Source organism: Prunus dulcis, chromosome 1, assembly GCF_902201215.1.
Source record: "Prunus dulcis chromosome 1, ALMONDv2, whole genome shotgun sequence".
NCBI lineage: Eukaryota > Viridiplantae > Streptophyta > Magnoliopsida > Rosales > Rosaceae > Prunus > Prunus dulcis.
This window is the reverse complement of record NC_047650.1, coordinates 30,716,978-30,780,913: the sequence shown is the minus strand read 5'-3', so window position 1 is coordinate 30,780,913 and position 63,936 is coordinate 30,716,978. Positions and strand designations below refer to the sequence as shown.

Here is a 63,936-nt window from a genome sequence, read left to right as displayed (position 1 = left end):
ATTCGGTCGTCACATCCAATGATGTTTGCCCTTTCTGCTTTGAACCTCTTGATGTAATCTCGGAGGGATTCATCGTACTTCTTTTGCAGGTTGAATAGATGGTCAAGGTTCTTGTTGATCGTCCTGTAAGAAGTGTATTATTTGGTGAAGACGTAAGCTAGCTCCTTGAAGCTGCTGATCGACCCAGATGGCAGGGTATGGAACCAGTCTTGGGCTGCTCCTAGCAAGGTCATTGCAAACACCTTGCACATCAGCGCATCGTTAGCCTTGTAGAAGATCATGATACTTTTGAAGTGCTTTAGATGACTCTCGGGATCGGAATCCCCTTTGAAATGCGTGAATGAAGGCGTTGAGAATCTCTTTGGTGGAGCCGTCTGCTCGATCTCGGCAGTGAAAGGCATAGAGTTTGCTTGGTCCACCTCCCTGCATAGAGTATCTTCGAAATTTTCACCAATCTTTAAGTTACGAAGTCGGTCGTTTACGAGCTTCTCGACGTCCTCCCCGCGCATGGCTTGCCGATTACGTTGGCGACCCTCGTGATTCAGGCAGGGATGGTTGACTTCCTCGTTGACTTGAAGAAGTTGACCTCCTTGGTTGCCCTGCCCGTGAGGCAGATTGGTGGATTGAGCTTGCGAAGATTCCTCAACAAGTTGTTGTCGCAAGTTGGTTCTCCAGCGGGTTAGTGAACTTCGGTCGTTGCGTTCGTCACGCAATCGTTCACGGAATCGTGCCCCCTGTGTGCCTAGTCTTGAATGGATCGTCGATCGGCTCAGAGTACGGCTTGCAGATGTCTGCGTCTCGCCAGCTCGATCTCGTTCTCTCCCCTGCCAGTTTGTCTCTGACTGACTAGTCTGGGATCCCTCAAAATGCTCGCCGATATGCTCGCGAATCCTTCTTTCATTGTCATGGGCTCCAAGGTTTTGACCGAAGTTGATCTGCCTGAGGAGCTGGCCAATTAAATTGTTTTGGTCGTCAACCCTTTGTGTAAGCTGATCTACTCGTGAGTCAAGGCTCACTTGACTGCGCGGGTCGGGAATAGAGGTGTGGATCGGGCCCAATGGCAGATGGGCTAGGGTTCCATTAGATGTGTACACGGGTGCATACGTCAAGTATGGTTGCAAAGGAGCGAGTGAATGGATTTGCTCCAAGACTAGGGAATGGCCCGAGATGGCATTGAGGTGGTCGAACGACTGGGCATGGTCCAGATGATGACAATGAGTGATCAAGAATAAGGTGCACTGTGTCATGGCCTTGCGCTTGCCCCGACGAGAGGTTACAAAGCGGTCCAGGGGAGGCAGGTGTGGGTATCTTTAAATTTCAGCATATTCCACATGGCACACCCTTTGTTTCAACATGCTAGCCATTCAAAGAGTCAAGGCTGTTTGGAGAGGTTCATGTCACATCCCTGAGTTAGATCCAGCAAAGCACATCTTGTCCATTCGCTTTGGGCTCCCCTCTCAACCTTCAATCAAGACAGACCGGTTTGTTTTGAGCTCACGAGCAACTTCCCAGAAATTCACCCATCCCAATACTGGATCGATTCAATAACGGGTCCTTTCGAGTGGTTCAACAAAGTGGAAGTCAGTCCCAAAAGGCCTTTGTGGATTTGATGTTGCATGGGATCATATTAAACACATCACCCCTCCGTTTGGTTGATGGGGATCTAAAGAATCCACCCCCCTTAAGGCCACGTTTGATGGATTGAAACTGCACCACCACCATGGAGTGGCTCGGAGCACCAAGGGCACACCGGATCGGCCGCCAGTAGCAAGATATTGTCCACTTTGGGCTCCCCCCCTCATTCCCTTAGTAACAAGACGGTTTTTTGGGGTTTCACGAGCAAACTTCCCAACGGGTCACCCATCATCGATTGTTCTGATCAACTCGTAACCGGAGTTTCCCCACGACTGCGAAGCTTGATGAGATCTCCAAAAAGGCCTCGCTTTGATGGATGCGGCAACCATATAAATTTTTGCAGGTCACCCCTCTCCGGTTGGATGGGGATCTTACATTATGCGTGAAGTGGGATGGACGCGGGGCCCCATTAGGGGTCATGAAATTTCCGTTTGAAGCTGCAGAACGCTACCTTGGCAACCATAGGAGGCTGCTGGAAATCTCCGGGAAGCTGTTGGAAGGCCCTGGCAGTCATGGGAGGCTGCTGGAAATCTCCGGGAAGCTGTTGGAAGGCCCTGGCAGCCATGGGAGGCTGCTGGAACTCGCTGGGAAGCTGCTGGAATGCGCTGGCAGCCATGGGAGGCTGCTGAAACTGGCCGGGGAGCTACTGGAACTCACTGGCAGCCATAAGATGTTGCTGGATCTCGCTGGGAAGCTGCTGGAACGTGCTGGCAGCGATGGGAGGTTGCTGCAAAACGCTGGCAGCAGCTGTACCTCGTGGTGGCAGCGAGGCTTCGGCCGTTCCGGAGTGCGCCATTGCGGTGGTTTTGCCCCTAAGGCGTTTGCTTCCAACCATGGTTGTTTAGAAGGCTTCGGTGGATTGAAAAAATAGGTTTGGAGCACGCTTTGAGTATATCTCGTGCTCTCAATGAAAGTACCAATTTGTGGGAGTAAATTTCCCCACGAAAATATTCGGTTCGGAAGATTCCCCTTTCTTCTTCGCCGCCTCTTTCTCCCTGCAAAATAGAACAAATAAGAGGACCACACCCCGGGGGTGTTGGACAAAGGCCGTCCGATGCCTAAGTCAGTTCAATCGATCCGTAGAGAAACTATAGCTAAAATAGGGTACGGGATGTGTTTATAATATAAATTGGGCGGCCGGAGCCTTATGTAAAAGAAAGAGAGAGAAAAGAGGTGGCTAGGGTTTGAGAGGAATTTTCTGTAGAGATTTTAGTAGTAATTCTGACGTACCTCAACCCTTGTGTGTGGCCATGCTTTTATAGAGCCTCGTAGGTTTAGGGTTTGGAGAAAAATAATCCTTGTTGGGAAAGGAATTATTTTTCTGATTTTAGGAGATTTAAATCAATTAGGGATTTAATGCGAATCAAATCCTTAATCAAGGCAAGAATCCCCAAATCAAATAATCCTCAAATGGAAGGAAATATTTGACCTAGGGTTTGCTTAAAATTAGGTTCCCACACCTATGTTGTGGATCTTCCTCCTTCCATAGGCATATCAAGCACTTTCAATGTTGTGGATCTACATGAGTTCCATAATTATGAGTCAATTTATCCTGATGATAAGGGTTTAGTTCTTCGGAAATGGAAGAGACTTATGTAGAACATATGGCGGAAGCAATCGAACAAGAGCTGGAGAGACGTGCACGCATGGGTAAATAGAGCAAACTGCAGATTTGGGCTTCGAGCTCAGAACATCACTTCGAAGATAACAGTATCACGAGTAAAACTCATGACTTTTCCATAATGTATGGGATTTTTCGAGCATCCGGAATCGTTTAGCAACACGAAATCTAATTGTAAAGTTTTTAGAGTTTTTGGGAACCTTGTTATTTTCTTATTTTAATTTTTTGTTTATTCCTAGGGTTTTTATGAGTATTTAAACAGATTTTACTCATAACTAGAATTATGTTTTGTTATTTCAATTTATCAATAAATATTGAGGTTTCTTCATATCTTCCTAATCAATTATCACGTTGCATCACATAGGGGTGGGCACGGTTCGGTTTGGACTGGTTTTTGCCTCAAATTAGAATCGATCCGGTACTATTCATGCGGTTTGGTTCGGTTCGGTTTTAATAAAAAAAATTCTAAAACTGTCCGGTTCGGTTTGAACCGGTTTCGGTCCGGTTCCGGTTCCGGTTCGGTTTTGAACCGGATTATAAAAATTATTTTTTAAAATTGTTTTGTAATACAATTCTCAACTGAAATATTATTTTTTTTACTTGAAAATTAACAAATTATTCAATTTCATATAAAAAATAAATATTAAAGTGAGAAAAGAGAGATATTTTGACATTGAACTTGGATAAATATTAGGTTTTTTTTTAGTGAAATTAAAAATATAGCATTAAATATAAATATATATTGAAATTATATATTTTTTTAGTTTCACCGGTTCGGTTCGGCCCGGTTCGGTTTTTGAAGACATGGAACCGGATCCGAATCCGGTCCAAACCGGCCCGGTTCGGTTTTTGACCGGTTTTTGACTTTTTGGTCAACTCGGTTTTTTTCCGGTTTGGTTCGGTGTGGTTCGGCTCGGATTTCCGGTTTGCCGTTTTGAGTGCCCACCCCTAGCATCACATAGACTCCATTCCTAAGTGGTGGGAGCCGGTCTTCATCGAAATGAATAATTGAACATGTATCAAAAAGTGACCCATTTTGATAATTTGATATACGGTTCTTCCTCCTTTTTTTACTTCTTTTTCAGCAGAAGATTACTTGTTGACAAGTCGAGGGCAAGGCCCAAGGGATATGACCCACTAAGGTCATTAGATATATATGTAGGATTAGTAATTCATATCCACCGTTGACCCCCCAAAAAAAAGTAATTCATATCCGCCGGTCATTTGAAGGCACAGCTGCCTTTCCCCTTCACTTACAGGTTGTAAGATGGATCGATTGACTGTTTGGATGGTCCTTAACTTGTTATGAGGACCTCGTTTTCACAAATAATCCCGCCAACCCCCACACCAATCACCCGCCTGAGAAGATAAACCGTCTACTCAGGTGATGGGTATACTTGTTGGGTTTGATAAAAACTCATCGAGTTCTTACATACATAATAATATCATAGGATAGGAGGGCAAAATAGAAATCGGATAGCTCGGAAAATTAATTTAATGAATTTAATAAACTATAAGACAATTGTTGTGAGTTTACAGCTACCTCTAGAAAGATAGTGACAAGCAATGAATGTAGCAATAGAACACCGACGGCTGGCTGAAGAAGAAGAAGAAGAAGCCTGTTCTTATGTCACGAAAAGATTACAAAACGTGCACGTTTCACGTTGCACAATTTCTCTGGAATTATCTCAAAATGGTAACTCTTGGTTTTTTCTTCTAACAGAAGGAAGAAAGCAAGTAATATGCAAGAAGGGGAAAGAAAACCTCATCTGAAGGAGAACTGAATCTCTTCCAGAGTTCTCCCTTTCGTCTCGGGAACCCAAATGGTTACAAATACGACAGTGAAAGCACTCACAAGCATGTAAATGGTGAAGGTTCCTGTTGAAAGTGGAAGCTGCCCATTAGCCCCAAATAATAACAAGAGGAAGAAAAAAACCACTAAATAATACAACCAAGGATAAAACAACATCATCGAATAAGTGGTTGCTCGACGCAATTATAAGGCAAAGTTTCTAATGCGTGTGTGTGAATGAGAGAGAGAGACAGAGAGAGAGGCACACCTCCACTGCTCCATTCCAACAGCAAGTTTGCAGTCATCGTGACCACCCAGGATATGAACCAGTTGGCAAGTGTTGCTATGCTTCCGGCAAGGCCTTTAATATTAATTGGAAGAATCTGCATTACCAAATTCACATTTTATTGGATGATCCAAAAAAGATATGTATATATATATATATATATATATTCTGCAGCAAGTTATTAGATCAAAATTTTGTACTCAATGCAAGACACTAAACACTATGCCTGACAAGAAATTCTAAAATCAAATGTTTTTTGGGATGGTCAGTAGCCAAAGAATAAGGTATGCACAGATGCATGATGACAAATTTATGAGTGAAAGCCTTATCCTTTCTTTTTTCTTTCTTGGTTAAATTCAAAATTGCAAAGCTACTTAAAAAATTATTTGGTGAAGGAATTTTGTGTTGGCCAGAATATTATGCTAAAGTTGATAGTATGTGACTTCATAATGCCAAGTTTCCAAGCACATAGAGGTAACCAGGCAGAAGCTTCGATTGCAGAAAATTCATCTTCAGTAATATAATGAATATTTGCAATGGAGAAATCTTGGCATACAACGGATTCATCTGCTTCTCCAAGTATAGTTTGAAGACAAAACTTATAATATAGGAAAACAAATGTGCACTAGTACACGTCGTACACGAACAAAGGGCATGTTGCAAACATTGCAGGTGAATGAACTTGCAGGTATTGAAATTTGAAAACATAAGGGTTATATTGCATATGAGTCTCTAGCAGACCTGCCAAGGGCAAGCAATTACTGTATCAAAAGACTATATTATTGACATACCTCGGACATTATAATCCATGGAATAGCTCCTACACCCAGAGAGAAGAAAATTACCATGGCCTGAAAGAATAGTGTAAGACAAAGGAATTATTAGTAGAAAAGGCCAAAAATGAATATGAGAGAACCAATGTTCTTTGAATTGTGATATTAAGAACATTAACATACCACAACTCCAACCACTGTTATGATGCCCAATATGCTAAACAAATTTGAATCAGTTGCTACCAAATCCTGCGATCAGTGGAATTTCTTTTTTGAGAATATACACAAAACAAGCAAATACCCATAATATCTTTCTAGAAAACACGAAAAATTTAATACCTTTAGAAAGAATGCTACTGCAACGATTAGAAGGCTAACTGTCATTCCAGCGGAAGAGATCTACGAGGAATTGTATAAAATTTATTCATTTCTTCTAGTCCAAATGGATAATAAATTAATGACTCAACAGTGACAAAAAATAAATAATAATTCAATCTCACAATAAGCAGAAGCCGACGGCCTGATTTGTCCACCAACCAAGTAGTCACCCCGGTGGCTATGACCTAAATGCATAAAGATACTTGTTATGTTTACAACTTGAGAATATTGGGTGAGTGAAGAAACCAATTTTGAAGATTTTCTTGATGTACCTGAACAGCACCAAGGCCACATGTGGCTACATTACTTGATGAAATCCCTATTCAAAAACTAAAACTAATAAGAGTCATTTCAAATGAACAGAAAACCGACTTAAGTCTGTTTTCCTCTATAACATACATGTATTGCCTATCTGTGTCCTACATGTACAATAAAAAGGAAGTACATTTACACACTTCTTGGCGGTCAAAGGAAACAGGGAACAAAGAATATGACACTGTTCCTATGTTCTGTGCAGTATCCCAACTCAATTCTTTCAGATAAGATGGGAAACCTTACCGGCAGTTGCGAAAATGGTACTGGAATAGAATAGAACACCGTTAATTCCACTTAGCTGTTGAAGAACAAGTAAACCAATTCCAATCTGCAACACAAAAGTTAGTGAAATCAGTCAGGTTTTGACAAATGCATCTTTGAGATGAAAACATAGCCAATTAGAGAACCAACTCTTCTGGACTATAATTAATACCATTAAAGGAAGCCAATATCTTTTTTGTTTGAGTTCTGCAAACCGAATTGTTGTTCTTCTGGTTGTTGATGCTACAGATCTCTGCCCAATATATATCAAGGAAATTATTTACATAGGTGAATTTCCAAGAGTGAAATGGTAATAGCATAATTTAAAGGTCTTTGGCAGGAAACTGTGGCTTTGTACCTTGATCTCATTCACTTCAACCGAAATATCAGTATCGAATCCCCGGAGAACTTGCAAAGAGGCTTCGAAATCCTCGGTCATACCCATTTTTGCCTGTTGGATGTTGAAACCAAAAAAGAAAAAACTGTGATATCATATCTAGCACTCTAACTGTGATTGAGAGGAAAACCTACTTTGGTGACTTACCAGCCATCGAGGAGATTCGGGAATGAAAAAGAGCCCGGGTATCAATATCGTACAAGGCAATATTCCTGAAAAGTAATAATTTGTACCATCAATATAAAAATGTTTACCAGAAATGAAATCTGCTGCTATTACAAATAATAGTACTTGTGTTTTCTTCTGAGTATATAGAAGAAGCTTTCTAGAATTAAAACCAACAACACGAACCGCTCCATGAATACCAAACATTTGCCATGACAGTACGGCAAAAATTTACTGTATGGGTTGACAATGTAAGAAGCAATGAAACCAAGTGTAAAGTGTTCCCTCAAAGATCATATAAGACTTCATTTATGTAATAAAATTTCTAATCGCCATTAGCAAGAAAGCAAATTTGTAATGTGTAATTCTTTCAAGTAAATCAAGTTTAGGAAAATCCTACATCCATGACAGATACAACTTCTATGGATATAAGATAGAAATGTGTCATCAATCTAATATGGAGAAATATAATAGCCAGAATATTTTCCAACAAGTGATGTGGACACCACAATGAATTTTAAGAAGATTACCCAGAACTGCAAGTATCCTCCACTGAACTAAAAGTCCAAGCAGATAAGCCAGCATTATCCCAATGGTTACAGAGAGCTACAGAACAAGGATTAAAGTTTAAATAATCTGATTACAGATATACGTTAGTAACTACTAACAGAAACTCATGGTAAAAATAAGCTACTAAACAAGGCCAACCTGATTGACTGAACCCAAAGCACCTCTTAAGTTTTGAGGTGCTATCTCAGCTATATATACAGGCACCTAGCAATGATCAACCAAGTCAGTACTCTCACAGTTACTCACCCCACATAATTCCAACATAGAAAGACATCACTGAAACAACTCAACGCTACCGTGTACGAGATTATTCCCACGCCAAATCCTTCCAACAGTCTTCCCATGTAGAGAAAAGAAGAATCCTACAAAAAGAATTAAAGTTGATGTAAGACAGCATATTCCTGACTGCATTCTGTTCATGTCTAGATTCCTATAAACCGGTACAGTCATGAAAACTCACTTTGGCAAATGATATAGCAAGCCAGCCGATAACATTAGGAATGGCAGCTATCATTAAAGACTGCAATTAATAAAACCCAGTCTTAGAATTAAACAAAAGAACGTTAGTCAAAGATGCTACGCTTAATAAGGAATAGAATTAGTGATCAAATCCTACCCCTTTGCGACCAATATACTCAGCAATCTGACCGCTGGCTATAGCTCCTACCATAGCACCCACATTCGATAAAGAACCAAAAATAGAATACTGACCCAGATGATAATAGTTAGAAACTAAAACCAATCAAACAAACAAACCCAGTATGCAAATACACATTAAAAAAAAAAAAACTGAGATTCAAACCTCTGACACTGTGAGTCCAAGATCCTTGATTATTGCTGATTGGGTCGGAGAAGAATATCCAGACTGCAGGAACGAAAAATGTGATTCGTAAACAGATATGAATAGAGGAAAAGTGTAATCAAGCTCAATCTTCTCATTTCTTGAGCTCTCTGCAATCAAAATGCCAGCTCAGGCTCTCTAATTGCGAAAAAAAACAATTTGAAGAAGAAGAAGAAGAAGAGCGAGCTATGCTTACGGTGAAGCCGAATTGGATAGGACCCAAAGCGACAATCATAACACAAGCCACCACAGAAATGGAGCTATCTCGAATGACCTGGGACGAGCCCATCATACTGGATTGCCTGGAACCCATGCGGTACCAGCTCCCAGTGTGCAGGAAGGGCTTCCTGAGATCTCTTCCCTCTTCATTGTCGTCCCTGAAACTCATTGTGGCCTCTGCGATCAGAGAAACAGAGAAACAGATAAAGTTCACTGCGTGCAAAACGCCCCACAGAGAAGAGAAGACGGAAAATAAATGGAGCCTATACGCTTACTCTATGATTATTGTCTCCAATCGTCCGTTTATCGTGTCATGCACTGCTGGCCTATAAGTCCAGCTCCGCACCTTGCCGTTACCAACAGATTCGTGCTGTAACTGTGCAACCGAGCTCACCTTCTGCCACGTAGGCAACACCTATTATAATTCTTGTTTATAGTTTATGCGCGGTCTTATCTTATGATTGTCTATCTGTAACTTTGTTTTTTCCTTCTTTTTTTTTTTTTTTAATGAAGTCTATCTGCAAACTTTCACCAATGAGTTTTTTTGTTTTTCTGTTTTTTTTTCAATATAAGCGATAGTTTAAAATTTAAATTAATTTAATTTACGGAGAGAATGACTCGAATTTGAATGTAAGGAAACATATCTATTGTCCTGACCAACTGACCTAACTTAAATCTATCTTTTCAATTGTTTTAAGTATATAGTCTTATGCTATTTAAGAAGGATTATGATTTTATGTATAAAGATTAGGTTTTTATATGCTAATTAAATGAATATGTTGTAAGTTACTAGTTGTGTGTGGTTGTAGGTAGGCTCGTGGGTCTCGTTAGCCACTATCATCATTTGTCCTCTGAGTTTGGACAATTTGTACATGGTGGTAGAATGATAATAAGTGATAAGTAGTGTCGTCCTCCTCTTTCAAAAAAACTTACTTATAATGAGAATAACACTGTTTTGTTATATTTGGTCGGCTAATAACACAATAACACATGAAATTTTTTTTCTACGTATTATTACATTATTAACTGAAAATATCTCATTGCATGAGAGTTTCTCATCCCTCTCCTCCTTCTCTATCTCTAGTATTGTGATTGTGGACAATTCTTCTTCAATAATTATTTAGGCTCTTGTTTGTACCAGCTTTCAGTTCCTTTTGCTTTATTGACCACCTACCTACCAATTGGTCCAATTCAATCAAAACGGAACGAAACACAACCCACGTGATTTTGCACGGTTTTAGATTATCTACTAATTTCAACCTAATTGTTGTTTGTTTTTATCAGAAATCTCAACCTAATTCATTCACACATCCAACTTTTAACTTATTGACATATAATACACCTACTCTAAAAAGATGCCTGCTGCTATCCCTTAAAAAAAACAAAAAAGCAGTTGTATATATATCAGTCTACCTAACAGTCCGTAATCAGTTTTAGACGCAAACACCATTTGTTCAGAATCGCAATCACAAGTATTATTGAAAACTTTGAACTTTGAACTATGTCTTGTTGTCCACCGAGATCAATCAGTCGGTATCTTTTCTTTCTTTTTCTTTTTGTTATGAATAAAAAGTAGAATGATGAATTTTTCACATCTTAGGATTCAGTGTTGTTAGTAGTGTAATCATTCATTATATGTTGCAATTTATTTACTTAGGCTTCCAATATGTAACTTTTTAATTTTTTTGAACGAACTCCAATATGGAACTTAAAACCATTAAAAAGAAAAATTTGGGTTAGGCGATTTGGTGTAACCATGATGAATTGAACCCATCTTGGGTTGGGCAAGCGATGATCTAACAATTGGGAGAGGCCCAGACCGATAGAAATACAAGTTCAAATTCATCAGGCAAACTTTGGGTTTATACTGGGCTTTACAAGGCCCAGTTCATATCTCTATTGCGTCACGCTTTGTTCTGCCAAACGCGGTATAACGGGCCTCAGCCCAAAAAAACAAAATAGAAGAAGAAGAATATGAAGAAAATAATTAATGTTGTACTGCAACTGGAGGAAGAACACAATGATGAGTCACGCGCTAAAATGGAGCGTGAAACAGAAAAATCCCTAATTGGATTTCATTCATTTGTTTTTTATGCCATGAGAGGAGGATGATGAACTTTTTGGTTATCGGAGGAGGAGAAAACGGAAGCCACCTGTTACTTTATTAAAGGACTCTCGCACTCGCAGTGAGAGCGAAAGAGAGAAAAATAAAATTTATTTATTAAAAAAAAAAAACATACTAGGGATATTGATTAAGAATGGAGTGTGAGTTTGTCCCTTAAACTCAATAAAACTTTTGTTTTCCAGTCAATTTTGTAAGGAACTTCAAACTACAGTCCCTTCTTCTCTCCTTCTGCGCGCACACACTCCCAATTTCCGATGGCTTCAATTCAATACTTCTCGTAAACCACCTCCCTCTCCGCCACCGCCACCGCCACCGCCCATCCCCACAACCACCCATATTTACACTCAAGCCACCCATTGAATTTGAAATTGATACACACTCCTCCACTCCACATATGGGCGAGCAAACCCAGGTCCAGACCCAAACCCAAACCCAGCCTCAGACTCCGACTCCGACCCAACCGCCTCACCATGACTCCATCGACGACACCACAATCGCCGAAGTGAGCCCCACACCCACCCAACTCACCAATGCTCCCTCTCAAACTTCATCGCCCCCTTCCAAAATCCCCTTCCGCCCCCGAAAGATCCGCAAGTTATCGCCCGACACCTCCGACCCCAATTCCTCCCAACAAATCGTCGCCTTACCCGACAACCCCAAACCCCTTCCCGCCGCCGCCAAGTCCGCCAAGTCCAAGGCCGTCCAGCAACGGGCCCTTTCGGCCCCGAAAATCGCAGCGCGGCCGCTTTCCTGCGAAGGTGAGGTCGAGGCGGCAATCCGCCATCTCCGAAACGCCGATCCGCTCCTGGCTCCGTTGATCGACCTCCACCAGCGGCCGACCTTTGACACCTTCCAGACCCCCTTCCTTGCCTTAACCCGTAGCATTCTCTACCAGCAACTCGCATACAAGGCCGGCAATTCGATCTACACGCGCTTCGTCAGCCTGTGCGGCGGCGAGGCCTGTGTCGTCCCCGAGACGGTCCTCGCCCAAACGCCTCAGCAGCTCCGCCAAATCGGGGTTTCGGGCCGAAAAGCCAGCTACCTCCACGACTTGGCCAGAAAGTACCAGAACGGGATTCTATCGGACGCGGCGATTGTAAATATGGACGACAAGTCGCTGTTCACAATGCTGACGATGGTCAATGGGATCGGCTCTTGGTCTGTGCACATGTTCATGATTTTCTCGCTTCACAGGCCCGACGTACTTCCGATCAACGACCTCAGCATGCGCAAAGGCGTTCAGCTTCTCTACAATCTTGACGAGTTGCCTCGGCCGTCTCAGATGGAGCATTTGTGTGAGAAGTGGCGGCCGTACCGGTCCGTCGCGGCTTGTTATATGTGGAGATTTAGTGAATCCAAGGGAGCACCTTCGAGTGCGGCGGCCGTGGCGGCTGGTGCGACTCTACCGCCACAGCAGCAGCAGGAGGAGCAGCAACAACAGCATCCGCAGCACCCTCAGCAACAGCAGCTTATGGATTCACTCAGCAGTCTTATTAATATTGGGTATAAATTTCAATCCTTTTCACTTAAATTCAATTATTGGTTTATGGGCAATTTCATTGAGTATCCGTTTGTAGTTTAATTGCAAATGCCGCTACAAGATGATAGCTTTGTGAATATTTCTTTTGTTTATGTGAATTTTGGTTTTGCTAGATTAGAAGCAGTCTATCTGTGCCTGAATGTTTAAACCCTTGTAGTTTGCTTAGTTCCTTTCATTTTTGGGTCGTTTGTATATACACTCTTGTTTAGTGTTTAGAATGGCATTTCAAATGCCCTCTGACTGTTATTCTTCTTATTGAAAGCTGGGTTTGTTTGCTTCAGATGCTGTTCTTACTGAAATCGATATCCCCTTTTTTGACATTTGTGCTTCCTTTCTCTGACGTGTGTCGTCCTGTGTGGAAGGATGCTCTGTGCATGTTTTTTCCTTAACGTGTTTTTATACTTGCATGTTATTCTTTCTAACTTTGTGCTGAATCACAGAGTTAAAGGAAAATTTCTTCCATTGAAATAGAAGATAAACATGCCCTGTTACATCATGATATATATACGAAGAAACTAAACACTCTTAGACCTTTTCCTATCGAGGCCCCGAACCTTTTCCTCCACCATTAGTCTCTTAATATGTTGTCTCTTCTTCTTCATCTTAGAACACCCAAAGAGCATACATAGGTTGTTTCCCAATCTGTCCATGTCTGCTTAGTTGCTCAGTATTCTTCCCAAGCTGTGTAATTATGAAATATGTTTGTAATTTCCAATCAGAACTTTAGTCATCCAAAGCAGTAAGTGTATAGGAGTAGTAGGCTAGGTGGTGTTCCATGACACTTCCAGAGCTGACTCACTTAAGTGCTACCAGGTAAAGCCATCACTACTGCCAGCAGATCTTTGTAATTTTTCTCTGCTTTTGATGTTTTTATGCTTCTGACTAAGATAAAGATACGGTATAGTTGTGCAGCTCTCCAGTTTTCTTTTTTACTATTGGTTTGTTTCTGAAGAAATTTTTGAGACCCCAAAGAGTTTTTTGTGTTGGTATAATCTCCTTACCATTAAAGGCCAGAAGGTGAACACAAAAGTTGCTCTAGCATAGGTTTAGGTAATGGTGAGGAAGCTGGATGATACCAGCCTCCAGGCACAATAGGAAACATTATGTTTACCATTGGGGGAGAGTGTGGACCACCTCCTCCTTCATTGCCCTTTCTCTCTAAAGTTGTGGGAGACGTTACTGAAGGAAGTTAACACTGTGTGGGTAATACCGAAAGGCTGTTTCGAACTTTTTTCCATCAAATTTGATGCTTTGGGAAGGGGAAAGAAAGCTAAAATCCTTTGGGGCAGTCTGATGCAGGCAGTGATCTGGAACCTTTGGCTGGAACGTAACAGGAGAATCTTTGAGGATTATAAGGGAGTGGGGGTGGTAGAGTTATGGGATAGAGTGAAGTTTTGGGCTGCCCTTGGGGCATCAACTTCCCATGCTTTTAAGGATATATCCTATCCTACAATTAACGCGCAATCTGCTGGCTGTAGTATCTTAAGGGGTTGTCTTTTGATTGGCTGTTTTGTTTTATGGGGTGAGTGGCCTCGTGTTTGTTTCACTGGCTAGTGCTTCTTTCTTTTTGTCTGTGTTCTAAATGTCCTCCTTTTTTATCCTTTCAAATTTTGAATAAAAAATGTTTCTATTAAAAAAAAAGAAAAAGAAAAAAGTTTACCATTGATTGTTGGGGTCTTGTTTTATTCAAATTTAAGTATAAGCAAAAATGTTTTTGTTGATTCCTTTATCTGGTCAGCGGGTAGTAGTGGTAGATTTTTCTTGAATCAATATTACATAATACACTATATATTTGCAGTTTTTCACTGGGTATGAAGGGATGAGCTTTTTTGTTGCTTACTGGATATTTGATTGTACTGACCATCAATTTCTGTCATTGTTGGAGTTATGGAATGTGTTATTTTGAGTATGAGCTTTGGATTAGTTTAGTAGTAGATCCGGGTGAGAACTAAATAATTAATTTGTTGTCTTATTTCAGCAAATCTTGGGAGCTCGTATATCATAAATTAATAGTATTTAACTTTTTGATAAAATAAATGTTATATGTAAGAGTTTAATGGTTTTGGCTTTTTATGGAAGGAATGGTGCCTGCATTCATGGTGAACTATCCTTTTCCATGTCATGTGATACAGGGCCTGTACCTGGGGACCTTGATCGGGAATGGAATTGAGAAGTTAGTCATTCAGTCATGTTTATTCAACTTAGCTTGAGCAAGTTCAAGAATGGTTCATGTGTGGAAATCTTGCTGCTAAAAGCTCTGGCATGCAAGCTTTCAAGGATGAGACTGTATTGAACCCTATTCAGTAATTATTATGCTTTGGGATTAAATAAACACTTGTCTATGCAATGCTCTAGTTTTATTGTCTTTAATTTAGAAAACATCAATAAGTTGGCGACGAGATTTCTTATAGGACTTGAGAGAATGGAATGCTTCAATGCCTTTACCTGTAGATTGAGTAACCGTAGCTTAGAGGGAAGCCCTTCACCTTCGGATGTGGTTAGCACTCTTGGTGAGTGTGGTTCTAATAATTGAAACCATATTTAGCTGATTTAGATTGCCCTAGTAACCGACAGCCTTCCTGCGTTTTTGTTCTTTATGCATTATGTAAAATTAAATTTCAAATCATAAGCTTAAAGGGGTTTTTGCAGGCTGCTTCTTTGTTTCATATAATCTTCAGTGAGGAGTCTTTTTTGGTTTCAGGCTTCTCACCTGGCCAGTTTTAAAATTGGAGGATGATCTCAATGGGCTTCTTGAGCGATTTTTTTATTTTTATTTATTCGATTTTTGATGATATCTTTGGTTATTTTCCTTAAACTGCCACTGTGCTCAACTGTCAGCACTCAGCAGCAGGGACATAGTCACAAAATCAGCCAAGATTAAATGGTGATGAAGCCCAAGCTCATCATTTTGTTAAATCACGGACATGATATAGGAAGTTTACTTGGGCCACCCTTTTCAGAAAAAGGTTCTTGTTGTAAGGGTTGCTGGGCTTACACTGCGATTTTTTTTTATAATTTCTACTCAACATCTCCCATAATCCCTTCTTTTTTTCTTTTTTTTTTAAAAAAAAATTTTAAAAAAAATGTCCATTACCTTCTCACTACTTGTTCTTTTTCTTTTATCGAATGTGAAGATCCTCGAGGGGTTTTTGATCTGCAGATAACGTGGAAGTACTTTCTGCATTTACGTTGGATTTTAGAATCTGAGATACATTGGAGCAAGAAGAGGCCGCGGTCGAGACTCGAGAGTATTACTGCAACGGAAAAATACGTATGTATTGTTACTAAAAATAAAAATACACATGTATCATATTGAGGCATATTTGCCAAATTTCATTCAATAATAGTTCCAAGTATCAGCCTGCTATAATCATCAGATTCACAACAAATGACAAATCTAGCTTTTCCAATTTTATTTGTCAACAATAAATGATTTCCTCGTCTTCAATGGATAAAGCCAGAATCTTTGCAATCATCGGCAACCAACCAGCAGTGTCTTGTAGCCGCAACATATATAATAGGGAAACAAAATATCTGTCACTCTCATGCATGCATGGTTTTTTTTCTTCTTCTTTCTAATTCTTTATGTCGTCCATTCTAATTCTTTTAGGAATTTATTATATCATGGATCAAGCCAGGCATCAAAACGTTAATCCAAACGTATATTCCTCCTCCGATGGGATATTCATTTAGGGCGGCAGATTATATGCTTGAAGTAGAGTTAATTAATTCAGAAACCACAGTTCACAGACAGCACCATGAACTACAAAACATTAACTTCCACATCAACTATGGGATCTGCGACCCTTTTCTTATTACAGTTGTAGCTCCAAAATGTGGGATATCCTAACGAATATCTCTTATTCTCGATTTAATTTCGTCGTTTTATGCACCACGGCCAGCATCAAAGTGCCTTATCTCTAAATCATTATACCAACTTTGTCAACTATAAAAAATGCAGAAACTTGGTAAAACAAACACAAACCCAGAACCGGAAACACACTACTACCATGATGAACTACGAGAACTATGATCCTTCCTATCCCGACCAGCCTGTGGTGGACCTCTACCTACAAGTTTGGGCTAATCTCCCTGCCTTCCGGTCCAAGCCAGCCTTCGTTTGGGTCGAAGACGGCGCCGCCATTGATGCTAAGTCAACTCTCACGTATGCTCAGCTCAATGACTCGGTGCAGTGCATTGCTTCTCAATTGCTCGTCCCACTTCAAAGAGGTGACACTGTCGTCATCCTCTGCTCACCGGGGCTCGAACTAGTCGAGACCATTTTTGGGTGCCAAAGGGCTGGCCTTTTGAGCGTGCCCATTTCCCCACCTGACCCTTCTTTCACTAATCAAAACTTCCACCACCTTATAAGGGCCCTCTCCCAAACGAAGCCTAAAGCTGCCATAGCTCACCCCACTTACATCACAAGCATTAACCACTACATATCCTCCTCATCCTCCAACAAAAAGCTTGTTCATCTGTTGCAAAGTCTCCACTGGATTTCCACTGTTGACATCAAAGCTAAAGATAGAAAGTTACAACATTCCCAATTGGGTCCTAAATTTTCACCATACAAAGGCTGCAGAGCAGAGGATGTGTATCTGGTTCAGTACACTTCAGGAGCAACTGGAATCCCAAAGCCAGTGCTTGTCACAGCAGGTTCAGCTGCTCACAATGTTAGGACAGCCAGGAAGGCCTACGATCTTCACCCGAATAGCGTGATTGTTTCGTGGTTGCCTCAGTACCATGATTGTGGCCTCATGTTTCTGCTGTTAACAATTGTGTCTGGTGCAACAAGCATCTTGACATCACCAGCTGCGTTTGTTAATAGGCCAAGGCTGTGGCTCGAGCTAATAACACAGTCCAGAGCTACTTGCACTCCTGTTCCATCGTTCGCGCTGCCGCTAGTTGTCAAGCGAGGTGGGATTGACAAAGGCACCTCGCCTATACATCTATGGAGTTTACAGAATCTCATTATTATAAACGAGCCGATTTACAGGGACGCGGTTGAGCAATTTGTAAATGTGTTTAGGACTTTTGGGTTGAACCCATCGTCCATTTCTCCTTCTTATGGCTTGGCAGAGAACTGCACGTTTGTTTCAACAGTTTGGAGACCATGCGGCAATGACGTTCCCAACATGCCATCATACAACAAGCTCTTGCCAAGTGCAAGGCTCGGCCAAAACGACGACGAACTGGTGGACATGGATATCATTGTCGTGAACGAAGAGACGCATGAAGCAGTTGAGGATGGGATTGAAGGAGAGATTTGGGTTTCGTCTCCCAGCAATGCCTCTGGTTACTTAGGCCACCCTACAATGACTCGTGAGGTGTATTACGGAAGGCTTAAGAACAAGGTCAGTCGGTGCTTTTTACGAACAGGTGATAGGGGTGTTGTGAAAGGAGACGAAAGGTATCTTTTTGTGATGGGTCGATGTGCGGACGTGATAAAAAACCATGAAGAAATCCATCCACATTATATAGAAACAGCTGCTTATAATAGCAGTCCGGGGTTTCTGAGAGCGGGGTGTTCGGCTGCGTTTGAGATTTCAAACACAGTTGTGGTGGTTGTGGAGATGCAGTGGAGTGAGAACGAGATTGGGGTTTTGAGGAAGATATGTGAAGGAGTGAGAAAAGGTGTGGCTGAGGAGGAGAGAGTTGAAGTTGGGATAGTGGTTCTGGTTAGAAGTGGGAGTATGCCTAAAACTACTTCAGGTAAAATACAAAGATGGGCAGCTAAAGACAAGCTCATTGGAGGCAAAATGAGCGTTTTGATGGAGATGAGGTTTGGTGATTATGGCGACTCTTTTTCAAGTTTTGGGACAATAATTGGTGGAAATGAGGGGAAAGGTGATTACCGGGGAGGAAGAGGAGGGAAGACAAAAGCGGTGGTGGGTGAGGAGAGAGAGGACATCTTTCTCTCATTCTCATCAAACGGTCCACTTCGTCCCTCATTGCTCTCTTTTTTGTGAGAAAGTGAAAGCCATTTATATCCGAATGTCAAAGTTTGATGAACCAGCTAGCTTTTCATTTAAACTAAACGTTTGAAGAGATTCAAAGTTTGATGAAGCAAGTAAGAGGTTGATGATGAGTTTGAATAAGTTCAAAGTAGTATATATATATATATACAGTCCTGATCTCTTGGACCCCTGTAGTCCAAGAGATTTATGGTCACTCACCGTTGGATGTAAATTCAACGGTTGACTTGAATCGGGTAATAATCATTTATGTCATATTGCATTTATATATATCATTTTGAACCATTGGATTAATATCCAACGGTAGGTGACCACAATCTCTTGGACTCCTGTGGTCCAAGAGATCGGGACTGTATATATATAATTACAACAGTTGTATGTGAATAAGTTCAAAGTAGTGTATATATATAAATATAATTACAACAATTGTTGTTTGGTGCAAAAATGAACGAGAATTCATTGGGCTTAGTTGATGTCGCATCTCCCAGGTTGAAGGAGTGGGCCGTTGACCCCAGATAACCGTTGAAAAACCTAGATGATGCATTGCAGCTTTTGTTTACCTAGATGAGTTGAGTTGAGTTGGGCTCTACCATTTTCAAATATCGCGGGCCACAGTTGTAGGACCCCTACCCTACCCATTCACTGTCAAAACTACGAGGCCTCAAAACGTTGTCGTTTGTGCGCTCGTATTGCGCAACTCCCATTTGAACTTGAAGACGTACCTGACCTGTAACGTAACCTACATATATTCTCACAACCGGAACCACCAAATAAATTGATGGAGTTATACATTCACGGACTCTCATGTACGCTATTATTAGGGTTTTTTTTTCATGTCCTTTTTTTTTTTTTTTTTTTTTTTTTTTTTTGTGTGTATTTAAATAATCACAATTCTGACATGCCTAGCATAATTGGATAAGCTTCTCTTCTCTTTTTAAAAAAAAAAGAACATTGTGGTTCTGGACACCTGGAGCTAACCCACTGATAAAAGAGTGAGACCAAAAAAAAAAAAAAACTTAGAATTAAGATAGTCACGTAAATGTTTCAAGAATGTTGAATTTCGGAAATAAATGTGACACACACATATAGCACATTATTTTTGGGGGGATTGAATTAATATAGTTCTGAAAATTTAAAATGCCATGTGCTAGAATGTTATTGGGTATACGAAATTATTCATTTATTCCGGAGGAGGTGCATACAATTTTATTGAAGAGAAAGTGACCGTTTTTATTATTAATTACCCTCCTTTATTTATGTATGTTTGGGTAAAAATGAAATGAAAATAAGCAGAAATTGGTCGAAGGTGGAATATAATTGGTGGAAAGAAGCTGTAGACTGACTGTAGAAACAAAGTGATGAAGAAGAAGAGCGTTTAGAGTCAAGGCAAGAGAGAGAAAGAGAGGCCATCGATTGCATGACACAGAAAGGTACCAAGCAAGCAAAGACTCTTTGATTTGGTTGGGGCAAGCAAGCAAGCAAGCGTGATTTGTCTCAGAGGGTGTGCAGAAACCGCACGTTAGCCCTTTCCTTTCCTTTCGTTTCTTTTCCCTCTGATGCAGCAGCAGCATCAGCACAGCAGCATCATATATATGAAATTAAATCAATGAATTAGAGGAGATGAGAGACACAGACAGAAGAAATAAAAAGTAAAAAAAAAAAAGAAGAAAGAAGCAACACGACAAGGCCACTACTGTGGACCATCAACTTTTCACTTTTACCCATCTTTGTTTAGTCATTTTTGCATGGATTCGAATTAAGAATAGTAAACTTAAATTATCCTTAATTAATTAATTAATTAAATTGCGTGAGAGATTAGGGGTACGTAAGTTTAGTTTGTTGGTATATGCGTAGGATTAAGGAAGCAAAAGCGCTATAGCTAGCTAGCTACGTCGCATCAGAGGAGTAGCAGTACTGAAAATGGGGTATGTGTTTATGTGTTGGGTGGTTTATGGGGAGAAGGGTGTTGAGATAAGAAATGGAAAGGGGCAATAATGAAGGGTAAGGGGGATGGGACCCACTTGGCAGGGCGTGGGAGAGGTCTGAACATGACGTTGTCGGTTGTTTTGTAATCTGCAAACTTGCAATTGCATAGAAAAGCAGAGAGAGAGAGAGAGAGAGAGTTATAGTGTGTGTGTGTGCAGTGTAGTGTACTACGAACCCCCTCCTCCTTAACCTCTCTCTCTCTCTCTCTCTCTCTCTCTCTCTCTCTCTCTCTCTTTGCACTACTTACTTGGTTGGTTGGACTCTTATCCTTCCCGCTGGCCTCACCACAAGCAACCAACCTGTCTCTTGTTGGAAGCACAGAAGCACAGAAAGCACCAATATCCCAAAGGACCCAACCCAACCCCTCTCTCTCTCTCTCTCTCTCTGTGCTTATTATGCTTTTGATTTTACCTGTCTGGAGGCCATTAGAGACGTTCAGGCAGTGATGTTTAAGGTGCTCTTTCAGCTACTTAAGTCTCTCTCTGTGTGTCTCTTTCTTACAACTGTGAGTTAATTGGTTTCATTCTAGTTTTAATCTCTCCTTTGTTTTGTATTTTGGGACTCGTATGCAATTTCGTCTCTCTCTCTCTCTCTCTCTCTCTCTCTCTCTCTCACATAGCTTGGGTTTTTAACAGCAACTGTTGAAGATTACGACATGGGGTTTTGGTGGGATTAGCACCCTAATATATGTATATGCTCGAATCAGATATCTGAAACTGGTTGGGGACAATACTAGGAATACGATATTAAAAGTTTAGCTCTACCTTCTTTTGTCATCTATATTATTTAAACATTTTCTTTCCTTTTTTTTTTGGGGGAAATTGATTAGAGAAGAGCTTAGCTAGAGAGAAGCCTCAGAACCCCAACAAAGTACAAGACTGGGTTGAGATCAATGAGATGCTTTTTGCCAGCTTTCCATATTAAATAACATTTTTGTAGGCATCAGTTATGGATTTTAGAGCACAACCCCAAGATAACGAAATGAGGACGTCAGGCTCTTTGAGCTACGCTTCTTCTGCTCATCATTTAAGTACCAAGGAATCATCACCCGCAGCAGCAGCAGCAGCAGCAGCAGCAGCAGATCATCAAAAGAGAAGGGTTGGGATTCACAATGGCAACAACACTTACGCTACCAGCCCCCATCAAACCCTAGACCACCACATTCAACACCCACACCCACCTTTGCAACCCCTCATCCGAGACCCAGATCCAGATCGAGCCCTAGCCGGAACCCCAGTTCCGTCAACTGTACTCGCCAGTGGTGGGCCCAAGTCGACTTCAAAGATCATCCGCTACAGAGAGTGCCTCAAGAACCACGCGGCCAACATAGGCGGCAATGTGTTTGATGGGTGCGGCGAGTTCATGCCAAGCGGTGAGGAAGGAACGCTGGAAGCTCTGAAATGCGCCGCATGTGATTGCCACCGCAACTTCCACCGAAAAGAGGTGGACGGGGAAACGACAGCGTTCAGCCCCGGGTCCAGACGCTCAAGCATAATGCTGAGCCCTCTCCAACTACCCCCGCCTCTGCCGTCTCCTTCGTCGGCTCTCCACCATCACCACCACCACCATCCGAAATTCTCAATGGCTCCGATTATCCAGCCGATGAATGTGGCGTTCGGGAGCGGTGGAGGAGGGACGGAGTCTTCGAGCGAGGATCTGAACGTGTTCCAGTCGAACAATGCGGAGGGGGGATTGCCAATGCCGCCGTTTGCGATGTCGAAGAAGCGGTTTCGTACAAAGTTCACGCAGGAGCAGAAGGAGAGGATGATGGAGTTTGCAGAGAAGGTGGGGTGGAGGATTCAGAAGCAAGATGAGGAGGAGGTGGAGAGGTTTTGCTCGGAGGTGGGCGTGAAGAGGCAGGTGCTGAGGGTTTGGATGCATAACAACAAGAACAGTGCCAAGAAGCAGAGTGATATTCTGACCACCCCCACAACAACAAGTCTGTCTTTTGAGAATGTTGAAGCTGAAGAAGAAGGAGGAGGGGAGGGAGGGAGGGACAACAGCTGAAGATACAGATCCATGGATGATTTGATGATAAATTAATGGTTTGATTGGCACCTAATTCGTAGGGGATGAAGAGTAAGTGAGATTTTGTATAAATGAAATGAAGAGGCCTAGCTTAGCTAGATCAGATCAGATATTTGCATGATTATTATTATTATTATTCAGTGAAGAAGAGACACCTTCAGTTATTGTTTTGAATATTCAGCTTTATTTTCTTCTTTAACAGGAATGTCCTGTGCTAGTTTTCCCATGCCATGGATTTGTATTGAAACCTTGAAATGGTGATTATGAGTATGCATTGCCAGAAGCTTGGTAGGGCCCAGTCTTCTGCGTTTTTTGTAATACTTGGCGTGTTGACTTTAGACATGGTTTTATTGGTCCTTTTATTGAATTTTACAGGTCCAATATGAGTTTAGAGATACATGACCTAATCAGGCCCGGCCTTCTTTTCTTTGTTGGGCTATTTCCTCCTCCTCTGCATAATATTTGTTACATTTCCAGCTTTGCCCTCTACACATAAACACTGAAACAAGACCAAATGAGGGAAAAAAACAAAACAAAACATCCGTTAATTTTTTCCTGGTAAATACCTTCAGGTGTTCAAACAATTGAATGGTGGGATTAATTCCACTTGAAATTCGGTTTAATTCTGGCCACAAAATACTTCCAACGAGTTATCCTTTAATATTTTTCTTTTGTAGCATCATACTTAAATAACTAATTTAAGTGGATTAAACTAGTTGGTTAAAAAGAGACTGAATCTGTGTCCCTTCACACCTAAGCTCGAATCGAATCCCCATTATCTGATTGCTGTTTTTTTTTTTTTTTTTTTTAGTTTTTAAATATCATTTGATTGCTGCCCAAGGAAAATGTGGAAATGGATGGGAAAACCAAGAAAAGGAAAAAAGGTAATGTCATTTTCTAGATTTTTCCTTTTTCAACCAAACCATCCTTAAGTTAAACCCAACAAATCCCATTTTCGCCTTGTGAACCCATCATCTATCCACCACTACCATCGCAGCCGCTCAATCTTTGTGTCTCTTTTCATGGCTGCCTCTGTTAACAACATTGCAGCTACATTTGCAACAGTACCAAAAACATCCTCTCCAAGTTCATCGTCTTCTTCTTCAAATCCTCACCAAACAAAGCTCTCTCTTTCACTATCCCACAAATCCATCTCAACCTCTTGGAACCTACACAAAACCCTCCCTAGGTCCCAAAGATCCTCCCTTCTCAACCTCTATGGCCCACCGGGCCCACCCCCGAATGGCTCCATCTCCACCGTCCATCCCCGCCCCCTGATGATCACCCCAAAACGAAGCAAACCCTTCTCAGTTTGCATAGGCGATAAGCTCCCAAACATAACCCTCTCTTACCTCGACCCAAACGACGGGGCCAAGCTCATCTCCCTCTCAACCCTCTGCAAAGGCAAGAGAGTCGTTTTGGTGGGTGTTTCGGCGCCGTTCTCTCCGCGTTGCACTCGGTTCGTGAAACGGGTTGAATCGGCGAGAGGTAAGAGCTCGGACTTGATCGCCTGCGTCGCGGCCAGCGACGTGTTTGTGATGAGGGCGTGGGGTGAGAATCTGGCCGTTGGTGATAGGGTCATGATGTTTTCGGACGGACGAGGAGAGTTGGGCAATGCACTCGGTGTCTCTCTCAATCTCAACACGACGACTAACGCTTGTTTGGTTACCTTTAACGGTGTGATCAAAAGCGTTGAGTTTGACAAAGAAGAAGGTAGTCTCGTTGCTACCAAATCCATGGCCCACAGAGAGCTGGTGGGCCTGAGCCCAAAAAGGCAAAATTTTGTGGCAGCGTTAATCTTTGGGCCCTTCGCGCCAAGTTTTTCGGGGATTCAGCAATTGTCATTGTCTAGAATTTAATTTTCGATGCATTAATACGAATTGTGGAGAGAAAAAACTTGAATTATTGGACAACAAATTTTTAGAACCTCGTGATTCGTGAATTGCATATATGCATTCTTTAATTTCAAAATGATTCAATCTTTATTTTACAGAGAAGAATAATACATGGAATCTACTTTCTCTAGCCTCAACCCATCTCATGTGAGGCCCATTTAAATTTAACATTTCACCCCGTGTCAAACAACGTTAAACGAGGTTTATATTGGTCCAAATTAAAAAAAGAAAAAGAAAAAAAGAAGTAGTAATCACAGGTCGAACAATATTTGTTGATTATTCTGATTCGGGTGCCTTTGCGTGATCTGTGTCGTCTGAATCATCATCCTTGATGCCCATATCCCTAAAACGACAAGCACCCGCAATTAGTAGCCAGTAAATAGAGACAATTATAACTATAAATGCTTTGTATAAATAAATAAAAAATAAAAAAAGACGCGAGAAACTTACTTGAGTTTGCCGTTAAACCAATCAGTCCATGTTGATGTGGTCTCCCTAGCTTCCTTGAAGGCATCTGAAGTAGATTCTGATAAGCCTTCTGCTGCGCCCTTTGCCGCTGAAGCAGCATCGGTGATACGATCCTTGGCATTTCCCACGAAGTTGTCATCACCCAACACCGTATGGATTGACAGAAGCACCACCAATGCAAAAATCAACACAAACGCGGTCTTCTTTCCCATGTTTTTCTGTTTTCTTTTTGTTTTCTGTTTTTTGAATTTTTGTTTTTGGTTTTTTTCTAGTTCCTCCAAACAAAAAGTTTTCTGAAGATTAGGGTAGAAATGGTGCTTTTTTATAGGCTCCTCCAAGGTGACGGATCCTGAGGCTTATCTTCAGTCAATGTTTACGGATAAAGCGATCAGAAATGCTAAATTTAGACTGGCACCAAACGGAAAAGCTCCCATTTTAGAAGTGAGGGTTTAGTTTTCCAACATAACAACGCGATAGACTTGGTATGGCATCACGTATTTTTTACTCCGGGTTACGTTAAACAGCATTGGTGGTCCTGGTCGACCCAGCCCAAAATAATGTCGTAAGGAAGGCCCATTAACTTTTTTTGCTTTTGTATTTTTAAAACTTTGTTTTCACACCATTCAGCATCTGGGGATGTAGCTCAGATGGTAGAGCGCTCGCTTAGCATGCGAGAGGTACGGGGATCGATACCCCGCATCTCCATTTTTCCCTTTTTCATGAATAAAAGTGAAATAGACGACAGTAGAAATGCTCTAGTTTTTCTTTTATGAATCCCTCAACTCCCTTTTCTTGAATTTCATCGTTTCAAATTTTCAAGCCAAAATAGACGGCCTCGATCGCTGTATTTAATAAGCAACAATTAAATCGATGGTTCGAATTTCGGACATCGTAGCGCCAGATTTTTTAATATCCAAACCCAAAACGAATTGTTTTCCCGCCTTTCCTTTGAACCAATCTGATCGTACATCTCTTAAAAGGAAACCGGATAGAGCTGGCGATTCATACCTAATTGCTCTCGTTCTGGCCGTTCCTCTCTGAAATTTCAAAATTATTTTGCTTTCCTCTCCAGATCGCAGATTATCTCAGTCACCAGTTCTTACATGCGATTGGAACAATTGGACTTTCTTGATAGCATGCGGTGCAGTCTTCAAAAGGACTAGAGGTCAGTGGACGAAGCTCGCAATTTGATATTATTGCCGATTATGCATTTGATTATGATATATTGCAGCTAATCTTATGTTATTATTTGCTTCATCGTATTTAATCCATTAGTTAAATCGAATTTTTTAAATTTCCTACCACGAGTACAGAATCTTATCGAGGAATTGCTTGACCGATGCATTGTCTGTGGATGTGTTAATGAATAATTTGTTGTTTTACTTCTCTCTCTCTCTCTCTCTCTCTCTCTGGGGTCAGATTGTTGTTTTTAGAAACAGGAAATCAAGCATAGCATGCAAAACAAAACACATAATATATATATTTTCTTGCAGAAAATCATTACAATAAGTAGACGACATTTGAAGTAGGAGCAGAGAAACACATCCAAACTTGGTATGGGTAGGAAGGCAGAATGACAGAGCAATCCATTTTGTCTTTTTACAAGTCTTCTGGGCCGTCGCATCAGATCTTTAGGTTTTTCATAAGCCTGAATGGATTACAAGGAATTAGCATTAGAAATTTAGAAAATTCCCAATTACCAAGTAAGCATAGAAAATCGTGTAGATAATATGAAAGTCGTAGTTGCTTTTGCAACAATTAGCATCTTTTAAGTTTGAACTGGTCAATTAGATTATCCCAAGACACCATTATCTTGCTAATCTCACCCATTTAGACATAATTAGCCTCTTTATGGTGGGAGCTTCGTTTTCAAGGAAGATGCCCTATTTTTAAAAATATCTGCCGACGTAATACATTGGTTGCTGCAGTGTGTGAGTGTGAGAGATATAAAATTATAAATATATGATGAACTACAAAAGCTGCCAAGAGGTTTAGCTAGATCCAACAGTCACTGTCGACTGCGAGCTAGCCCTTGGGATTAATGAAAGAATGTGATAAGTAATTAAAAACAAGAGTTCGGCGTCACACAATGATCCTCATCTACATTTAGGAAGAACCAGGTGACTATATTCAATTACTTTAATCATAGGACCATGTGCATATGAGATCCAAAACAAGTAAGGATTAGATTCCATGTGGGCTTTTTCTTAGGAATTGAAGTTGAATATAGTATGGGATAGTGGATAGATATACAAAAGAATTAGAGAAAACATATAAAATTTATTGGGGAGGAGACTCAAGTCAGTGTCTTTATTTAGAACTGTCGATCCCAAAAGAGGAAAAGCTGGTTAATGATATTATGGAAAGGATACGGTGGGACTTGTTACCAGCCGTTTAGATATTTCAGCTAATAGTGCTATAATTTAACTTAATATTCTGCTCTTCTTTGGCTTTTTAGCAGCTCCTACCAGTACCATACCATTGGTTTTAAGCTTTTCATGCATTGCCATTTTTTGCCTTTTTTGCCATTTCCATCACTACATGCAATTGTACCTGTCTCTAATATTCATATAAGTTTGTAAAAGAGATTCATACTTGGACATCTCTTCTGGGTTCCTAATTAATTTATTTATTTATAAGTCTTGGACCTTACTGATTGATAACTTGGTAGATGACAATGTGACCGTGAAGAGTCCCCCAACACACTTTCTAAACTAGGATGTCCTACATACCACTGAAGGAAGAAAAGACAGCATGGATTAACTTTGAATGTTCAGAAAGTAAAGATAATTACTAAACATGAAAACATTATTCTTACCTCTGCTCATCACCAATTCCTCTGCTGCCGCTGCTTCCAGTGCCCTTATAATTGGGTATTGGGACTTGGCCAGATTCTATATGCATGAGATCCTGCACCAGAATCTCATAGTGCCTCTTTACTTCCTCTACAGATTTTCCACCCACAGCCTTGGCCACATTATGCCAGCGGTCTTGTGTGTCCTTGTCATACACAGCCAGAGCCTTCTCAAATAATTTGTTCTGCTTTGGTGTCCAGGAGGAGTTCCTTGAGGAAGAGAGAGATGCCATTATTCAATCTACTCTTAGGTGAAGATATGAACCAAAATTTTGAACTGGTAAGGTCACTGAGCCGCTCTCAGAGGAGCTAAGTCAGAAGATGAAGAGGAAAAAGTATGGTGAGAGTGGATAACGTGTATGGCGTTTGGAGTCAAGTTAGAAGACTGAAGTCAAGGCGATGATGGTATGGGCAAGAGGTTGCCATGCTCCTTATAAGCAGGAGGAGAGACTCGTGGGGCTCTGCAAGTTGGCGAATATTATAGGGACAAAACAAGATGTGATTCGCCTCCTTGATCAACGCTAAGAAGGACAATAAACGAAAGGAGCTTATATATTTTACAAGGTCTGTGTCTACTCATTATAATATCTCATCATCAGAAATTGGAATTTTTTGAGAATTTACAGCCTGGTGGGGATTAGATCCCAATTCTAAGTCTACCCATTAACGTAGATGCGCTTACAATCTGAACCTCCACCTTTCGTTTGAAACCCGCAACAGAACAGGTACGTAAGAAGATACTCTGTCTTCTCTTGGACTTAGTTAATATAATGATATTATTATTTATTTGCTAGTAATAAATAGACATGGAAAGATGGTATGTAGGCATGGCATCTAGAAATGTGCTACGAGTTTAGCTTTCATCTCATAAGAAGTAGACAACAAAGATGACGAATATGATTTGAATGAAAACAAGAAGAAGAACATCACCGTCATGTGCACGAAGGATATTGTTGAGTTTTTTTTCTTTGTCAATTGCTTGTTACATTTACTCTTCCATATCTTTTAACATGTCAGAATCGAAGGACAAGTTTCAAAAAAGCAGTAGTGCCTCACTGGAGGTGGGGCCTCCTATTAGGTAACATAGAAAATAAAGGAGAGTGAGATTTGTACGTAATTGAATATTGGAACTTGGAAAATGTTGTTTCAAACCAATTTCTTGGCAACATTCCAAAATTTTATTTTGCGGGATGGACAGCTGAGAATCACCACCAGGGTCAACCAAGTGTTGCTCTTTAGATCCTGTGTCAGTTTTGTGTAGGAGGGGCAGTTTACTTCCTGCAATAGTCAATGTCAATGATCAGTGCAATCTTTACTCTCTTTTTTCTCTGGCAAGTTTTCTTGCCTTTACTATACGCATTTAATAGTAGGGGTCTTAGAAACAAGCGGTCTGGTGTGGTCCACATTTATCTCTCATTGCTGAAGGAAGTCAAAACTAATTGAAAATGAAAAATGGAAAAGTAGCCCAATTCTTTATAAATTCAGGTTAATTTTTTTAATTTTTTAATGTGGGATAAATATTTTCAACACGATTTTGTATTTATGGCGAACTTTTAAGCTTACAGATGAACAACACATATTGAGCGGCGTGGAAGCATGTGTGGCCGTTGAGCTCAACACGTGAAGTCTTGCTTTGATACCATGAAAGAAGTTGAAGTTTCACTCTGAAACCAATTAGCAGTGGGGAGAGTAACTCAACTCTTTACAAACTCAGACTAAATTCCTTAATTTTTCAATGTGAGACAAATACTCAACAATTGCTGCATCTCATATATCAAATATCCAATCTACCCTTAAGTGTTAGCAAAACAAAATATAGAAAAGGGTACTTTTCTTCTTAGCCAACACCAAAACAGCATCTCCTCTAAATTTCTCAGCCTTTTTCTAACAATTTTATGTGTTAATTAATAATTAGTTACAATTATTGATGTAACAAATACACTTTAACAGTCACACATTCCAATGAAAAATGTGATTCCTCTGACATTACTTATTTTCAATTACTTCTTCAACTTCTTTACCTACTTTCTCCTAACTCTTTGCATAAACACCAATCTAATGTAAGTTATAATTGAGATTTTAGTTATTCCTACTTCACTTTCTTTTGATTTTAGCACCTAATGTTGTGTTTGTCAAAAAGAGGTAGACATCCAATCACCACCGATCTAAATTTAACGTGCGTGCGCTTTTTGGGGTTCAAACTCTTCAACATGAGGGAGTTTTGTTTTTTTTTCTTTTCTTAGCCGCATCAACATAGTGGACTCTAATCAATGTTAGGCACAGGCCCTTAATCATTGTTGGAGTTGGAAAAGTTGCAACAAATCAATCTAATGACATGCATGTTTTTCTGCTATTGGTTATGGGGCTTTTGTATTTTGTGTTTGACTTGGTTTGCATTATGAACATTGTGCAACAGATTATTAATCAGCAGCAGGGGTCTAATGAGGTTTCTTCCATTTAGACAACTTGCTCGGATTCTTGGCTTGAGATGCTGCAAGCATTAAGGCGGGGCCCGGCCAAGGGATAACAACATATTCAGGTAAATGTGCTTGAAATCTTTGTACTAAAAAAACCACCAAATATTGATACTTTGAATTTTTATTATCTCAAGTCCACTTCAGCGAAAGTTGTGATTCTTCTTAATTCTTGTGGAATCTCTATTCTTAGTTTTCTCCCCACCTCTCCAAATTGTTTGACTAGTACAGGAGGGTCTCCCCCCTAGCTCTAAGAAATGTGCAAAAATAGATAGTTGCTTTTTCACTCTCTAATTTTTTATGTTACACTTCAAAATCAATATATTATCATGTTAAAGAACTCACAAAAAGGATGAAGGATTAAAAATTACACTTGAATTGTCATCTTACACTTCAAAATCATGTAATTCATGAAAAAAATGAAGGATGACAAAGTGAGAGTGGGAATAGCATTTCTCTATAAATATATAGAAAGCAGATGTTCCTTTCACAGTCCATGACTTTTGAGGACCGAACTTTTGACATCTTAATGTCTTTAGCCATAGAAATAGGGTATTTGGTCTGAGGACTAGGACTAGCCGAACAAGAACCAATGACTTTTCAGGAATTGGAATCCAGCTTCCCCACACAAGGTCCAATCATCTACCACCAAAAAGCTTTGAGCATGGAGGACCACTCTAAGAGGGGAATTTTTGAATAAAATCGAGAGGTCTTTTGATTGCTGAATCTACTTGGAGAAAGAATCCCGTTGTTGATAGAAAGTTCGAAAAGATAAGGAGTGGACGCTAGGTTCATTTGCCAGCCAATAGGAATTGTGCAATCTTGTGATTGATAGAGGTGATGATATATGCTTTATGGCATGCCGAACATAATCAGTCTGACCCTAAGGAATTGAAATTGAATCTACAACTTATCTATGGTTTTATACCAGATAGAGTATATAATGAAATTTTGCTTTCGAAATTGGAGGCAAATGGGATCATGAATATTGTATTTGTGCACTTATATTCACTGTTTTTATTCCGTGGCCCGACTTCTTGTCGAAGACCATGTTGTGGCACTTTTTGTTTTTTGTCTAGTGACTGCGACTTACTAGCAGGTTCTTCAAAACCATTGGGCTCATTGATATTGAACTTGGGCTTCGCATTGAAGTCTGGCCACTGGCCAGTGATTTTTCAAATTTGTATTGATGTTGTGTTACAATAATTTGATGAACATAAAAACTTAGATAGATCATAGGTTCTAATAGTATTTTCCTTTTATGTACTCGTTCAGTTGCTTTAATTCCCCACTTTGCTGCTCCACTACTGCTCGAACTACATCTTTGATTGAAATCATGCCAACTATCTTCCCATCTATAACTGGAACATGCCTTATTTGATTCTCTGGGACATAAAAAGTTGTCATTTATTTTCACTTTAATTTCCATTGGTAGTTCTTACAGAATAGAAATTGCGGCCTTGGCCTCTTCACCTGTCATGAGTTGCATTGCTTGAAGAATGTTTGTGTCAGATGTCACTGTTATTAATTTGTTCTGTTAATAGGTAAACAGATTGGTTGAATTTAGAATGAAAATGGTTGGTCAAGGCGTCCAAGTAGAGTAATTAGTCTGTAAGTTAAACTTAAACTGACCTCATTAGTCATAATTTCTCCAACTCTAGTGTGATTGGGCGACCTTTCCTGTGCAATTATCTTCCTCAAATAGTCTGCTTGGTTTATGCCACCATCAATAGAATAGAAGACAGATTAACTTTTATTTTATTGTAGAATCAGAGAATTTGATCCAAGTTTCTGTAAATAATTTTACCTCTTTCTGTGATGATCCCTGCAATGTATTGTTGCTCTCCTGGCTTCAGTACCACTAATGACCCGACATTGTTTTTAGCCATCTGCAAATTCACTCTCATATTTAGTTAACTTTAAAATGAGTATTAGTATGAAATTCATATTACAGATACATTATCAGGGAGGTCGTACATTTTTGACGGCATCAATTACAATGTCGTTTGTGTGGCACCAGAGCCAAGGTCCAGTTTGTTCATCTTTTGTCATCAGAACATCTGCTACAGTCACATTCTCTAATCCTTTCTGCTGTGCAGGTGGAGAGGTAACCCATTTTAAACTTGAAACTATCTTTTCAATTCCAGCAATTTCTCTCCCTTGCGCATGCTGTAAAATTGCAGCCTTGAGTATTTCCTGGCATGATCGAACGGCCCTGGAAATTCCTTGCATTATAATTCCTGTTTAAAGAAAAATTGTATTTAAAAAGAAGAAAAAATTCATGAAAACTTCGAAGAAGTACTTGTGGAAAATTATTGATACAGACCTTGGTGGGCAGATGAGAAAGCTAGCTCAGAATTGATTGGAAGCTTTGCTTATGATGAAGCAAAGGGTATGGAGCTGCCTCATGTATATGAATTCACTGTAGCAGCAGAAGATGTTGATGTACGTCATCTCTTCCTTGAAAATGCGTTTTCATCGTATTCTTTTCTTGAATGGCTGCATGAAGGAAACTTTGTTTTAATTTTTAAAATTATTTTACTTCATTTTCAGGTTACTTGTCCAGGTGATTTGGAAAGCAATGCCTATAGTAAGAATTCTTCATCTCAATTTTATCAAGGCACCGATAGTTTTTTGTTTTTTGTTTTTCATTCCAACTTGAGTTTAAGAAGACGAACTCACTGCCTTTGTCGACTGGTCTAACTCACATTTGCTAATTACGATTCAATTAAAAGAAATAAAAACCGGGAAAATATTCAAAGAGCAGCAGCCCTTTTTAAGTATCACGTGGACTGCGACTTTGCTCTTTAAAAGAGCAAGCATATATACTTTGCATTCCCTTTTGGGGAGATCTGCCCAAAAGTGGAGTGAGATTCCAGTCCTACTAGAGGAGGAAAATCTGCCCAGGGAAATTGCAAATTTCCAATAAATCGTAACTAAATATTTGTAAGAGAGGTAAGTTCAAGAAGCAGAAAATTGGAGAAGGCATAAACCAAAATTAAACAAGTCCCAGAAAGTTTCCAAGGTATCAGATACAATTTCAATATATACCAGTCCCTGCCTTCATCTTCTTCAACAAAGCCAATCCTCTCCTTCCAAACCATACATGGCAGACAAAAGCAAATCGTTTCGCTTTAGGTTCTCTTTGCGAAAGCGTGGTTCTCAGCGTGGTTCTCAAGTAGAACCAGAGCCACGTCCAGTGGCCAAAGCCCAAATCCCTGCCCAGACAACCACCAATGTCCCTGTAGAGCGACCGCCATTTCGGCCTGCAGGAATTGCCCCTGTGAAGTCCTCTCCTTCCCAAGCTCAGGCACCATCAAGAACTGAGCATCCTCCACAATCACCATCTCCATCTCGTACAGATGAGTCCCGAAAACCATCTGGTTCAACAACTGAAACTCAACTTCAGGTTGAATCTTCTCCACCATCACCATCTCGTGTAGCTTCTCAACCCTCCCAAGCAGCATCACAAGTATCATCCCCTCAGACTCAACCACAGCCCACCGTTCCAGAGAGCTCTTGGCTTCCTTCCTTTTCTGCTCAACCCCCATCACCTGCCTCTCAACCAGAACCAAAGGAAGCAATACCTCAACCAAATGCAGAAATCGTTACGTCTGAAATTATTTCCAATGCTTCAAGAGAATTCACCGTTCAAACTCATCCAGCTTTGGCAGAAGCAGAAACAATTGCTTCACCTGAGAAGGTTGATCCTGATACCATTGGTGGATATAAAAAGCAGCTTCCAGAATCAGAGACAGAGTCAAAAGAGGGGAAGAAAGTAGGGCAAGTGCTGACCAAAGAAGAAAAGACCAACGATCCAGGTTATGGAGAACCAATGCAAGAAACAGTCATTCAATTTCATGCTGCAGTAACAGGCTCAGGAGAGCACACTCAAGGGCCGGTTGGAGTTGCATCGCAAGCAGAGGAACAGCACGAGAAGCAAGAAACTTCAGATAGAACAGAGACTTTTACCACCACCAGCTCCAGTTCGAGACCGATCAGAACTCCAAAAGACAGAAGCACCTCAAGGATGTCTTTTCAAAAGATAGTTTCGTCAACTGCAGAACAAGCTCCCCCACATAAAGAAATCAGAGAAGATGCTCGCAAACTTCATAAGCAGGCCACTGGGAACCAAATGCTTGAAAATCTAGTTAGCGTCATCACCCTAACTGGTGAAAACAGAGGAGCATCAATGCACTCAAGCTCAGAACCAGCAAAAGAAGAAGAATCCGTTCACATACACCGCAGATATAAGAGCAATCCGGATGACAGCCTTGAATCCACTACTGATGAAGAGGTAAACAACAAGGATAGAAGTTTCGAGGACGGGACGATTCATGATGATCAACAAACGGGTGCATTTATCAACAGCAATGTACAGAGCATCAATAACGCTATTGTGTTCAATAGTTTTGTCACAGCAGGGAACTCCGGTGTTGAGGCGGTTTTTCCTCAAAATCCTGCAGAATCCATCAAGTCAAATGGTAAATCAGAGCCCCTTGAAACACACAACCCTGCAGAATCCATCAAGTCAAATGGTAAATCAGAGCCCCTTGAAACACACAACGCTAAATTCACCGTTAGACGGCGATGCCTTAGAGGGCTCTTCTTGGAACCAAGTGACTCAGACCCAGATAACCCTGAAAAGCCTCGACGTCATGGCTGTCGCTATAGTTGTGGGGGAAAGAGAACAGACTGAGATCGGGATTCTCTAACCATGTAATATCACCTTTATAAGATCTATATTTTAAGATGAGAGTGAAGTTTACATACTTGGAGAAAGTTGCAAAAAAGTGCTTTTATGCATATAAATAAATTGGCAACTTACATTATGCTTTATGGGTTACTGCCATTACACAAACTAGTGCGACTTCATGAAGGCACTTTCTGATGGACCAAAAGGCACAACCTAAAGTGCTTTGTTTCACGAAGTATATTTACAGTTAAATCTAAGGAAAGACGAACATGATAGTCACATGATTTGAATAGAGAGTAAATCATTCACAGGCTGGTTTCGTGTCAAAGCTGCTCAAGCAAATTGCGAAAGCTTGGAAAGCAGAGAGAGGGTAGCGATAATCCATAGTGAAAATGTCTTTACCGATCTTCCCAAATTGCAGGATTACTTTCTCTTGTTCAGCCAATGAAACATTTTGGCAAGGCTCTGCAGAAGCCACCAGCTGGAAATTCTTCACGGATGCCACTGTAACACGACCCTTAAAGTTTAGACACCAACACTGCAGCTGTTCATGCCATCGAGGGGATTTATTTTTCAAAATGAGCGGATCCTTCATGCCATGTTCCAAATCCAGTGTGGTACTACTAGAGCCCAAGTTAGCAAGTGGCTTCTTCCCTTGCGAAGTGGACAATGGAGAGCATTTCTGGTTTAAGCAAGTTGATAACTCTGTTGGAGTTGGAGCAAAGCCCCCTTCTTGAACTGCTGTTATGGGGATTGATTGCATGGTGCATTGCATTCTCCTTGGGCCCCTTGTTCGGAGGATATTGAGTTCATAAGATACAGAAGCAACACTAAAACAGCCGGCAGGTACCCTTGGAGATACCTGCTTTGAATTGATTCTGCGATGTGACCTACAATTTGTTTGGATTGCTGGGTTTTGTGGAGGCTGACTGTCATAAATGGTAAACTTGGACCCCAGAAAATTAGACCTGTTCAGCATTTGCCAATAAATTGAATGAAGAAAGAATGAGTCATGGCTGTAACAACCAAGACAAAAAAAAAAGGAAGAAAAAGAATGAATCATGGCAATGATAAAGATCCATTTAGGTAAAGCTTGCCTTAGTTTTCCAACATAGGTATTGCTTGCTCGAGAAAATTCATCTGCAACCAAAGATATCACAAAACCTGTACTAGTTGCCCGTCTGATCTTTCTCGCTGCCAGCAATAGCTTACTCATGTCCCCAGACAGAGCTGTAGATTCATAAGAGATCATTAGTAACCGGTTTACAAAATTCAAGGATACCCTCATGGTGGAATTAGTATAACTGAACTATTAAAATCATAGTTCAGGAACCAAATTCATTTAGAAAGAATTTGAACACTAATTTCTAACACACAACTAAGGGGAGAAGCATCCAAACATTTTACCAGGGCTTAGACCAAGATACAGTCGATATGTCGAGGTTTCTCTTTCCCTCTTAATAAAGCACTGGATCGGAGCATCTCTTGGACCCGGCTAGTAGATATATGCAAGTAATGTGGAAAGTAAATCATCTTCAGTCAGTTCGTCATAGAATGTAAGAACCTGAAAGGAATCTAGTTTTATGAGAAAAATACCTGCTTCAGTGAGATAGGGAAGGTAAGCCAGCCACATTGCTCTGGAGTCTTGACTATCTCTTTTGTAATCTCCCTCCATGACCTGCAAACCGAAGCACAGGCAACGACATCTCTCCGAGCAGGCCAGGAGGTCTCGCTCGCTTCCAAGCGTTGAATTATGTCAAGAAGCAACTCGGGGGGCAAGTTTGCCCATTGGCTCTGTTGAACCAATTCAGGTGATGGCAATGACGATAATGACTGTTCAGGGGCAATGTGTGATTTTGCTCGGCGACGTGTATGCTTTCTCTCTGCCCTTCTTGATTTTTTCCCCATGTCATCTCTGAGCTCCAGTAGCTCGTGAAATATTTTTTTGAGTGACATCACTGACCGGACTAATAGTAACACCACAAGGAAAAATTTGGTTTGAAAAATGTCACTACAATTATCACCAGAATTCAAATGTTGAAGCTGATAAATTGTTTGTAAGTTTGGCAGATCTAAGTATAGAAATTACCTGGAAGATCGGCTTCAGAGTTTAATATGTAGTGTAACGTTGTCTTCTTCAAAAATCACAATGGAAGCACTGCAAGTTTGAAACTTTACTGTTGCAGCACAACAATCACTCGTTTAGAAGTGGGAAAAATAAGGAATTTGATCGATGGCAATGCTAGCGATTAAAGTCGACATGTTCTAAGCGTGAGGAATGCAAACAATGCACATCAGAAACCCAATGAAAATCAATGGCGACAGCGCCAATAGCAAATGTTTCACAATCCTCGCCTCAAATCACAAGAAGAATGCTGGTAAAAACACCGAAAGTGCAAACATTCGAGATCCGAAAAAGCACGAAAAATCCCTTGATCTCTTAAACAAAACTCAAAATACTTGAGAGAGAGAGAGGGAAATGGTACGTACCAAAAGTGGGGGCAAATGCGTGTGGGATTTTTGGAGGCTTCTAGGAAATCACCAATGTCTCGGACAAAAAACAAACGCCGCTTCTAGGAAATCACCAATGTCTCGGACAAAAAACAAACGCCGAGAGAGAGAGAGAGAGAGAGAGAGCATATGCTATATACTAAATGGCCATATGGGCAAGGCCAAAGAAGCACAATGCTAAAGAAGCTGATTGTGATTTAGGAATTTTATATTGATTAAATCCAAGGAAAAGAAACGAAACGAAAGCCTCTCTTTTGAATTGCATTGAATTAAATTGCGGTGGATTTGGCGATCGGAAACAGAGTTGGTTGCAGCAGCAAGCGCGCCCTTGCCACTACAACCATCACCACCTGAGCCACCGCTGTCCGGCCACTCCCCTCACCCCGGCCTCTCCCACGCAACAACAACAAAAGCTCTCTTTACCTCTTACTTGGATTAGGAGGCCTTCCTCGTCTATTAAAACGCCTATTTTCTTAACCACCTTTTTTTTTCTTTTTTCTTTTTTTTTCTTTTGCCGCTTAAACTATTGGGCCCATTTCCATGGATGCTCTCCCAAAAAAAAATTATTTGGAGAGCATAATGTATTGTCTAATTTTATTTATTTATTTTTAGGACATTTCTTATTAAAAGTGGTGATAATATATTAAATTCACACGCGCTACATGGATGTTAAAATTCGAACTTAAAAACTTCACTGAAAGAGCAATTGTTCCAAATCTCTACATTAGTGGGTCTCTCTAATCTGAAAAATGAGAAATTGAGTTTTTTTTTTCTTAGAAAAAAAGAGAAAGTGAGGTTAAGATATCCTGAATCATTTTTAAGACATGAAGTGAAAGTAAACCTTACGTCGAGAATAAATAAACTGTTCACTATCAATTCAGGTTGTTATATTGTCATAAGCAAAAGTGATTATGTTTTTTCTTTTTTGATGGAAGCAAAAGTGATTATGTTAAAGGGAGGATAAGAACCGCAATCAAACCTTATTATTATTTCATTTATCTTTTTTAAAGAAGAAGAATAGTAATCAATTGAAATGGCCAAGAAGAGGAACCGGGCCTCAAAGGTTGCGACAAAGAGCCGAAAGTACACCTGTCCCCCACACGTGCGAGCAGTGCACGTGGTGAAGTGGGGACCAGGAAGACCATGTCATCTTATATTTATGTTCATAACAATAAAAAATAAAAGATAGATCTTCGGCTTATTTTCTACATTTTTTTCTTAGTTAGAGCATCTATAATGGGGGGTGTAAATTCGGGGGTGTAAAACAACTTTTACATTCTCTTTACACTTTCGAAAGGTGTAAATACGTTTTTTGCTTCAATAAGAAAATATGTAAATCTAAGATGTATAATCGTTTTGTTTGTCTTAATTCGTTTTTGTGTTAAATTTGTATTTTATGTTTACTTTATAAAATCTTTTTTTTTTTTTGTATTAGGTTAATTTTAATTTTTCAAACAGACTTAAAAATATTTAAATTCAGAGAATATATGATTTCATCCAAAAACATTGGGGGAGCATGAAAACCACAAATGAGCAAACAACATTTTTCCAGCAATTACTGTAGCTATGGGTCCCAGCCTTTTATGATGACTTTTCTTCATTTTTCTTCTCTTTTCTCGGGTGAGTCCCGCCTGCAAAGGATGTAAAAATAAATGTAAATATACATTTTATTTTACATCCCTATGGTGGTGATGTATATTTACATCCCTTTACGTCTCTCCATTGGAGACGATTCTGGAGTTAAGAAGTGTATATTTAACATACACCCCCATATACACCCCACATTATAGATGCTCTTAAATACGATGAGTTTGACACACAAGCTTTATATGGTGTTGATAGTACTCAGTTTAGGTTTTTGCTTCAGGAGAATAACTTGTATTGTATATTACAGGATATCACTCTTTTATTATTCCCATTAATCATATTCTGTTAAATATAATAATTTTTTTATATAATAAAATGTAATTGGATAAAAATAACACTGTACTATATCCCCGTGACATGCAACTCCTCCTCCTCATCCACCCAACCCAGGTGTGAGTTTGATGGAGACCAATCAATAACAAGCAACAAGCAGCAATACTGGGAAATTGTGAAATTTGTGAGGTGAGCGGGGAACCCAGAAATTGTTGAGAGACGAGTCGGTGTCAGGCTGTCAGCAAGTCACACTTGCACGTGCTTATGCCTGAATCTCTTCGCCTTTTTTCCTTGATTCTAGACTTTCATTTCACGCATCAATTTTCTAAATACACTGAATACTTCTCATTAAACCGACTCACTATGCTTTCAGCTTCGAGTAGGCAAATTTTTTAAAAAAAAAATAATTAATTACTTAAAGAGCAACAGGTCTTGTCTTTCACTTCAGATAAGATAGTCCTAATAGAATGTTAATGGGATCTAATCTAATCTAATCTCTTGTTTTGCCTGCTGGTGGAACGCATAATTGGGCATGGTCCACTCACCTAACTAATTTATTAATTTCAGTTTAAGCAGTGCAATTATGATAACATGTATTATTAAGCTTGTTAATCAAACATTTGTAATTAGTAAAGTAGAAATGAGTCTTTCCGGATCTCAAAGTGGAAAACAAGGAGATATGACCAAAACGTTTTTGAGTCGTACCTAATAAAGGCCTCCAACTATGTGATCAAATTTGTTTTGATTAACGTGAAATAAGATCAGACCAGTGACCACAATTATATCCGATCACATGGATTTGAAATGTGTGGAGCCCTTATGCATGCCTATATGTTAATTATTTTTTAATGCTAGCCATGATTGTTGGACTTTGACAAGCCCAAGCTGGTTCATATCTGGACCCATTTTAAATGAATTGATTGGCATCTTTCGACATGGATAAGGTTTGGCCATGCAGCCATGCCCCCCCTTCCCTGTGTTCCATTACATCTCGTACCACATTTGAAACATCAAGGAGCAATGCCAGCTAAATGTGTTGTAACGTGTTATGTTTTTTCGTTTTTTTTTTTGGACACGAGTGATATTAGAAGAGGGAGAATTCGAATCATGTGCTTAAATAATTGCTTTTAATAACTTGAGTTATAAGCTACTCGAGTTCATCTAAATAATGAATTGAACTCAACGTTTGTGTTCTGAGTCCAGATGATGAATTAGACATGGCCATCGTCTCAAATATTTGTTTCTTCATACTCCTAGCTTTGTTATGGCCCAAAAGACGGGAAGAAGCGAGGTCGACCTAATCTAGTCAGAACGGCACACCAGACCTGAGGACCAATATTTAAGCGCCTCTGAGCGACAAAGTTATTGGAGCCATCAGATTGATCCAATGGGTGAGAATCCTAATAATAGATTCTAACCCATAAGACCCGTTTCAGTAATCTTTCGATTCTTTTCAGACCAAAAAAAAACAAAATAAAAGCAAATAGGCTTTGAGCCAATTCTTTTCTTGCAGCAGAAGGCACAAATCGATGAGTGAGAAGTCAAAGCAAACAGGTGCTCATTGGTCCTCAAAAAAGGAAAGTTCCCATGGAGAGGCTGAATCCCAATTAAATGGGGAAAAACATAATGTTTTAACTTTTCCTAAATCCAGAAAGTTTTAGCTACTTGAACTCCTAGCTCTGCATGGATAGCAACCCTATATATACATACCTTATAACTATGACATGCAAAATTCAACGAAATCTTATTATTGGACATATATGGCCATGCTCTTCTTCTATGCCTTCATGGTGGTGGGTGTGCTCTCTCAAGCACACCCAATCCCACCAATTTCTCTCACCGTTGATCTGTCCGGTAAAGGTGACTATACTAAAATACAAGACGCTATTGACGCCGTGCCGTCTAACAACGTCGTGCCTGTGTCGATTTGGGTTCGACCTGGTGTCTACCAAGAAAAAGTTGATGTGCCTGCAGACAAACCCTTTATAACAATGAGTGGCACAAACGCAGAGCAGACCATAGTAACATGGAACCAAGCCGGATGGATAAATCAAACCGCAGTCTTTGCTGTGTGGGCTTCTGATTTTACAGGACGCCAACTCACAATTCAGGTATATATATACATTTCGCTTCTATTGATGAAACTAAATTGTATTGTTTTCAAGTTTATGCATAATTTTTATATAGACTACGAATTATATATATTGTTTTAACATATAATTAATTTTACTTAATTTGAATTGGTGAGTGCAGAATACATATGGAACCGGTGACAAAACAGTGGCACTAAGAGTATCAGGAGACAGAGCAGCATTCTATGGGTGCAAAATTTTGTCCCATCAAGATGCGTTATTTGACGAGATTGGCAAGCACTACTACAAAGACTGCTACATTCAAGGAGACACTGATTTTATATTTGGAAGTGCTGATTCTTTATATGCGGTATATATCTACGTACCATTTAATTAATTAAATATTAATTAGTATATATGGAGATTAACTAAGTGATTAATTTGCAGAATTGTCACTTGCATACACTTTCGGGTCAAAACGGAGCTATAACGGCCCAACGACGAACTTCTCCTTCAGAGGAATCTGGGTTCACCTTTTTGTGGTGCAACATCACCGGCGTCAAAACGGCACTCTTGGGAAGGCCATGGGGGCCATATGCCAGAGTCGTATTTGCCTACACTCAAATGTCAAACGTGATTCTGCCACAAGGTTGGGACAGTTGGGGGCTATCACCCTACAACTTAAGGTATATATTTTCGAGTACTTAATTTTTCAATTACTCAATTTTATTTTAATTTTTGATATGTTTTGTAATTTGGTTTTAATTTAATGTGTACATGCGCATGCAGTAACGTTTTCTATGGGGAATACAACTGTTTTGGACCGGGAGCCGTGACAACACAAAGAGTTAATTGGGCACACAAGCTTACCACCAGAGAATTTGCACACTTCATGGCTCAGGCTAGTGCCCTTCGGCGTACAATTATTGGTAGCGACGGAGGAGGAGGGCAACGTGGAGCTTCCACTCCCATTGGAGGAGAAGGAAACAAAGCCAACGTGGAGCAGGCTCCCGCTTCAGCTGCAGGGCTCACCATTGAGTAGTGGTTCTCGAGAGGGTGCGGCGCCTATAGATTCATATATTCTAGATTTGTACAAACTTTTTTGTAAAGCCCTTTTTTTAATAAACTCAACAGGTTTAGGAACTGACTTGGTCAAGTTTCATTCGTTGTTGCGATTATGAGAATTATGAATTAGACCAGTTCCATATAGCCCTAATATTTATCGACGGCGGCAGCCGTGGTCAAGCCCCAAATCCAAGCAACTGAGCCGCCTGCTCGCTCAATAACGTAATGTGCCATTAACAATACAATTTCACACAAATGACCTACTTAATCCACTTCTTAAGCTACCTCAAGACTTGTGTAACATCAATAATTCAATACGCCGCCATTATAAGACTTATATATATATTCTGATCATCTTCACCACCTCACTCCTTTTGTTTTTTTCAAACATTTGTTTCTTCAGTCTCAAGGAAAAATCTCCTGCTGCCGGCTTACTTCTTCTATCACTGGCCTTGGAAATTCCTTGTAATTATCTTCCTCCTCCTGGCCTCCACTCGTTCCTTGTAAAAGTGGTTCTAATTCATCAGACTTTATTGCAAAGAAAACGGCCCCACCTTCCTTGGCATTCACCTATATAATCAGGAGCACCCATATTCTTCAATTCATCCATTCATTCATTTATTCTATAATTAATTATCGACCTACCTACGCAGAGATAATTAATTTTCATTCACCTTTTGATCAAAGCAGATATAGTCTCTAATGGCGACCACGATGATGATCAAGTGCTTCTTTGCCATGGCCATAATATTGCATGCTTTTGTGGCTTTTTCTCAAGCAGAAGCAGACACAACCCAGGGGTCAACAGCCGTTCTCATCACGGTTGACCAGTCGGGCAAAGGAGATTACAAGAAAATACAAGATGCCATTGATGCCGTGCCGTCTAATAACGTGGATCTTGTGTTTATTAGGGTTAGGCCCGGAGTGTACGAAGAAAAAATTAGTGTACCCGCTGACAAACCCTTCATTACAATAAGTGGCACAAGGGCAAACGACACCATAATAACATGGAACGACGGTGGGGAGATATTTGAATCTCCAACTTTCTCTGTTTTGGCTTCTGATTTTATAGGCCGCTATCTCACAATTCAGGTATATTCAAAACGCATGCTCATGTTGTTTTATGAAATTATATCAGATAGTCTTTTTTTTTTCTTGGTAACATCGACGAAACGAGGGAATTTTTATATTGAATCTAATGTTTCGTTGCAGAACACTTACGGAGCGGGTGGCAAAGCAGTGGCGCTAAGGGTGTCGGGAGATAGAGCAGCATTTTATGGGTGCAAAATATTGTCTTATCAGGACACCCTACTTGATGACACCGGCAGGCACTACTACAACAACTGTTATATTGAAGGAGCTACTGATTTTATATGTGGAAATGCTGCTTCTTTTTTTGAGGTAATTAACAAAATATATATATATATATATATATATTTTGAGTTAATTTGGTAAAGGATTAGTATATAATTGGGTTTTAATTAAATTTGCAGAGGTGTCATTTGCATTCAATTTCGGGAGGAGCAGGAGCCATAACAGCTCAACGAAGGATGTCGCCTTCAGAGGACACAGGGTTCACCTTCTTCAGCTGCAAAATCAGTGGCGTCAAAACGGCAATGTTAGGAAGACCGTGGGGTGGCTATTCAAGAGTCGTCTTTGCCTTCACTTACATGTCCAATGCCATACTTCCACAAGGTTGGGACGACTGGGGAAACTCACCCGACCAATTAAGGTATTTTTGTTTTTGTTTTTGGTTACGGTTTTAATTAATCCTTCATTTCTTACTCAAACGAACGAACTCTTCCTAATTTGGTTTTAATTTGTTGATGTGTACGTACATAGTACGGTTTACTATGGGCAATATAGATGTTCTGGAGCTGGAGCTGCAACATCAAAAAGAGTTGAATGGGCACGTAGCCTTACGAGTGAAGAAGCTGCACCCTTCTTAACCAAGGACTCCATCGATGGCAAAGCTTGGATAAGATCAGCCCCAACCAGCTTCAAGAAGAAAGCATTTTCTACTAAGACTTAAATCAATTCTCAATACTCAATTGTGCAGAAATGTGTGTTTAGTTTTATAGACAAATTATTTATTTGTAAAGTTATCTTATTATCTCATGTATGTATATTGAAATTCATTCATTCATTGTTGACTCATGTTATAGTGAAAATTCGTTAATTAAATGAGGAACCCCGGAAGCATTCTTATTTCCTATAAATAATATCGACACATATGCAAAAATAATTTATCAAAAACACAACAACAACAAAATCTCTATACACATATCAAATTGTGATTGGCAAGAAAATAGAAGTTCTTACTTCCAAGAAAGGAGGCAAGTATTTTCCTTACATGGGTGTTTGCTTATTTTATTGAAAGAAATAAAAAATTGTCAACTTTTCTTTTTCTTTTTCTTTTTTCTCCCTTGGATAGGATTGGAATTTGAATGGATATATATGTTGTTCCATCCAAACTCGGAAATTAGAAATGACCATACCGACATATACCCAAAAAAAAAAAAAAGGAGAAATAGAATTAATCTTGCTCAAGCTTCCCAAAAAAGTGACGGGACGCCTTTATTATATGCAAACCTGTGGGCTATTAAATTGGCGTCTAGCTAAGCTGATACCAAAATATTAATTTTCTTGGGGATAAGAACAAAGTAAAAGATATACATGGTCCCAGCCAGCTGCAGTCACCTCCAACATTTGTTTCTGTATATGTAAGACTAATTTGTGAATAAATTAATTTACAGCAAGTGAGGAAGTGTATACTATTCACAGGATCAGGAAGAAGAGTAGAAAGTCATTTGTGTTTAGTTTTAAAGCAATCGGAGGAAATACATATATATATCATACATGGGTTCACTGATGGCAGGATGGGACTCACCCGTTCTAAATTCCAAACCAGGTAATCTCAATTTCTAATTAACTTAATTTTGAATTAATCCATGGTATATTTCTATTTCTATTTACTCAAGCTTTCTTTCTATTTCTATTTCTGTTTCTGTTTCTGTTTCTTCAGATGTGTGCAAGAGGAATCAATCACTCACCAAGGACGAGATTGAAGCTTACTGGAGAGCCAACAATAATGAATTACATCAAACCACCACTACTCAGGTTTGTGTAAATCCTTGTCAAGTTTCGCTTCTTTTTTCCTTTTCTGTTTTGTGGTAAAAAGAAAAGAATAAGTTGGGTGCTTACTTATGCATAAATATATATACACACACACACATGACAGGAAATCAAAGCTGATGATGAATCGGGAAGAAAATTACAGAAATCAAACACTTTTCCTGTAGCCAAAACTAAGGAGACAGATATTCATGAAACAAACTCTCACAAAATCAGAAACAACAAGGGCTGGTAAGCTCATCAACTTCTTAACCCACCCAATTAATTAAAGAACAATTAGTAATTTTATGCTTCCTTGCTTCCATGGTGATGGTGGTATAGGTGGACCTTAAGCAATTGGGCATTTCTGAATGAACCCCCTCTGTCGGAAAGCGCTTCCAACACGTACGCGTCACAGTTCCACGTACCCAAATGGGCCCCCAAATCAGACACTCCTGACCAAATTACTACTTGATCTGTTCCTACCAGGCCCAAGTCTGCAAGCGCATATTTTTCATGGGCTACTATGCCACTAGCTTTGATCCGTCACCTTTTTTCGTATGTGAGATATGAGTTTGTTTGTAGTCAACTTGTCACGGTTGGTCGGTTGAGTGTTTCTATGACCCTTGTACAAATTATGAGATGATACTTGCATGTAAGCTGTGTTTTATTTAGTGCTTTATTGTGATGTTTTTCTGGGATTTTCTTTCCGTTAAAAATTTCATATTTATGCAAAGTGTTATTAGAGCTCCTGTGTTCGAATCTCTTTCTCGTAATATTTTATGTTGAATTGCAGCGTTGAAAATGATTTTTAAGGCTTAATGGACTTTTTGCCTTAACTAGGCTGCTGGGTTGGAAATGCTCTTATAATATTTGGTTGGAGTGAGCTTGAAGGTCTATTTTTTTTATTTTTTTTTTTTATATATCAAAGAAATGATTCTTTTGTAAGTAGATGAATGCAAACAAACATGATCATCAAGGCATTCTTAGCCTTCACACTATAATCATGTTGCCTTTTCTAAATCCGTATTATTTGCAAGTGGTATGATAAAAATTGTGATCTTTATTGAATAAAAATATGACTCCAAAAAAGGAGCTGGGTCCTATTTTACACAATTATAATTTAATTCAATCCCTATTAATAAAAAATTATGAACGTTTACCCTGTTACCGGCAGGATTCATTCTAGAATGATAAAATGGAGAGAGTCCAGGTCTTGCCCTCCACCAACCCCCCTTTTTTAACAGATAAGAGGGTAATGATGACTTTTCATGTAGCATTGTTGGCTTGTAAATGAAGAAAAATTATGGAGGACATGGATATCTCAACCAAGGTAGTTGATGATGGTGGGGGAGGATAATATTCCCCCAAAGTCGAATTAAAAAAGTGGTGAACAGTCACAGCCACCATACGATTTCCACCTAGAAAGCATGATAGGTTATTATATAATTTCCTCCATAAATTCTGCTCATACGCAACCTCTCTGTTTATATCTCAACTTGAAAACACACAATTTTATATAAGAAAAAGAAGAAGAAGAAGAAGAAGAAGAAGAAGAATTTGATCATTCTAATTTGCAATGGCTGAGAAGAGCAAGGTTTTGATCATTGGAGGCACAGGCTACATTGGCAAGTTCATTGTTGAAGCCAGCGCAAAGGCTGGCCATCCAACCTTTGCTCTTGTCAGAGAGGCCACGGCCAACGACCCTGCCAAGTCCACCCTCATTCGCAATTTCAACAACTTGGGTGTCACTCTGCTCTACGTACGTTTATATTATTTCATGCATCACTCTATGTTTGTTCTTAATTATGTTTAGTCACTTAATTATATATGGTAATTAATTTCATAGCTGAGTTTGTTGTGGAATGTGTGTGCAGGGGGATCTTTATGACCATGAGAGCTTGGTGAAGGCGATCAAACAGGTGGACGTGGTGATATCAACTGTAGGTCACTTGGTACTTGCTGACCAGACCAAGATCATTGCTGCCATTAAAGAAGCTGGAAATGTCAAGGTTGGTTGGTGCCTGCCTCTAAATTCTAATTGCAACTACTCAAACTCTCATATATGCGTTGCACTAATTAGTCAAGACAGTGAGTCCGTTCATTTGCATTCAATTTAATTAATTAGTATTTGATTGATGAATAAATATGTTTTTTTATGCAGAGATTTTTTCCGTCGGAGTTTGGAAACGATGTGGATCGTGTGCATGCAGTGGAGCCAGCTAAGTCTGCATTTGCAATCAAAGTCCAAATCCGGCGTGCCATAGAGGCGGAGGGCATCCCCTACACTTACGTGTCCAGCAACTGCTTTGCTGGCTATTTTCTGCCCACTTTGGCACAGCCCGGCGTCAGCTCTCCACCCAGAGACAAAGTCATTATCTTAGGGGATGGAAATCCGAAGGGTGATTATCTCCAATTCCAATTGCGTTCACAAATTTTGGCACTCTTTCTCTCATTTTATTTTTCTTCCTAATTTTTGTTTTTGTCGCTGCAGCTGTCTTCAACAAGGAAGAGGACATTGGAACTTATACCATCAGGGCCGTTGATGACCCAAGAACATTGAACAAGATTGTCTACATCAAGCCACCCGGAAACATTTACTCATTCAATGAGCTTGTTGCCTTGTGGGAGAAGAAGATTGGCAAAGTCCTTGAAAAGGTCTATGTTCCAGAGGACAAGCTTCTCCAGGACATTCAAGGTCAGTAATTTAAGGCAATGTTTGAAAACAATGAAAAGTTTGCTGCCATTGGTGTTAGTTAATCTGTGATTAAATATTGTTGCAGAGGCCCCAATTCCAATCAATGTGATATTAGCAATCAACCACTCAGTGTTCGTGAAGGGAGATCATACCAACTTCGAGATCGAGCCATCGTTCGGAGTGGAGGCTTCTGAGCTGTACCCTGATGTCAAGTACACCCCTGTGGAAGACTACCTCGACCAATTTGTTTAGAAACTACTAAGACACTGCTGCTAAGCTGTTTACTGAATTATCTCAGAACAATAATAATTTATTTTTAAGTACGTAATTGTTGTTTGAGCGAAATGGAAAGTGTTTGTGCCGTACGAGTTTCCTGTCTTCTTAATATCAAAACAAACCTGGATGGAGTTTGTTTGTGATGAAACATAAATCTACTTCTACATCAACAAAGTGTTTTATGCATTCACAAAACTTCTACATCAACAAAGTGTTTTATGCATTTACATTTGTGGTTGGTTCTGGTTTTTTGAGAGATGCCAAGCGCACTGTCATTGCAATTTTTCTATGAAACCGTGACACCGTCACTTGGACACAGAACAGAACACCCATCAAAAAGCACAGAGATGGTTGTGGCATGGGTGGTCACATTTTTATTACTGCACTATCCCTTATATTAGAAGCCTATTTACATTTGGTCGTTCGAATTGCAGCAAATTATGATACCAAGTACCAACACAATTAATTAAGCCTTTTGTCTTGCTTAGGAGACAGCCCCAGTGTCAGCAACTCCCAACTTAGACAATGACAAAAACATCCATTTTTCAATGTCTTTGCTCACATCACCAATGTTGTTTGGTCAGCTAAATTATGCTTTAATTTTCCTTGTACAACCTAACATCCCAGTAAACGAAATAAACAACATTATACTTGAAAAACCAGTGCACTTGTTTTCCTTGCATTGACATGTCACATTTACATTGTTTCTCCCGGAGATGACCGGAGAGCCTCAAACCGAAAAGTCATGAGCTCTGTCTCCGAAGTAGCTTTCATGCATCAAGAAAAATCTAAACTAAAAATACTCTGGTCTTGAATTTTGTATAGTTTGGACATTTAGTCTGATGCACTCACGTTAACTTGAACTTGGTATTTTTGATCATCAATCTCAAAGATTCTAACAAGCCCTTTCCAATATTGGTTTCTCTAGTCTCCAAAGCTGGTTTCAGGTCTGAAGTTGGAGTTGGTGCAGGTGCTTCTGTGGTTGCTCTGCTTCTTTGATATCTCATGATTTCTATCATTCTTCTAGCCTTGATTCCTTCAATTTTCTCACCTGCCAAACATGAAGCAGAAGAGAAAGAGGTTACAAAAATCATTTCAAAGTGTCAAGAAATCAGAGCACAACTACAACAGTAAAACAAAATTTTCCATATCTCTCACTATTTCTTACCATTTGAATCCAAGTAGGGTTTTGAAGTCTCTGAGAGGAAAATGAGTGTGGGGGTGATGAGAGTGAGGGCAGCCCAGAAGAAGAATATCACAACGTAGGTTCTCCCACTCATTTGTTGCCCGTTTGGGGTGGAGGAAAAGCTGGTGGTTTAGTGGGAGGAAAATATTATGTTTTGAGAGTTTTAATGGAAGGATTGGAAGTCAGAAAGAGGAAGAGAGAGGGAGAGAGGGAGAGAGAGAGAGAGAGGAGGGGAGAAGACCTGAAATCATTAGCTGGCCATGCCCAATTAATTTTGAGATTATAAAATACAAAACTTATTTTCACATGAATTGTTTGATAAAACAAAGCCAAGTAATAACAAATTAACAACTACACTTGCACTTGTGATTTCGTTGTTCAGTTGTTGGAGGGTTGTTATACCAATTAGGTGTATGAATTGGACATCTATCTGGCATCTCAAAGCCTAAGTAGTCAGAATCTCCCACAACCCACCTGGAAATGATTTTCCTAATCACAAGCACAGCCCCCTTGCTTACAACCTCCATTTAATACCATGATAATAATATATGCTCAGAATCGCCATTCACTATAGCTCATGTACAATTCTCAATTGCAAACATTTTTCTGTAATAAGAGGAGGGGTCTGCTAGAATAGGTCACCCGAATTTTGTTTCGTCAGCAAGCAAAGCAGAAGAATAATGAAAATACAGGAAAATATCACGACAACACATTAAATCCTAATAGTAAGCAAAATTCAACATGTCAACGAACTTTGCTGAGTGTTAATTGTTAGTATGAAATTGTGTTTCTTAGAACTTAGTATAGTATAGGTTTGGAAGTGTCATTTAGCTAAATAAGTTGAAGCAAAATTGTTGTATCTGATTTCCAGAAACTGTAAGTTTAAAACAGCTCATCAATCCTCGAATTTCAGAATTGTGACTTAACACATATGAGACATTTGATCTGAAGGGTAAGACATGTCATTTTTTATGCACTCATAATAGAAACGTTTTTTGGAATCTAATATGATTTTATTTCCCTTATCTTCCTTGATTTTAATCAATTAGAATCGATTTAGAAGTGCATCTCATTTAGGCATATTTTACAATATCTTTTATTTATTATTTCTTTCTTTCATGAATAAATCATTACTTATATTTTAAGTAACTTGCTTGGAAATCATGTTTTTAATCATATCACATTATTAAAGGTGGTGTTATATTCTTGGTAACATGGAAAGTGTTCACAAAAACTAAAAGCATTTGAACACTGCACTTTTCCTAAAAGCTGGTACCACTTAGTTTCAGTCTGTGTCACCACCACTTGCAATTTGCAGCAGGCTTCTTCCGTGTACACACACAAGCGCACTTTAGTTCATATGTGCATCTGCACACTGCACAACAAACGATGTGTTTGTGACTGACTATTCTCAAATCCACCATGCGACCATGCCTTTCCCCACACAATATATTTGGTCACTCTCTTCTTACTTTAAATCATACCCAAAAAAGAAAACCCCATAGCAAAAAAGGAAGTAAAACAATTCCTATATAATACAGGACTAGCTTTGACAAAAGACGATCAAACATTTTGCTAATCACAAAAGACGATTTTTGTTACGGAAAATAAAACAGATTACAAAGGTAGATTTCATATATAAATTCTAAGCGAATCTGTGCAAATTTCTAAACTTATGTACTAGTTGAGGTTGAAGTAATTTATTCGTGTTTATCTGTTTTTCCCAATTAAAATAGGAGAAACATTTATTGTTTAAACTCTTAGCTCTGCGTGGAAACTTTTCCTAAATCCATAAGGGAGTTGAAAGGAGTAACTTGGCCACAGCTTTAGCTACTTGAACTCCTAGCTCTGCATGGATAGCAACTCTATATATTCCTTACCTAGGACATGAAATCCTACGTATAGCTTGCCATATATGACTAGTGGTATCAAGCTCTCTTTTGCCATGCTCTTCTTCTTGTTCTATGCTTTTATGGTGACGGGTGTGCTCTCTCAAGCACCCCCAACCCCACCAATTTCTCTAACCGTAGATCAGTCCGGCAATGGTGACTACACTAAAATACAAGACGCCATTGACGCCGTGCCTTCTAACAACGCTGCGCGTGTGTCTATTTTGGTTCGACCTGGTGTCTACCAAGAAAAAATTTATGTGCCTGTAGACAAACCCTTTATAACAATGAGTGGCACAAACACAGAGCATACCATAATAACATGGAACCAAGCAGGATGGATAAATCAAACCTCAGTCTTCACTGTGTGGGCTTCTGATTTCATAGGGCGCCAACTCACAATTCAGGTATATATAGAGTCTTGATTTTATAGACTACGAATTATATATATATATATATATTGTTTGAACACATAATTAATTTTACTTAATTTGAATTGGTGAGTGCAGAATACATATGGAACCGGTGACAAAACAGTGGCACTAAGAGTATCAGGAGACAGAGCAGCATTCTATGGGTGCAGAATTTTGTCTCATCAAGATGCCTTATTCGACGAGATTGGCAAGCACTACTACAAAGACTGCTACATTCAAGGAGACACTGATTTTATATTTGGAAGCGCTGATTCTTTATATGAGGTATACATTTAATTACTTCATTATTAATTAAATATTAATTAGTATATATGGAGATTAACTAAGTGATTAATTTGCAGAATTGTCACTTGCATACACTTTCGGGTCAAAACGGCGCTATAACGGCCCAACGGAGGACTTCTCCTTTAGAGGAATCTGGGTTCACCTTTTTGTGGTGCAACATAACCGGCGTCAAAACGGCACTCCTGGGAAGGCCATGGGGGCCATATGCCAGAGTCGTATTTGCCTACACTCAAATGTCAAATGTAATTCTGCCACAAGGTTGGGACAGTTGGCGGCTATCACCCTACAACTTAAGGTATATATTTTTGAGTGCTTAATTTTTTAATTACTCTATTTTATTTTAATTTTTGATATGTTTGTAATTTGGTTTTAATTTAATGTGTACATGCGCATGCAGTAACGTTTTCTATGGGGAATACAACTGTTTTGGACCGGGAGCCGTGACAACACAAAGAGTTAATTGGGCACACAAGCTTACCACCAGAGAATTTGCACCCTTCATGGCTCAGGCTAGTGCCCTTCGGCGTACGATTCTTGGTCGTGACGGAGGAAGAGGGCAACATGTAGCTCCCACTATGGTTCGTCCCGGCAGCGGAGGAGGAGGTGGAGGAGAGCAACATGGAGCTTCCACTCCCATTGGAAGAGAAGGAAACAAAGCGAAGGAGAATGAGAGAAATAGACAAGGCGCTCCACCTCGAGCTCTCACTGCCACGCCTACTCCCATTGGAGGAGAAGCCGCTCCACCTCGAGCTCTCACTGCCCCGCCCCTTGCCATTGGAGGAGAAGGCACTCCACCTCTAGTTCTTACGGCCACGCCCCCTCTCATTGGAGGAGAAGGCACTCCACCTCCATCTCTCACTGCCACGCCCCCTCCCATTGGAGGAGAGGGAAACAAAGAGAAGGAGAATGGGAGAAATAGCTCAGAGCAGGCTCCCGCTTCCGCTGCATGGCTCATCATTGAGGGGTCGAATAATGATGTGGAACGGAGTAGTGGTTCTCCTCGAGTGGGTGCAGCCCCTCTAGGTCTTCTGGGGTCTTTTCTCTTTATATTTTTATAAGGTTCTAATATTCTAGATTTGTACAAACTTGTTTGTAAAGCCTTTTTTTAATAAATTCAACAGGTTTAGAGATTGAGCTTTTTTTTAGTTTTCTCTTCCATTGACCGAAGAAAATTCTTGTAATTTCTTGGACCACTTTGTGTTTTTATATGGTGGCTGTGTGTTTCTTTATACTAGTAGTTTCATTCGTTGCGATGATTTCTATCATTCTTCTAGCCTTGATTCCTTCAGTTTTCTCACCTACCAAACATAGCAGAAGAGAAGAGGTTACAATAATTTCCAAGTGTCAAGAAATCACAGCACAACTACAGGGTGAAACAAAATTTTCATATCTCGCTATTTTCTTACCATTTGAATCCAAGTAGGGTTTTGAAGTCTCTGGGAGGAAAATGAGTGTGGGGGTGACGAGAGTGAGGACAGTCAGAAGAAGAATATCTCCCACTCATTTGTTGCCCGTTTGATGGGAGGCAAATATTATGTTTTGAGGGTTTTAATGGAATGATTGAAAGACAGAAAGTGGAAGAGAGAGAGAGAGAGAGAGAGAGAGAGGAGGGGAGAAGACCTGAACTCATTAGCTGGCCATGCTCAAATAATTTTGAGATTATAAAATACAAAACTTATTGTCACATAAATTATTCTTATGGTTTGATAAAACAAAGTCAAGTAATAACAACTTAACAACTACACTTGCACTTGTGATTTCGTTGTTCAGTAGTTGGAGGGTTGTTACACCAATTTGGTGTATGATTTGGACATCTAGACTATCTGGCATCTCAAAGCCTAAGTCAGAATCTCCCACATACCAACTGGAAATTTTTTATTAAGTGGTTTCGTCAGCAAGTAAAGCAGAAGAAGAACGAAAATACAGAAAAATATCACGAAAACACAGATTCATGAAGAGTGAGAATATATATTTATGCAAGATAAGTTGCCACTGCACATTAAATCCTAATAGTATGCAAAATTCAACATATCTACGGATTTTCCTGAGTGTTAACATGGAAAGTGTTCAGAAAAACTAGAAACACTTGAACACTGCACTTCTCTCGTTCACTTTTCCTAAAAGCTGGTACCACCAAAGTTTCAGTCTGAACCACCGCTACTTGTAGCAGGCTTCTTCCCTGTATACCTCTGTAAGAACCACCAAAGGGAACAAGTAAATATGTTGCACTTATAGAAACTCTCAAATAAAAAATAAAAATTTCAACCACAAATTTCGTTTCAAAAGGCGTCGGCGGAGGGGAGGAGATGGTTTAAGAGATCAAAGGGTAATGGTGGCTGTTCGACATTCTAGAGCTCTCACCTGCTTCCCAATGCTGAATGGTATATATTTGTACTTAATCATGTGCAGAATTTGGCGCTTCATTGTAAGAACAAAAAGAACAATCCAATAACAGAGGAGAATGGGCCAGAAAACAGGGACATCAAATATGGAAAAGAAGGTCATCAGAAATGCCACACAGAAAGCCTTTGTAATGGAATACCTGAAACCACATAAGCAAAAGAATAAATCATCGATTCTCAATTAGTAGTCGTAAAAACCCATCAAACACATACACGCACACTTTAGTTGCATACATGTATGTGCCCACTGCACAGCAAACAATGTGTTTGTGCAATGACTATCCTCAAATCAACAAAGAACCATCTTCACTACTGAAGTCATTCCATGCCTTAACCCACAAAATATATTTGGTCATTCTGTTGTTCCTGACGTGCAATCAGCTGAATGTAAATGACAAACGATCACGTTGACTTATCAGGCTTCCTACTAAGTTCACACTTCTTCCATTCTAAATAGTAACACTTCTTCCATTCTAAATAGTAAACACCTTTTAAATACGTACACATAAGTAACCAAACATTTTAAATTACCTATAACACCTACTTTAAGATCATACCCCAAAAAAAAAAAAAAACACCTGTGCAAAAAAGGAAGTAAAACAATTCCTTACATAATATAACTAGCTTTGACAAGGGAAGTTCTTCAATTACCAGAACTTGAACTCGGGTAGCCGGCGGATGAATGGCTTAAACTCATCTGAACCTCTTGTTGGCAGTGAAGCCCCATCCAAGGCTTCAAGCTCTGGATCAACCTTTGGTGAGAGAAACCCAATCAATAGATTCAAGATATAGATTCCCAGGCCATACGACACAATGTAAAACCCTTGAACATAGTAAACTCGGAGCACATAAATGGCTGCTACAGCAAGAGTCCCCAGCCACCTATAGACCGGGTTATGGGTCGAACGGTCCAAATAGTACTGAAATGTCCTTGAAAACTCGTCTCTCCACTTGGCAAACGGCGCCACAGCAGAGCCAGCATCAGCCCCCCCTCCTTCCATGAAATATTACCCTCTAATTTCCTGAGAATCCAAACGAAGCAATAGTTTAATTTAAAAGATTACACTTGGTCTGGTTTCTAAAAATCATTTATGTATGCAAAAACCAGATTGATTGCAAGGCCAAACAGTTCAACTCACGCATATATTAATGGAAAATCTCACCTAGCTCCCAAGCTCCCAAGCTCCCAAGTAAATAAATAATTTCTGGAACATAATTAATTCGGAAAACAAAACCCTAACTAATCTCTCAAACCCATTCTGTGATCAAACATTTTTCTAATTACAAAAGACGATTTCTTCATAGAAAATAAAAGAGATTACAAAGGTAGGTTTGATTGTTATGCCAACGAATCCAACAATATAGTCTAATTTAGAGAAATCGAGGGAGGGAGAGATAGAAGACAGCTTTACCTCGAAGAAAAGCGAAGTACCAGATGAGAGAATCTATTTTTTATATCTAAATTCTAAGCGGATCTGTGTAAATTTATAAACTTATTTACTAGTTGAAGACGAAGCGATTTGTTCGTGTTTATCTGTTTCTGTTTTTCCAGAAACGGAGGAAAACCAGGAAGGGGAAGAACCTCGCACGCAGTCTCCAATTGCGCCCGCGCGGTTAAAGGCGCCGAAACGCACCGCATAGTGCCCGACTCATTAACCGCTTCGTGCCTGACTCATTAACCGCGTCTTTGAAAGGCCATTTGGTTTAGCGGCTAATTAAATGGAAATGCGGGGATGTTTTAGTAATTTCAAAACCGGGAGGATGAAAATCCCATTCTACCCTCCTAAGGCTTCGGTATATTCTACCCTACCCCTTCCAATTTGGGCTATTTCCTTGTTTCTCCGGCCTGCTTCACATCAGACTTACACAGAGACTCAGAGAGAGTGGCAGTGAGTGGAGCTGTTGGTAGCTGGTGGAAGTGACAAGAAGATGGGGACTTTAGGAAGAGTAATATACACCGTCGGATTCTGGATTAGGGAGACAGGTCAGGCAGTTGATCGCCTCGGCAGCCGCCTCCAAGGCAGCTACTACTTCAAAGAGCAGCGTACGTCTCGCCTTTTCCTAACCCTAGATCCATCTTTTATGTTAACCTTTGAATTTCGGATTGAATTTTTCTTTATTAATTTATGGTCTGTTTGGTTCTCTTTTCGGGTTGATTTAAACATCGCAGCTGTAGAATTAGTATAAAGTCTATGGCTTTGCTTGCAGTTTTACCTGATTGTTTTACATTGCCACTTTCCTTCTAGTTCCTGGACTATTGTTGGTCGGTCTTCAATGTAAGAATGTGTGTCACTGCCCACTAGTGGATTACTATCAAGCTAGTATTAATTTAAAAATGAGTTAAATGGGCATTCGTGGAATCGTGAAATATTTATCATTTTTGTAAAATCAAGAAAGGGGAGGAACTAAAAGAATGAAAATGGACAAATTTATAATCTGCATCCGTAGTTTAGCTCACCTATTTTGAAAAGCTAATGTGTTGAAGCATAACATGTCCTTCGTTTGTTTACATGTAAGATTCAGGGTTCTCTGGTTTTGCTTTCTTTTTTCCATGCAAGAGGGTAGTGATTATGTTCTTTCCTGTAGTGTCTCGGCATCGGACTTTGATGAACATATTCGATAAAGCTCCTGTGGTTGACAAGGATGTATTTGTGGCCCCAAGTGCCTCTGTCATTGGCGATGTTCAAGTGGGAAGAGGGTCTTCTATTTGGTATGGATGTGTTTTGAGAGGTAAGAACTCCTTTTGAGGCACAGTAATAAACGACGTATGCATGATTTTCTAATTACTGTGGGACTTTTGGAAAACAAAAGTACATTCTTCCTATGCTGCTTTCTTTTTGTTGATGAGCTGATGATCTGGGCATCATATTTAGAACCTCTTTATTCCTTTTCATTTGTTAGGTTATACATACATATGTTGCTGATAACCTCTTTGCATGTTTGTTTAAATTGTTACTGATGCACTTTGCATAATCCGTGGAGTTTTATATCAAATGATCTTCAGGCAAGACGATCAATTTGGAGATGAAACTAGAAATAGGCTTCAGCTTATTACTTACCTTTTATTGGGGGAATATGCAGTGTCGGCTGTTCTTGTTTGTCTTTCTCATAGTTTAAACTTTATACATTTGTGTCCTGTTTCTCATTTTATATGAGGTTAGCAATGATAAGAGTAGTGCCTGTTTTTCAAATTGTCTACTTAAAGTTATTGAACTAGTTTACCATGTAGTTTGGTAGTTTTATAGTGTGGTAACTAGTTAGATATAGGACTTCACCAACATGTAGTCGATTTATTGTCCGTGGAAAATTCTGGTTTGTTGTCCATTTAGGCAGATGGATATAAGTTGTTTTGGTCTATGGAAAATTTTGGGGGATATTTATAGTGGATTTTGGTGGTAATTTGTAAAATTTATTTGCACGCAGGTGATGTGAACAACATCGTTGTTGGATCTGGAACTAACATACAGGACAACTCCCTAGTCCATGTGGCTAAGTCTAATTTAAGTGGGAAGGTGTTACCAACCATTATTGGGGACAATGTTACTGTAGGTGAGTTAATATGCTGTCGGAGATATGTTTTATGTGAATTAGCCTGATGGTAGTCTGATTAATTTTCTATAAATTGTGAAACAAAAAATTGCATTGAGCAGGTCACAGTGCTGTTATACATGGCTGTACTGTTGAGGATGAGGCCTTTGTTGGTATGGGAGCCACACTGCTTGATGGTGTTGTTGTTGAGAAACATGCCATGGTCGCTGCTGGAGCCCTGGTGAGACAGAATACAAGGATCCCCAGTGGAGAGGTATGTTTAAAATCCCTTCTACTGACCCTCTTTATCTATGTATTTGCAAAGAATATTGGAAGTCTTAACAAGCATGCAAAAGAAGTAGCTGAGAATTTGGATCTATTGCAGTTATCACTATCCAGGTCACTGACCCTGAACATATTTTACTTTGTTTTCAAAAGAATAAACAAAAAAATGTGAAATTCTATGAGTTATGATTGTGCCTGGACAAAGTTAAGAATTCCATACGGCCTTACTTCTATCATCACGGCCTTGTTATATTCTAACATCTAGTTAAGAACTCTATTGAATGCACAAGCTTAACCCAATTATACCATGTTCAAGGAGGGTGACATAAAGTGAAACAGGGATGAGTGGTGTGGGAGTCTGTTTTTTTTTGTGACCATTCTCATGATCTGCCGCCAGTGATCAAAATTTCAAAGTTTGATCTACTGTATTGATACCCAAGTGATTCTCATTTGATTTTTGTTGGGGTTTCAAATTTTACAGATTCTGGTTAAAGAACTTGAGTTATACTAGCAAAATTTCTGTTCTTTGATGTCCATTTTAGAAATAAATGGGGAGGTGTATAAATTATTTTGATATCTGGCGGTTGAACAATCCTGTTACAATTAAAACATAGGTACTGCGTAAAAACAAAACCCTTATTAATGTTTTTACCGAGCTGGAAATGTTATGTTACGATTTCAGATTCAGCTTTATCTAGCCAGGCTAAAGTTGGGCTTTCCTTTCTGGCAGCTAATAGAAAGCAATAAAATACATTTGTGAAATATATATTGCAGGTATGGGGAGGTAATCCAGCAAAATTCCTGAGGAAGCTCACAGATGAGGAAAAAGCCTTCATCTCCCAGTCAGCCACCAATTATACCAACCTTGCACAAGTCCATGCAGCTGAGAATGGGAAGTCCTTTGATGAGATCGAGTTTGAGAAGGTCCTCCGCAAGAAGTTTGCTCGACGGGATGAGGAGTATGACTCAATGCTGGGTGTTGTTCGTGAAATTCCCCCAGAACTTATTCTTCCAGATAATGTATTACCAGATAAAGCACCAAAGGACCAAAAATGATTTCGTTAGTTGTTTTGTTTTTCCTCCTTTAACTCAAATCTTGAGAGATTTGGCGTCAAGGAATATTTGTTGTTAAGTGCAAATACATGGAAAAGGTATCATTTCCTTTCCCAATAATACCCGACATGTTTTAGGGGCAGAACTACGAGTCTTTTCTAGCCATTTGATCTACTCTTTCCGCGTTTTTTTGTTCGGAAACAATATTTTCTGCTTTGGCAGTTTCTATGTTGATGATGTTTTTACTTCTTTCTTGTATCCAAGGTACCTAGTTTCTCGATGACTTGGTTGATTTGCACATCCATCTATCTAGTGATGACTCATATTAAGGCATAACAAGACACATCTCCTCCTGCAAGCTAACATTTGGCACTGCTATTTTGTTTCTTGGTCATTCTAATGTCCCTCGCATGAAATGAAAGATTATACTCAAATAGACGACACAAGAGAAGATGAAATAACAGAGTTGTGGTTTGAGAGCCTCTTGTAAAAGCGAGTTATTCCATCCAACAGCAACCTCTCAGATGTATAGCCTAGGCACTGAGGCAGCCACACACATGCATTATTATATATATATATATATATATATATATATTTTTTTTTTTTTTGGGTTTGTGCAGGAAGGAATGGTGTCGAAGCAAAACTTGAGCCATTAATTTTGCATAAAAATTTACGGATAAAGACATGTAGATGACATGGTAATAATGCAGATTGCAGATAAAGTTCTGGGTATATTGTATTGTATTGTTTATGCTCCATTATCGAATCTTTTTGGAAACAATTATTGGCTGATCGGATCTTAGAAAGCTGAAATCCGTGATTTCAGTTCAAAGTGAAAGAAAAAGCTCCTTATCAAAAAAAAAAAAAAAATTGAAAGAAAAAGCTGTCTCACCAATCATTCAATTGAATTAAGGGCTCCCGAGATAAATGAGGAATTCGTCCAAACTGCTGTTTGTTTCTTCGTTTTCATTTTGGAATTAAAATTTTTTTTTTAAAAAAAACAGAGGCAATAGATATAAATCAAAGTTCGTTTCTTTCGTTGTCGGTGCCCGTGTTGTTTGTAATTTAATAAAGTAGCTGGGTTTCTTTTGCATAGAAAATTTCAAATTGGATCTGGCCAGTTGCTTCAAGCCTCACCATTAGCTAATTTAGCTTATACCTCCTAGCTAGCCTCCTGTGCCTACGGGTTGAAAGTTTTTTTGCGTGCATGCACAAACACACAAATACAAAATAAATTTAGATTTTGCCCATAAAAAAACTTTCACTTTTGAAAAAAACCAAAACTTTTTCAAAAAAAACTGAAAAATCTCTCAACTTTCAAACCAAAGACATGCAAATGTAAAAGATTCCTTAGGAAATCAAAAAATAAATAAGAGCAATTTTGTCTATTTTGACTTATTTTAAAAAAAATTTCTCTCCTTTGGTCCATACACCTTTTCTTCATTTTGGCTTCTTTTAAAAATTTTGTCCATACACCTTTTCTCCTTAAAACACGGAGAAAGCTTATAAAACATGTTGCATGAAAATTTTATCCACTTCAGACGCTGAGCCGGATTTATGATGTGATGTAACATCTATCATTTGGATGGGTGGTGGCGTAGGGAAGCCCCGCGCCTATTAAAACAAAACAACCAGTACATATGATTTGATTCTTCACTATTTTTAGTTTCGTTTTGGATTCTTTTTGAATGATACGTCGCTATTCTAGTCCTTTCTGAAAATGGAGTACATCTCTTCTCAACTCTAGTTCATGAATTATGAACATTATTACCATATACAGAGTAGAAACTTGGAATATATAATGCTTTTGGCTTCCAGACTTTCAGTACAGGAACATCATGATCAGAGGGACTTCAACTCTTTATGTGGAAATTTTTTTAGTTTTTTTAGTTTTTAATGTGGAAATTTTTTTAGTTAAGAACAATATAATACAGAATCTCCACCATAATGATAGACCCTACCCCACTCTTTCCGTCCAAGGAATAATAAAGGGCCCACTTTGTATAGAAATAAAAGCTAATAATATGTTAACTAGCCTCTTCGCGCTTCCACACTTGCGAAAGTTTTTTTATAAAAAAATTTTAAATTTATGTTAGAATTAAAAAAATAATGAGTAGTTATGATCCATAAAAATAGGATCTATTATCTGATTTTATTTTTTTTTAAATTTTTTTAATATAAAAAAGTATGAATTTACCATATTATCCTCATTTTTTTGATAATTTTAATTCTTAATGTTTGCATTAACTAAAGACATTTTCTGGTATTTTGAATGTTTTACCATTTTCATATATATATGAAAAATTAGCATGCGTCGTAATAAAAGAGAGTTAAACAACTTTAATTTTATAAATCACTGTTATAATTAAGGAGTGCTGCTATTTACACTTCTCTATTTTATTTCCCCATTCGTCTTTTTAAAAAAAATTTAAAGACAAATCTACCCTTTTTATAAAATGACTTCTAAGGACTTAAACCCAACCCCTCCCTCCCTCTCACTTTTCTTCATTCATGGCGCCACTTGAGGACGGGGTATATGTAAGCTTCTGAAGTATCTCTACTATTGAAACATCGTGTTAAAAGATGGTCATTCTAAATTCTAATATAAGGTCGGTTTCTTTTAGGGGTATCTCTCAGGTGGTCATTTGGAAACTGAATGGGGTTGAAGGCTTGAAGCATGCTTTGAATGGAAGCAAGGGGCATGCTGTAGGGACATGGGACTAAAGGGGGTGTATTTTGGGATTTTTTATGGAATTGTGATTGAAGAAGAATAAGAAGAGGTTGTTGGGTTTGTTTGGGTTATCTTTTTTAATTTTTGGCTTGATTTCTGAGTTTTGTTTGAATTAATAATCAAAGGATATTTTAGAAATAACGTTACGTGGAAATATAAGATTGTGTTTTTTCAAATTTACATGGTGAGTGGAAATAGCAGCACTGTAATTAAAAAAGATTACAACAAAATACGAAAAACAAAAATTCCTCAATATATATATAAATTTGTAAAAATAATAAAAGAAGTCCTGAATTTGAGGGCAATTTAGGGAGTAAAAAAAACAAGAACAAGAACAAGGGTGTAGGCCCCGCTCAGGCTTTGGACTGGACCTGCAACCTCGCAACTTGCAAACGGCGCCTCCCCTGCTTTGGTTGCAGAGTCTATAAATACATGACATCGAAAAACTTCAAGTGTGAAGAGAGAGCGTGAGCAAAGTCCCAATTCCCAAAGACCAGAGCCAGAGGGCCGAAAATGGGAGCAGAAGCCTTGCCCGTCACCGCCAACTCCAACAACAACTGCAGCGGAGGCGAGGCTCCTCTGGTATTGGGACTACAGGCATCCGCCCTCGTCGACCATGTGGCCCGCGTCGATTGGTCCTTGCTCGATCAACTCCCAGGCGAGCGCGGTGGCTCCATTCCTGTAACCCCTTTATGACTTTATAGCTTCTGTCTTCATTTTTCTTGTTTTTAGCCACTTGGGTTTCGCCAATTTTGGATGGTTTTTTGCTTTTATGCCCAATTTGGAATTCACGGGTTTGTTAGTTCGCTCATACTTAGCATTCATTGATATCAAATGAGTTTGGTGGTGGGTATTTAATGTTGCTCTGTATTCTCTGTGCAAGCAAAAAGTTAAAAGACTTTAGCTTTTGTCACATACTGTATGGTGTAGGTTGCAATTGAAGAGCTTGAGCACATACTGGGTGAGGTGAAGACCCATATTATCTCATCCCCTGATGATTCCTTGCCCATGAAAACAATAGCCGGGGGCAGTGTAGCCAATACTATCAGAGGGCTGAGTTCTGGGTTCGGAATCTCCTGTGGAATAATTGGTGCCTGTGGGGATGATGAGCAAGGCCAGTTATTTGTCAGTAACATGAGCTCTCATGCTGTGAGCCTCTCAAGATTGAGGATGAAAAAGGGACCCACAGC

The 63,936-nt window shown here is 39.5% G+C and overlaps 17 protein-coding genes and 1 non-coding gene across 26 annotated transcripts in view; 13 read left to right on the top strand and 5 right to left on the bottom strand.

Annotated features, from left to right (window-relative positions):
• Positions 1–4,733: 4,733 nt before the first annotated feature.
• Positions 4,734–9,647, bottom strand: LOC117614278 (sugar transporter ERD6-like 6). The gene is made up of 19 exons (XM_034343033.1): positions 9,529–9,647; positions 9,231–9,430; positions 8,996–9,058; positions 8,810–8,899; positions 8,654–8,713; positions 8,490–8,555; positions 8,332–8,397; positions 8,154–8,229; positions 7,606–7,670; positions 7,420–7,512; positions 7,234–7,314; positions 7,044–7,128; positions 6,758–6,804; positions 6,608–6,670; positions 6,447–6,506; positions 6,291–6,356; positions 6,126–6,185; positions 5,317–5,431; positions 4,734–5,134 (listed from the first exon to the last, which is right to left on the bottom strand). Exons 2-19 carry the CDS (start codon positions 9,420–9,422, stop codon positions 5,022–5,024), a joined length of 1,461 nt encoding a protein of 486 aa, XP_034198924.1. The 5' UTR covers positions 9,423–9,430; positions 9,529–9,647; the 3' UTR covers positions 4,734–5,021.
• Positions 9,648–11,392: 1,745 nt separating this feature from the next.
• Positions 11,393–15,566, top strand: LOC117638291 (probable DNA-3-methyladenine glycosylase 2). Of its 2 annotated transcripts, none has more exons than XM_034373435.1 (2): positions 11,393–12,881; positions 15,051–15,566. In XM_034373435.1, the coding sequence occupies exons 1-2, from the start codon at positions 11,773–11,775 to the stop codon at positions 15,070–15,072; spliced, it is 1,131 nt and encodes a 376-aa protein (XP_034229326.1). In that variant the 5' UTR covers positions 11,393–11,772; the 3' UTR covers positions 15,073–15,566. The 2 variants fall into 2 exon arrangements, with proteins under 2 accessions (XP_034229326.1, XP_034229321.1); XM_034373430.1 differs by having other exon boundaries at positions 11,394–12,881; positions 14,998–15,566.
• Positions 15,567–16,928: 1,362 nt separating this feature from the next.
• On the top strand, positions 16,929–18,890 carry LOC117618029 (long-chain-fatty-acid--AMP ligase FadD26-like). The gene has a single exon (XM_034347660.1). It carries the CDS (start codon positions 16,929–16,931, stop codon positions 18,888–18,890), a length of 1,962 nt encoding a protein of 653 aa, XP_034203551.1.
• Positions 18,891–21,099: 2,209 nt separating this feature from the next.
• LOC117622278 (zinc-finger homeodomain protein 5) lies at positions 21,100–23,248 on the top strand. 6 transcript variants are annotated; one of them, XM_034352909.1, is made up of 2 exons: positions 21,100–21,336; positions 21,822–23,248. In XM_034352909.1, the coding sequence occupies exons 1-2, from the start codon at positions 21,328–21,330 to the stop codon at positions 22,887–22,889; spliced, it is 1,077 nt and encodes a 358-aa protein (XP_034208800.1). In that variant the 5' UTR covers positions 21,100–21,327; the 3' UTR covers positions 22,890–23,248. The 6 variants fall into 6 exon arrangements, with proteins under 6 accessions (XP_034208800.1, XP_034208826.1, XP_034208809.1 ...); XM_034352935.1 differs by having other exon boundaries at positions 21,712–23,248; XM_034352918.1 differs by having other exon boundaries at positions 21,518–23,248.
• A 627-nt stretch (positions 23,249–23,875) lies between these two features.
• LOC117622320 (peroxiredoxin-2E-1, chloroplastic-like) lies at positions 23,876–24,769 on the top strand. Its single transcript, XM_034352969.1, has one exon. The coding sequence runs from the start codon at positions 23,933–23,935 to the stop codon at positions 24,767–24,769; it is 837 nt and encodes a 278-aa protein (XP_034208860.1). The 5' UTR covers positions 23,876–23,932.
• A 1,136-nt stretch (positions 24,770–25,905) lies between these two features.
• On the top strand, positions 25,906–25,978 carry TRNAA-AGC. Its single transcript has one exon. It is a non-coding gene; the product is annotated as a tRNA-Ala (tRNA).
• Positions 25,979–26,797: 819 nt separating this feature from the next.
• On the bottom strand, positions 26,798–28,389 carry LOC117622367 (protein RADIALIS-like 6). Its single transcript, XM_034353023.1, has 2 exons — positions 28,092–28,389; positions 26,798–26,921 (listed from the first exon to the last, which is right to left on the bottom strand). The coding sequence occupies exons 1-2, from the start codon at positions 28,358–28,360 to the stop codon at positions 26,897–26,899; spliced, it is 294 nt and encodes a 97-aa protein (XP_034208914.1). The 5' UTR covers positions 28,361–28,389; the 3' UTR covers positions 26,798–26,896.
• A 264-nt stretch (positions 28,390–28,653) lies between these two features.
• On the top strand, positions 28,654–35,433 carry LOC117622257 (microtubule-associated protein RP/EB family member 1). Its single transcript, XM_034352868.1, has 4 exons — positions 28,654–28,852; positions 30,544–30,666; positions 32,940–33,046; positions 33,155–35,433. The coding sequence occupies exon 4, from the start codon at positions 33,708–33,710 to the stop codon at positions 35,298–35,300; it is 1,593 nt and encodes a 530-aa protein (XP_034208759.1). The 5' UTR covers positions 28,654–28,852; positions 30,544–30,666; positions 32,940–33,046; positions 33,155–33,707; the 3' UTR covers positions 35,301–35,433.
• Positions 31,597–33,013, bottom strand: LOC117622328 (CBS domain-containing protein CBSX3, mitochondrial). Its single transcript, XM_034352980.1, has 6 exons — positions 32,928–33,013; positions 32,579–32,841; positions 32,409–32,490; positions 32,234–32,307; positions 32,075–32,135; positions 31,597–31,986 (listed from the first exon to the last, which is right to left on the bottom strand). Exons 2-6 carry the CDS (start codon positions 32,831–32,833, stop codon positions 31,844–31,846), a joined length of 615 nt encoding a protein of 204 aa, XP_034208871.1. The 5' UTR covers positions 32,834–32,841; positions 32,928–33,013; the 3' UTR covers positions 31,597–31,843.
• LOC117622268 (tubby-like F-box protein 5) lies at positions 35,380–37,867 on the bottom strand. 2 transcript variants are annotated; one of them, XM_034352878.1, is made up of 6 exons: positions 37,788–37,867; positions 37,387–37,474; positions 36,894–37,264; positions 36,705–36,792; positions 36,395–36,527; positions 35,380–36,265 (listed from the first exon to the last, which is right to left on the bottom strand). In XM_034352878.1, the coding sequence occupies exons 3-6, from the start codon at positions 37,251–37,253 to the stop codon at positions 35,599–35,601; spliced, it is 1,248 nt and encodes a 415-aa protein (XP_034208769.1). In that variant the 5' UTR covers positions 37,254–37,264; positions 37,387–37,474; positions 37,788–37,867; the 3' UTR covers positions 35,380–35,598. The 2 variants fall into 2 exon arrangements, with proteins under 2 accessions (XP_034208769.1, XP_034208778.1); XM_034352887.1 differs by lacking the exon at positions 37,788–37,867 and having other exon boundaries at positions 37,387–37,769.
• Positions 37,868–41,488: 3,621 nt separating this feature from the next.
• LOC117618023 (putative pectinesterase 11) lies at positions 41,489–42,842 on the top strand. The gene is made up of 4 exons (XM_034347655.1): positions 41,489–41,839; positions 41,982–42,170; positions 42,248–42,486; positions 42,590–42,842. Exons 1-4 carry the CDS (start codon positions 41,489–41,491, stop codon positions 42,840–42,842), a joined length of 1,032 nt encoding a protein of 343 aa, XP_034203546.1.
• A 278-nt stretch (positions 42,843–43,120) lies between these two features.
• Positions 43,121–44,979, top strand: LOC117618016 (putative pectinesterase 11). Its single transcript, XM_034347648.1, has 5 exons — positions 43,121–43,162; positions 43,562–43,957; positions 44,078–44,266; positions 44,359–44,597; positions 44,708–44,979. The coding sequence occupies exons 1-5, from the start codon at positions 43,121–43,123 to the stop codon at positions 44,895–44,897; spliced, it is 1,056 nt and encodes a 351-aa protein (XP_034203539.1). The 3' UTR covers positions 44,898–44,979.
• Positions 44,980–45,536: 557 nt separating this feature from the next.
• On the top strand, positions 45,537–46,743 carry LOC117622349. Its single transcript, XM_034353002.1, has 4 exons — positions 45,537–45,776; positions 45,891–45,985; positions 46,107–46,231; positions 46,322–46,743. The coding sequence occupies exons 1-4, from the start codon at positions 45,725–45,727 to the stop codon at positions 46,452–46,454; spliced, it is 405 nt and encodes a 134-aa protein (XP_034208893.1). The 5' UTR covers positions 45,537–45,724; the 3' UTR covers positions 46,455–46,743.
• A 702-nt stretch (positions 46,744–47,445) lies between these two features.
• On the top strand, positions 47,446–49,127 carry LOC117622310 (phenylcoumaran benzylic ether reductase Betv6). The gene is made up of 5 exons (XM_034352956.1): positions 47,446–47,741; positions 47,857–47,991; positions 48,144–48,381; positions 48,474–48,677; positions 48,763–49,127. Exons 1-5 carry the CDS (start codon positions 47,559–47,561, stop codon positions 48,927–48,929), a joined length of 927 nt encoding a protein of 308 aa, XP_034208847.1. The 5' UTR covers positions 47,446–47,558; the 3' UTR covers positions 48,930–49,127.
• Positions 49,128–50,305: 1,178 nt separating this feature from the next.
• On the top strand, positions 50,306–53,805 carry LOC117618007 (putative pectinesterase 11). Its single transcript, XM_034347643.1, has 6 exons — positions 50,306–50,320; positions 51,381–51,411; positions 52,170–52,435; positions 52,538–52,726; positions 52,804–53,042; positions 53,145–53,805. Exons 1-6 carry the CDS (start codon positions 50,306–50,308, stop codon positions 53,803–53,805), a joined length of 1,401 nt encoding a protein of 466 aa, XP_034203534.1.
• An 890-nt stretch (positions 53,806–54,695) lies between these two features.
• On the bottom strand, positions 54,696–56,823 carry LOC117622339 (protein RER1B-like). The gene is made up of 4 exons (XM_034352992.1): positions 56,562–56,823; positions 55,801–56,171; positions 55,109–55,289; positions 54,696–54,936 (listed from the first exon to the last, which is right to left on the bottom strand). The coding sequence occupies exons 2-4, from the start codon at positions 56,148–56,150 to the stop codon at positions 54,889–54,891; spliced, it is 579 nt and encodes a 192-aa protein (XP_034208883.1). The 5' UTR covers positions 56,151–56,171; positions 56,562–56,823; the 3' UTR covers positions 54,696–54,888.
• A 91-nt stretch (positions 56,824–56,914) lies between these two features.
• On the top strand, positions 56,915–60,295 carry LOC117614368 (gamma carbonic anhydrase 1, mitochondrial). The gene is made up of 5 exons (XM_034343160.1): positions 56,915–57,193; positions 57,736–57,879; positions 58,573–58,698; positions 58,800–58,951; positions 59,737–60,295. Exons 1-5 carry the CDS (start codon positions 57,079–57,081, stop codon positions 60,016–60,018), a joined length of 819 nt encoding a protein of 272 aa, XP_034199051.1. The 5' UTR covers positions 56,915–57,078; the 3' UTR covers positions 60,019–60,295.
• A 2,786-nt stretch (positions 60,296–63,081) lies between these two features.
• Positions 63,082–63,936, top strand: part of LOC117615792 (uncharacterized sugar kinase slr0537) — a 3,092-nt gene continuing 2,237 nt past the window's right edge. Inside the window, exons 1-2 of one of the 2 annotated variants that reach the window (XM_034344948.1) lie at positions 63,082–63,427; positions 63,677–63,936. The exon at positions 63,677–63,936 is cut by the window's right edge and continues 4 nt beyond it. In XM_034344948.1, coding sequence (XP_034200839.1) covers positions 63,260–63,427; positions 63,677–63,936 — 428 coding nt within the window. In that variant the 5' untranslated portion in view covers positions 63,082–63,259. The remainder of the gene's footprint in view (positions 63,428–63,676) is intronic. The other variant, XM_034344949.1, reaches the window with a different exon arrangement.

What these genes read in the sequence shown, in the direction of transcription:
- LOC117614278 (XM_034343033.1), bottom strand. Translation starts at nt 9,422, where the DNA reads ATGAGTTTCAGGGACGACAATGAAGAGGGAAGAGATCTCAGGAAGCCC. An exon ending in CTATCCAATTCGGCTTCACC is followed by an intron (nt 9,059 to 9,230) that starts GTAAGCATAGCT and finishes TCGTTCCTGCAG; the next exon opens with TCTGGATATTCTTCTCCGAC. An exon ending in TTGAAGTGAATGAGATCAAG is followed by an intron (nt 7,315 to 7,419) that starts GTACAAAGCCAC and finishes TATATTGGGCAG; the next exon opens with AGATCTGTAGCATCAACAAC.
- LOC117638291 (XM_034373430.1), top strand. Translation starts at nt 11,773, where the DNA reads ATGGGCGAGCAAACCCAGGTCCAGACCCAAACCCAAACCCAGCCTCAG. An exon ending in AGCAGTCTTATTAATATTGG is followed by an intron (nt 12,882 to 14,997) that starts GTATAAATTTCA and finishes TTTTTATGGAAG; the next exon opens with GAATGGTGCCTGCATTCATG.
- LOC117618029 (XM_034347660.1), top strand. Translation starts at nt 16,929, where the DNA reads ATGATGAACTACGAGAACTATGATCCTTCCTATCCCGACCAGCCTGTG.
- LOC117622278 (XM_034352900.1), top strand. Translation starts at nt 21,328, where the DNA reads ATGTTTAAGGTGCTCTTTCAGCTACTTAAGTCTCTCTCTGTGTGTCTC. An exon ending in TGTGTCTCTTTCTTACAACT is followed by an intron (nt 21,388 to 21,821) that starts GTGAGTTAATTG and finishes ACATTTTTGTAG; the next exon opens with GCATCAGTTATGGATTTTAG.
- LOC117622320 (XM_034352969.1), top strand. Translation starts at nt 23,933, where the DNA reads ATGGCTGCCTCTGTTAACAACATTGCAGCTACATTTGCAACAGTACCA.
- LOC117622367 (XM_034353023.1), bottom strand. Translation starts at nt 28,360, where the DNA reads ATGGCATCTCTCTCTTCCTCAAGGAACTCCTCCTGGACACCAAAGCAG. An exon ending in GGAATTGGTGATGAGCAGAG is followed by an intron (nt 26,922 to 28,091) that starts GTAAGAATAATG and finishes TAATCCATTCAG; the next exon opens with GCTTATGAAAAACCTAAAGA.
- LOC117622328 (XM_034352980.1), bottom strand. Translation starts at nt 32,833, where the DNA reads ATGCAAGGAATTTCCAGGGCCGTTCGATCATGCCAGGAAATACTCAAG. An exon ending in AGGGATCATCACAGAAAGAG is followed by an intron (nt 32,308 to 32,408) that starts GTAAAATTATTT and finishes TAAACCAAGCAG; the next exon opens with ACTATTTGAGGAAGATAATT. An exon ending in AGCAATGCAACTCATGACAG is followed by an intron (nt 31,987 to 32,074) that starts GTGAAGAGGCCA and finishes TTTATGTCCCAG; the next exon opens with AGAATCAAATAAGGCATGTT.
- LOC117622257 (XM_034352868.1), top strand. Translation starts at nt 33,708, where the DNA reads ATGGCAGACAAAAGCAAATCGTTTCGCTTTAGGTTCTCTTTGCGAAAG.
- LOC117622268 (XM_034352878.1), bottom strand. Translation starts at nt 37,253, where the DNA reads ATGTCACTCAAAAAAATATTTCACGAGCTACTGGAGCTCAGAGATGAC. An exon ending in TCCCTATCTCACTGAAGCAG is followed by an intron (nt 36,793 to 36,893) that starts GTATTTTTCTCA and finishes TATATCTACTAG; the next exon opens with CCGGGTCCAAGAGATGCTCC. An exon ending in GTATCTTGGTCTAAGCCCTG is followed by an intron (nt 36,528 to 36,704) that starts GTAAAATGTTTG and finishes ATGAATCTACAG; the next exon opens with CTCTGTCTGGGGACATGAGT.
- LOC117618023 (XM_034347655.1), top strand. Translation starts at nt 41,489, where the DNA reads ATGGCCATGCTCTTCTTCTATGCCTTCATGGTGGTGGGTGTGCTCTCT. An exon ending in GACGCCAACTCACAATTCAG is followed by an intron (nt 41,840 to 41,981) that starts GTATATATATAC and finishes TGGTGAGTGCAG; the next exon opens with AATACATATGGAACCGGTGA. An exon ending in CTATCACCCTACAACTTAAG is followed by an intron (nt 42,487 to 42,589) that starts GTATATATTTTC and finishes ATGCGCATGCAG; the next exon opens with TAACGTTTTCTATGGGGAAT.
- LOC117618016 (XM_034347648.1), top strand. Translation starts at nt 43,121, where the DNA reads ATGACCTACTTAATCCACTTCTTAAGCTACCTCAAGACTTGT. An exon ending in GCCGCTATCTCACAATTCAG is followed by an intron (nt 43,958 to 44,077) that starts GTATATTCAAAA and finishes GTTTCGTTGCAG; the next exon opens with AACACTTACGGAGCGGGTGG. An exon ending in AACTCACCCGACCAATTAAG is followed by an intron (nt 44,598 to 44,707) that starts GTATTTTTGTTT and finishes GTACGTACATAG; the next exon opens with TACGGTTTACTATGGGCAAT.
- LOC117622349 (XM_034353002.1), top strand. Translation starts at nt 45,725, where the DNA reads ATGGGTTCACTGATGGCAGGATGGGACTCACCCGTTCTAAATTCCAAA. An exon ending in CGTTCTAAATTCCAAACCAG is followed by an intron (nt 45,777 to 45,890) that starts GTAATCTCAATT and finishes CTGTTTCTTCAG; the next exon opens with ATGTGTGCAAGAGGAATCAA. An exon ending in ATCAGAAACAACAAGGGCTG is followed by an intron (nt 46,232 to 46,321) that starts GTAAGCTCATCA and finishes ATGGTGGTATAG; the next exon opens with GTGGACCTTAAGCAATTGGG.
- LOC117622310 (XM_034352956.1), top strand. Translation starts at nt 47,559, where the DNA reads ATGGCTGAGAAGAGCAAGGTTTTGATCATTGGAGGCACAGGCTACATT. An exon ending in TGGGTGTCACTCTGCTCTAC is followed by an intron (nt 47,742 to 47,856) that starts GTACGTTTATAT and finishes ATGTGTGTGCAG; the next exon opens with GGGGATCTTTATGACCATGA. An exon ending in AAGAAGCTGGAAATGTCAAG is followed by an intron (nt 47,992 to 48,143) that starts GTTGGTTGGTGC and finishes TTTTTTATGCAG; the next exon opens with AGATTTTTTCCGTCGGAGTT.
- LOC117618007 (XM_034347643.1), top strand. An exon ending in GCGCTGATTCTTTATATGAG is followed by an intron (nt 52,727 to 52,803) that starts GTATACATTTAA and finishes ATTAATTTGCAG; the next exon opens with AATTGTCACTTGCATACACT. An exon ending in CTATCACCCTACAACTTAAG is followed by an intron (nt 53,043 to 53,144) that starts GTATATATTTTT and finishes ATGCGCATGCAG; the next exon opens with TAACGTTTTCTATGGGGAAT.
- LOC117622339 (XM_034352992.1), bottom strand. Translation starts at nt 56,150, where the DNA reads ATGGAAGGAGGGGGGGCTGATGCTGGCTCTGCTGTGGCGCCGTTTGCC. An exon ending in CTACCCGAGTTCAAGTTCTG is followed by an intron (nt 55,290 to 55,800) that starts GTAATTGAAGAA and finishes ATGTGGTTTCAG; the next exon opens with GTATTCCATTACAAAGGCTT. An exon ending in CATTCAGCATTGGGAAGCAG is followed by an intron (nt 54,937 to 55,108) that starts GTGAGAGCTCTA and finishes TGGTTCTTACAG; the next exon opens with AGGTATACAGGGAAGAAGCC.
- LOC117614368 (XM_034343160.1), top strand. Translation starts at nt 57,079, where the DNA reads ATGGGGACTTTAGGAAGAGTAATATACACCGTCGGATTCTGGATTAGG. An exon ending in GTATGGATGTGTTTTGAGAG is followed by an intron (nt 57,880 to 58,572) that starts GTAAGAACTCCT and finishes ATTTGCACGCAG; the next exon opens with GTGATGTGAACAACATCGTT. An exon ending in CAAGGATCCCCAGTGGAGAG is followed by an intron (nt 58,952 to 59,736) that starts GTATGTTTAAAA and finishes TATATATTGCAG; the next exon opens with GTATGGGGAGGTAATCCAGC.